The 71,068-nt window shown below is 49.0% G+C and overlaps 3 protein-coding genes and 1 non-coding gene across 5 annotated transcripts; 3 read left to right on the top strand and 1 right to left on the bottom strand.

Moving 5' to 3' along the window:
- The first annotated feature begins 6,747 nt into the window (after nt 1–6,747).
- LOC144167057 (uncharacterized) lies at nt 6,748–8,929 on the top strand. The gene has a single exon (XM_077696448.1). The coding sequence runs from the start codon at nt 6,753–6,755 to the stop codon at nt 8,202–8,204; it is 1,452 nt and encodes a 483-aa protein (XP_077552574.1). The 5' UTR covers nt 6,748–6,752; the 3' UTR covers nt 8,205–8,929.
- Nucleotides 8,930–19,473: 10,544 nt separating this feature from the next.
- LOC144167056 (endothelin-converting enzyme homolog) lies at nt 19,474–38,008 on the top strand. 2 transcript variants are annotated; one of them, XM_077696446.1, is made up of 5 exons: nt 19,474–19,873; nt 20,079–20,408; nt 24,014–24,175; nt 29,499–30,467; nt 36,073–38,008. In XM_077696446.1, exons 2-5 carry the CDS (start codon nt 20,191–20,193, stop codon nt 36,704–36,706), a joined length of 1,983 nt encoding a protein of 660 aa, XP_077552572.1. In that variant the 5' UTR covers nt 19,474–19,873; nt 20,079–20,190; the 3' UTR covers nt 36,707–38,008. The 2 variants fall into 2 exon arrangements, with proteins under 2 accessions (XP_077552572.1, XP_077552571.1); XM_077696445.1 differs by having other exon boundaries at nt 19,474–20,408.
- A 2,186-nt stretch (nt 38,009–40,194) lies between these two features.
- Trnas-gcu (transfer RNA serine (anticodon GCU)) lies at nt 40,195–40,267 on the bottom strand. Its single transcript has one exon. It is a non-coding gene; the product is annotated as a tRNA-Ser (tRNA).
- Nucleotides 40,268–64,661: 24,394 nt separating this feature from the next.
- On the top strand, nt 64,662–68,696 carry LOC144167055 (neprilysin-1-like). The gene is made up of 2 exons (XM_077696444.1): nt 64,662–64,981; nt 68,498–68,696. Exons 1-2 carry the CDS (start codon nt 64,893–64,895, stop codon nt 68,595–68,597), a joined length of 189 nt encoding a protein of 62 aa, XP_077552570.1. The 5' UTR covers nt 64,662–64,892; the 3' UTR covers nt 68,598–68,696.
- The last annotated feature ends 2,372 nt before the right edge of the window (nt 68,697–71,068 follow it).

The raw sequence follows: 71,068 nt of genomic DNA, 5'->3' as shown, positions 1-71,068 counted from the left end.
CGCTCGCTGGTTCTCCTGGCAGACCTGGCAGCTCTGCACCATGCGAGCAATGTCCTGGTCGAGGCCAGGCCACCAAACATAGTACCGGGCCACCATCTTGGTCTTCTGCACGCCTGGATGACCTGCGTGCAGCAACTGCAGGACCCTGGACCGCAGGCTCTGTGGAATCACCACCCTGGAGCCCCACAGCAGGCAGCCCTGCTGCAGGCTCAGCTGGGCAGCTTTGTGGCTGTATGTCCGCTCAGCCAACTCCTCTCCTTGGGACACCGCCTTGATCACCTGCGACAGGACTGGGTCCCGGCTGGTTGTACCACTGCTCTGCCGCATGAATCCGACGGGACGCAAACGATACAGGGCGTTCCTGGCCATCCTTGTCCCGGTGGGCCAGGACGGATCCCACGCCGTACGGTGACGCATCTACGGTCAGGACGACAGGCTTGGCTGGATCGAAGTGCACCAGCACCGGAACCTTGGTGATGAGCTCCTTGCTGCGCTGGAAGGCCAAGTCCTGCTCCTTGTTCCAGGCCCACTGCTGTCCATCTCGAAGCAGAAGATGCAGCGGCTGCAGATGCGATGACAGGTTCGGCAGGAAGCTCCTGTAGAAGTTTACCAGGCCCAGGTAGCTCTGCTGCTCCTTCTTGTTCTGGGGCTTGGGCGCCTTGAGCACAGCCGCAACCTTGCGGGGTGCCTGGGGAATGATGTGGCCCAGGTACTCAACGCTGGGGGCCAAGAACACGCACTTCTCTAGCTTGAGCTTCAGCCCGGCATCCTGCAGTCGTGCCAGGACGTTGTGTAGGTTCTGCAGGTGGTCTTCGTCGTCGGTACCGGTCACCAGGATGTCGTCCAATACACCGCCACGTGCCTCATGCCCCTGAACAGGTTGTCCATCTCCCTCTGGAAAATGGCAGGAGCTGAGGCCACGCCGAACGGTAGGCGCGTCTACTGGAACAGTTCCAGCGTTGTCGAAATGGTGACATACTTCCGGGACGACTCCTGGAGCACCAGCTGCTGGTATGCATCTCTGAGGTCGAGCTTGGTGAACTTCTGTCCCCCGGATAGCGCCGACCAGAGATCTTCAATGCGTGGCAGCGGGTACTTCTCGACCGTCGCGACGGGGTTGATGGTGACCTTGAAGTCCCCGCAGATCCTTACACTGCCGTATTGCTTCAGGACTGGCACGATGGGAGCAGCCCACTCCAAAGATTTGACGGGCACCAGGATCTCGTCTCGCTGCAGCAGTTGCAGCTCCTGGGTGACCCCGTCCTTCAAGGCGAATGGCAGCGGGCGCGGCTTGAAAAACCGGGGCTTGAGCCTGCAGTGCCCCTTCGTGGACGACGGCGGCGGCCTGGACCCCGTGCGGCTGGAGCAGGCGCTGTGCGCGCTAATGGAGAGCATCGAGCGGCGGGCGGGCCGGCTTCACATCTACCAGGCGCTGCCCGCGGTCGCGGGGCCCCGGCCGGACCTGCGGCTGATGCTGTGCATGGTGTGCGGGGACCCGTACGCGCCCGAGCAGGTGCTGGCGCCCCTGCTTACGCAGCCGTACTGCCTGGCCACGGGCCCGCTGCACTGCCTCAGCCTGGACTCCTTCAAGGGGAGCCAGCTTCACCGACCGCTGCCAGCACAGCACCAGGGTCTGGTGCTACTCGCGCCACTGTGGCGCCACGCGCAAGTCCTTCGACACCGGGAAGGCTGACAGCTGGTGCGAGAGTGACACAGGTGGCACCCAATGCTGCCACACCTGCATCGACACCTGTGCCCAGGCGGAGTGCGAGACTACGGAGACCGCCAGACCGTTACTCGCCTGGAGGACAAGTGTTGTTTTGTGTTTGCGTAGGACAAACAAACTTGGGGGTGAGGGGTGTGACAAGTGTGTGGCGCCCCCCATCCCTGATATTTGTTGGCCGCTAAGTTCAGTGGCCCCACCAGGCTCGGTGGGCAACATTGTGTGTGGCCGGGCAATAAACACCGCTGAGCACGGCTGCTCGGGGTCAGTCACCGTCACCACCAGCACGCTGCAGGTCGTCTCTCGGCTGGAGGGTACTCCTACCCTCCCAGGTTCACGAACGCGGAGCTAAATCGTGACAATTGGTTTGAAACTTTTTGCCTCAGTCAAGGCATTACTTTCTGCCCAATGCATGTGCAAACCCATCTATTGCACAAGCCACATGTTCACAATGTTATATTGTCGAAAACAGTCCTAGGCATACCTGCTGAGCTTGGCAGCCCAGTCCTCTCCACAGCTCGCTTGCAGTTGCTGACTGTCCAACTGCCCTGGGCATTAAAAATTGCAGGATATCATATGAGGCTACCAAAACCAAAAACAAGGCCCAAAACTGGCAATGCGAGAAGAAATTCGTAATAAGCAGAGGTAAGGGAGAGGGGTTGTCCCTTTATTGGCCACTTTAGTTTTTAAAATGTTGATTAAAGATCCCTTATGTAGCAGTGATTCTTGCTGCAATCTTTGAGGTTGATTAATAAAACAGCAAGGGTTTACACTAAAGTTTTGCACCACAACCCCACTTTGCCTGCGTCAGACACTGGTCCAATAAACTTGCTTGACAAACCTTCCACTCTGGTGTCTGCTCGGACACAAACTGGCAAACGTCAAAGTCAAATTTTAACCAATGAATACTGTCCTTCTGCACCACGGCAAAATATTGCAACTAACCTGCCCATTATGTGCGACTGTAGACATGAAGGAGGCAAAACAAGAAGAAAAAACACATATGGTAACACTAAGGGAGAGACGGCAGGCGCCCCCTTGGAATGTTTCTTTGGCACCTGTGTACATCCTACGATCAAATAATTCCTTATGGTTCCAGGACAATATTCAAACCAATCATTATTCAAATGCATATCAGTAGAATTCATTTCAGTGATATCTCCTTACTGTTGTAATGGAGCTTAGTGCGGACACACCCTCTAGGGGAGCCCCCCAGGATTCCACTATACAAACATAACAACCCTGACACTCGTGCTGGCAGTGGCAAGTGTCACATTATAAGTTGAACAAATAATACAATTTGCAAATGGAGATATGCCTGCTGCAATAATATTCAGAGACGTTTCCTGCCCTTTCTACAACAGCATTTTAGTGACCACTGCCTTTTCTCCTAACCCGTTCGTCCACACAAACCACCGCTACCACAGACCTGGTGAATAACAGTCAGAATGAAAAATTTTACTGCCTTCTCCTAAAAAAAGTTGAGACAAGCACGAAAGTTAAAAGTGCTCCAAACCTGAGCTGAAAGTGCGTCCAATTGATCCTCAAACCTTCGAAGACTGAAATTGCAAACGAAGAACAAGCCCACTCGACGATCTTTCACGCACTAAGTAAAAGCATCTATGGACAACCTCAATTATTATCGATACACAGTTCATGAGCTAAAAGTATGTACTGCTGTGCTGCTTCTTCATGATGGATGCGCGCATTGTCTTATCAAGAACCGTTCCTTTTTCTCAATGTTCAAGCAACTGTTTTAACACAATGGAAGTCCAGTTTTCACGTACATGCGGTGTCTAGATATCTTATTAGAGATTTTCGCTCAAATAGAAAAAAATGCCATCAATACCACAAAGGAAGCTTTCGCTTTACAAAAGGAACACAAACAGTAATCAAGACGCAATATACGCAACTATGACTATACGCACCAGAAGAAGCAGTTCCTTGTAAATTTCCTAGGGGCGTGCCTTCACGTGACCCCCTCACTCTTATGCGCTTCTGAGGCTGGGTCTGCGGATCGTCTGAATCCAGGTTTGAAGTTAGCTCAACATTCAGTATATTGTCCAACGCTTGCTGAAGTGTCGCGTATGAAACAAAAAGGACCACGTAATTATTTAGCGTTATTAAAAAGCAGTGAAGTGAACTTGTGAAACTTGCTCACATCTGAGAGTCAGTTATTGGCTCAAATGAAGCATTATCTTCATCATCCATTTCGGCCCCCATGAAGCATTTAATCTGATTGATTGATTATGAGGTTGAACACGTCGACGCTTCACGGGCAATGAGGCGCGTTGTAGTCGAGACCATTGGGTTAATTTTTATCACCTCGGGATATTTTACGTGCAGCAAAATCGCGAACACACGGGCGTTTTCACTTTTTGCACCCATCAGAAAAGCGGCTGCCGCGGCCGGGATTTGACCACGGCAGCCGCTTTTCTGATGGAGGATTTAATTTATAAAAGCAGTCAGAAGAGTACTATGCATTGTTAGCGATGGCCACAACTACAGCAGTGACATAAAACTAAATGCACTATTCCAGCAATGTGTTTGGCCAATGTTGCCGCTTAAAAGTTAGTGCATAAGCGCGTGCGGTTGCGCTTAAGAACTTTACCAATTATTTCCACCTTAGAGACCGACGGCATTTTCAACAAGCATATGTGGCGGAATAATCACGTACGGGCGTACGTGACGGGCGTACGGGGTTGAACCGTTAAACTACGGACGAGCGTTGAACCGAAGAACTAAAGCCACTTCTGACACCATGTTGAGGGTGGCCGAGCGGGTACGCCGAGGGACCGCCCCGGCAGAGCACGCAGCCCTTAGAGACACGTACAGACACGATGCTACCAGCAGGAACATAACCCGCCCCGGCGCGGAGCTTGCTTTATTAGAGCGCCTAGAGTCCACTAATGATGATGGTCGCCGTGGCGCCATCTAGTCGAGACGCGACACACTACAGAAAACACAGCCGAATAATCTTTTTCTCTTAAATAAATTTGTGGGAACGCACCAAGAGTGGTGAAAAGGTGGGCTGTTAACTTCACTTAAATCCGCAAAAGCAGTCACCCAATTCCTACAAATCACTTCAGTGTCTCTTTAAAGCAGCGCAATTAAAGGGACAGTGTACCTTTTTAAAAGAAGACTATGTTTCGAGTTATTTGAAGGAGCTGTTTCTTGCTCTATCCTGCCTGCTGATTCGCTGATGTCAGACATGACGACACTAGTTAGTTCACAGGCTTAAAGGAGTACTGACACAAACTTTTCGTGTTGTGTTTTTCGCTGCTATGGGTGTGTGCCAGCCCAGTAATGATAGAATGGTATTTTAGGCAATATATCGCTGCGTAAATAGTTATTTACAGCCTCGTTCATTCGGGTCAGTTTCAGTTTCGACTAAATTAACACCAAGGCGGTTGCAATAACAGGGAGGCGCTCCCGAAGTCGCTGTTCTTGTCGCACCCATGACAGCCTGGAAGAGCGCGCGAGCCCAGACCGGTTGTGGTCTCCATTACCTTCACACGCCCAAGTAGCATGATGTCAGCCACAAAACTGTGACGTGATACACTCAGTGTACCATCGTGTATCAACCGCAGCCAGCGCGTCGGGCACGTCACGGGAGCCCTGACATTGGCAGTTTGGGGCCAGGAGACGATGGCTTCATGGTGACCCGCTGTGAGCTTTCTTGTGCACGCAAAGAATAAAATGAATTTAAAATATGTTATACTGAACAGTTACTGTTGAAACTTGCTGGGAGATATCGCCTTATACAAAAGAAGCTTTTTGCATAGTTATCTCAGCTTTGAAATTTTGTGTCAGTACTCCTTTAAACTTATTGCTTTGCCACAATGTACAAACCTTTACAAACAGTCCACAAGGTGCCTATAATAATTTTGAAGTAAGTAACAGCAATGTTATGATGGCTCAAGTCGTGAAAACACACTGCAAACCAGTGATGTGTTACTGCAGGAGTTTGGAATGGCAACAGCAAATTCAGCATAGCGTTTTGTAATCTGCCACTAATTGCAGATAAATCGAGGGCCCAGACTTCAGCGTACCCATGCCATTATGTATGACACGGTGAAGGTATGCAATCCAGCCACAAGTGGGATTTCAAGAAACTAATTTCAACATTCCTTTAACGCTGAAGCTAATTTCAACATCCCTTAATTGCAAGCTAATAAAAATTACCGTGCATAAAGTCTCAAACAATTTTTTTTTGTGTGGGAAATCTGCGAAAGTCCCGCCAAAAATTGTTTCACGTTACTTTATATCGTGGTATACAATGGGGGTAGTGCTCAGATTATAGAACCCAAACAAGGTTTGCAAACATTGTGTTTGTTTGTGATACTGTTTTGTGAGGGCCAAGTTATGTGTATCTCAATCACAAATTGAAAGCAACATATCCCGTGCAAATACCCCTTTCTGTCAACACAAGTAAAAAAGGTGCTTAGTGTAAGAATACAGGATTCTCCCTGGGTGCTTTGACCAATCAATGCTAGCACGCAGCTTCCGCTCCACCGCTTGAAGCACCTGCTTCTGTGTTTTCATTGGTGGCTAAAACAAAAATGTTCCATGTGAAGAGCGGTCCAGCCACCATTCTGGCACTACATATGTAGACCAGTCGTCTTGAAACTCCACTATGTGGTACCTGCCGGATTGAAATAACAAAATCAGTGTGCAGGTGTATAAAATTTGGTTAGGTTAGGTTAAAATTGGAGTTCCTTCGCCCATAGTTGGAATAGGACCACCAGCAAGAAGGAGTGTTGCCGCTGCCTCCCCACCCATCACAAGCCAGGCAAAGCAGCAGCTGAGTGTGAGCGACGAGTTGCGCGCCCGCATGGCTTCAGTGACCAAAGAAGACAGCCGGAAGAATCGGGAACATTTGCTCCGGATGCGGCTTCTCCGTGCTGAAAGCCGTGACAAGGCCGAAAAAAGGAAGCAAGTGCACGACCTCGATGTTTAATTGAACTGAATTGAATAATATTTAATTGAACTGAAGATTCAGCTGCGGGGGCACTTCACCGCAAGCAGGATGGCATGCTCACCGCTCCTCCTGTTTCAGATTTCCCTCATCGGTGGTTTGAGCTGCTTGGTTCCCTGGCCGTTGCAACGTGGCTTCATCGCCTCGCCGCAGAACTGGGCTGCCGATGTGCCTGTTTCGCTAAGTTTGGTCACCACCAGCACCGTCATCTGGCAACGCGGGACGAGCAACAGTACCGAATCAAGTGGCGCGGGAGATAAAAGGCCGCAAGCAACGATCCCCCTCGGGCACTTCACCGCAAGCAGGATGGCATGCTCACCGCTCCTCCTGTTTCAGATTTCCCTCATCGGTGGTTTGAGCTGCTTGGTTCCCTGGCCGTTGCAACGTGGCTTCATCGCCTCGCCGCAGAACTGGGCTGCCGATGTGCCTGTTTCGCTAAGTTTGGTCACCACCAGCACCGTCATCTGGCAACGCGGGACGAGCAACAGTACCGAATCAAGTGGCGCGGGAGATAAAAGGCCGCAAGCAACGATCCCCCTCGGGCACTTCACCGCAAGCAGGATGGCATGCTCACCGCTCCTCCTGTTTCAGGTTAGATATATGAACTTTGCTGCCTGTGCTAGGAGTAGTGACTACTGTTTGCTAGCGGTGTCGTGCCCAATAGATGTTTATGAACAAATGAAATGGTTGTTGTGCTTGCCTTCACGGAAAGGTTCACAATGTGTTGACTTCATGCGTTTGTTGTTGTCAGGGGACGTGGAAACAAATCCCGGCCCCACTAAGAAAGGTGGTAGTCTTGACAAAGATAGCGATTCTAACACCCTCGCCTCTGTGTTAGAAACTGTGCGCCGAATCGAAGCAGGGCAGCAGACGATACTGAAGGAACTCCAGGGTTTAAAGGAAAAACAGTTGGCAACCGATAATGAAGTTAAACGCCTCACTGAAAGGATTGTTGCCCTTGAAACTAGTGTTGCCTCTCAAAACTCTCCAGTGGAAGGCACTTCTAGTAATGTTTTACACACATTAACAAACCAGTTACAGACTGTTACGTTAAGGTGCGACGATGCGGAAAACAGAATGCGACGTTCTAATCTGCTGTTCTATGGGATTGATGATGACGAGAACGAAGATTGGGCTGCATCAGAAGAAACAATTATCAAACTTTGCACAGATAAACTTGAGGTGCCTAGCACGAGCACTCAATTCGAACGCGTTCATAGGCTTGGCCGTTATTCCCCCGACAAACAAAGGCCAATAATCGCGAAATTTTCCTTCTACAAAGATAAGCAGAAAGTTCTTTCATCCGCATTTAAACTTAAAGGGTCAACCGTGTCGATTGGCGAGGATTTTTCACCATCTACAAGATTAGCAAGGCGCAAACTGGTCGAGTTTGCAAAAATACAAAAACAGAAATTTAACTTGTCTGTTGACAAGCTGCGCATGGGTAAAGAGACATACGTGTATAATCCCGATTCCAACACTGTTGAGTTATCATCAAGATAGCTAAAAAAGAGAACATGTTCACATGTCCCCAAGCCGCCTCTGTCACGCCGTACTAATCCTTCTTTGAAATTATCATTCACTAACATCCGCAGTCTGCTGCCTAAACAGGATTATATTTGTTCTTTTCTTGAGGACAGCGACACTGATATTTTGGCATTAACCGAGACGTGGTTACATGACCAAATAGGCAATAGCGAAGTCCTTCCGGATAGGTATAACTTTAATATATACCGACGGGACCGCCGCCAAAAAAGGGGCGGTGGTGTTCTTCTTGCAGTTAAAAAAACAATTTCATCCTTCATCATTGAAACTGAGTCGCCTATAGAAATAATCTGGGTTTCTTGCATGACCTCAACTAGTAAAATCTTAATTGGTGTTTGCTACCGTCCTCCCGATGCTTCCAGTTCATTTATTGATGACTTGTTCGACAGTATTAACCTCGCTTTGAAGAAATATCGGGGGCATGAAGTTTACCTTCTTGGAGACTTCAATTACCCGCAAATTGATTGGCCTTTGTTGTCATCCACTTGTAGCAGCTCAACCAATTTCTTAAATTTAATTCTGGACTTTAATTTCTCTCAAATTGTAGACCAACCAACCCGGGGACCTAATGTTTTAGATTTAATTTTCACCACTGCACCTGAAACCATAGGCCCGTTATCTTATTTGGGTGGATTTAGTGACCACAAACTAATCCAGTTAACCGTTGAAATGCCTACTCCAGAAACAGGTTTCAGTAATAAAAAAATTCGCGATTATAGCAGAGGGAATTACGTTTGCATGAACTCTGATTTGGATGTCTTTCTTAATAAAGTTTTTCTGCCAACATTTAACGACCGTACTGTGGAATCCAACTGGCTCCTTTTTAAGCACAAATTGTGCTCGTTAGTCGATAAGTTCGTACCCCTAATTAGTATCAGTAACCACAAAACTAACCCATGGTTTAATAAAAATCTTCGAACATTGAGAAGTAAAAAGAAAAGATTGTACAAAAATGCAAAGAACGAGCCTCGCGCATCCTCATGGAAAAAATACACCGATTTCCTGAAAGTATATAAGCTGGAGTTAGACCGGGCCAAAACCAAGTACTTTACACAGGATCTTCCTTCTGTTCTAAAAAACAACCCTAGAAAATTCTGGCGTACAATTTCCCCTTGTGTTGATGATAATAAAATCTGCTTGTTTGATAACGACACTCCCCTTTCTGATGAACAGTGCGCATCAGCCTTCAACTCATTTTTCACGTCTATCTTCACCAGAGAAGATCATACCAATGTGCCCATTGTTAGTGACCTTGATTGCCCTTTTATGAAGGAAATTGATATCACCCCTGAAGGAATCGTCTCTCTCATTAATAATCTAAAAGTATCCACTTCTAGTGGCGTTGATAACATCAACAATAAGATACTAAAAAACACAGTAAACGTCTCAAGTCAAATATTATTTCATATTTTCAAACAGTCTTTAATTTCAGGCCAGCTACCCACAGATTGGAAGATAGCCAAAGTCATTCCCGTATTCAAAGATGGTAATAAAACGTCACATGAGAACTATCGACCCATTTCATTAACATGCATCTGCTGCAAGTTACTTGAGCACATCATCGCATCGCACATTTTCAGACACCTAGAGAAAAATAAGTACTTCCACAAAAATCAGCATGGCTTCAGAAAAGGTTTCTCTTGTGATAAAGGTTTCTCTTGTGATACCCAGTTGCTTGAATTTTCCTCAGATTTGCATTTCAACTTAAATAATAACCAGCAAACAGACTGCATATTCCTCGACTTTTCTAAGGCATTTGACCGTGTTGCTCATTGTCGCCTCATTTCTAAATTATCAGCTCTCCGCATAGACTCATTAACTTTATCGTGGTTGCGAAACTTCTTGTCGCTTCGCCAACAGTTCACCGTCGTGAATGATTCTTCCTCAACTATAACTGACGTCATCTCAGGGGTACCTCAAGGGAGCGTCCTTGGTCCATTACTGTTTTTAATTTACATTAACGACTTGCCCAATAACATTTCATCATGCGTGCGGCTTTTCGCAGACGACTGCATCATTTATCGTGTCATTAACTCTGCCCAAGATCACATTACCTTGCAAAAAGACCTCGACCAAATTAATTCCTGGTGCGCGACTTGGCAAATGATGTTAAACACAACTAAGTGCAAAACTATCTCCTTTTCTCGTAAGCATACTCACTCTGATTTCACTTACCATGTAAATAACGCAGCAATATCACGAGCCACTACCTACAAATATTTAGGCATCAATTTCACTTCTACACTTTCCTGGTCCACTCACATTACTTCAATCTGCGCAAAAGCATCTAAAACTTTGGGACACCTGCGTCGTAACCTGCGTAACGCGCCACCAGCGATGCGCAAATTGTCCTACTTCACATTCGTCCGCCCGCAGCTAGAATTCGCCTCATCTATATGGTCACCTCATCAAAGCTACTTAATTAATCTGGTCGAGTCCATCCAAAACAGAGCCGCCCGTTTTATATCTCGGAACTATAGTCGCGATTCAAGTATCACACAGATCAAAATTGACCTTTCATTCCAACCACTACAAGTTCGTCGCATGGTCGCTCTTTTGTGTTTGTTTCACAAATACGCCCATAGTGATAACCCATCCCCGCTCCCCCTCGAACCCCCTTCACGCGTCTCGTCACGTTTACACAATCAATTCAGCTTTAAGCGTATCTATGGGGAAACACTTGCATTCAATTCATCGGCTCTACCTCGCGCCATATCTCATTGGAATGAACTTCCGGACGCTATCGCTTCTATAACAAACCGTGACAAATTTCGTGAACAACTAAATGCGCATTTTTCCTAATCTTTTTACTTCACATGTGTGCTTCCCACATACTCGATAACCATGCTTTCTATCTCTGTTTACACATTCCTTGAATTTTTATTTTGATTTGAGTGTTTATGAAATTTTGTGGGTACCTTTTCATTAAAAATGTATAATGATGTCCTGTTAATCTTGTTTATATTTCCCTTTTAGAATGTGTTGGCTATATGCCCCAAGTTCCTCTTTTTTGTATGCCCCCCTTACCCTATGCTCCACCTGGAGCCTGTAAGGTTTTTATAAATAAATAAATAAAAGAGAAAATGGAATAAAAACGGCCTGTCTTTCCTGCTCTCACTCTTTTTCTCTAACAGGTGGAAAGAGAAACAGCGCATATTGTGAATGCGATTATTGGTGGTGGATTGCTGCAACAAAGCACATTGCAGGAGTGCGATACACGCTCTTTATAATGAAAACGTCCGAGCAAAAAAAAAGCTGAGTAAAATAACTAGCTCGTGCCTAACAACAAAAGCAATAAAATAACACTGAAAGAAGTCTGCTCATAAATCCTTGGTACATAAAAAAACGTGCGCTTTCTTTATCTGGTGCATTTTCAGGAAAAGTATTCTTCAATCAGCCGCGCCCTCCTTCTGTAGCCATCAAGGCGGGCATCTTGCCCATTCTGCACTGCTGGTGCTGGCTGGTCGTGGCTGCTTTCGATGTGGTTGTCGGCTTCATCTGGACACGGCTCATTCATTTGGCGGCTGAGGTTGTGAAGGACGGCACATGCTGTCACTACAATTGGCACAGTTTCGGTCTTGATTTGCAGCGTCATCCTCAGGCACGGAAACCTCTTCCAGACCCCGAATGCCCTCTCAGTGGAGTTTCTGGTTTTGATCTGTGCCTTGTTGTAACTGAACACATAACGGAAATGTATACACTTAGGAATTCTCGTTAAACCACATGACGGGGTCGCAAGTACAAAATGGTGGTAGGGCTTATCTATTTACCACGAAACTATGACTTGGGTTTTTGCACTACTTTCCAAACTAGAAAAAGAAATAGCTTAAGAAGCCACACACTAACACAGTGGTTTTGCTGCATTAGGCTCTTAATGCCACATTCTGCGGTGTCACTTGAGAATACGAGCTTACTTCTACTGCGGGCTGCCTGGCCGTCCGGGGCCCCTGAGCGGGGTCAGCATGTACGCCCGGCAAGCGTACCCTTGGTCAGCTAGGAGTACACCGGGAACACTTCCGTCCTCGTATTGAGCACAGGCATTGCTGCTGTCGAAGATTCGACTGTCATGGGCTGAGCCAGGCCAGCTTGCTACGAGATCAAAAAACTGCAGTTGTGGCCCAGTTATTGCCTAGAAAGAAAAAGTGGGAAGTATGAAACGCAAGCACAGTGTGCTTAGCCTTGAGTACAAAAAGCCAGAAATCTGGAGCTACTTTGCAGTCAATATGCAGGTGCAGGCATTTTCCCTGAGTTAGCTATGGAGGGGGTAGGGGTCATTGTGGAATGGTGCTTTTGATGCAGGATAAGGTGGGCACCATGAGCAAAACATTGGGCAAGCAGTGATATAGCCCTGAGTTGAAATTCTTTTTGGGTGTGGTATGTAAGCACACGTGACTGACATAAGTTGTCAGCTGCAACATTTATCTAATGTTGAAAGGGAATTTGTCCCATTCTGCAAATAACCGGGTGCCTACCCTTCCTCCCGTCCATCTCTACCCACAGCGAGTGAATGCCTGCACTGACAAGTGAATGGCACGCCGCCAAGTTGCCGTTCAGGTGGCTATATGCTTGCGACTCTTTTCACGCGGGAACTGCACTGGGCGGTTTTGGACTCACCTGAACATTTACAGAAAAGTATCCATTTCTGTTACGGAATACTTCAGCGTCCTCTCCCCCTGGGCTCCGGATTGGCACATGAGTGCAGTCGATGCAGCCTGTCACTCCGGGGAACCCGGCGATCGCGTAGAACTGCCGCATCACTCCAGGGACTTCTGTCGCAGTAGGCAGTTTACACAGGGCCGGGTACAAAGTAGCGGCGATCATCATTGAACCGGGCTATGACTCTCGACACTGTGGGCTGCGAAACGTTCACCAAGTCCCCGGTCACAACTTGAAAGGTTCCCGCTCCGTAAAACCGAAGCGCCACGAGCAGCTGAAGCAGCGGTGGCAGCGGGCAGCCGCGTGCATCCGTATACTCGCGAAGCGGCAACTTAGCGAGCAGCTGCTGCACGGCTCGCTTCGAAAAACAATAGCGACGGAGAAACTCGATGTCGTTGTATTCCTCCATGGGGTTGCCTGGATCCCTTACCACTTGCGGTGGTGTATGCGCCAACGCGTAAGCGTTTATCTCGTTCGCACGGTCCAAAAACTCGATGAAATCGACTACATCGGCTAAGCTGTCATCGTAGTCGGCCATCTTGCTTATCTCGACAAGGCGCACTGAAGTGAGGTCGGGAGCTACATCAAGTAGACCCTACTTTTCGGGCCGATAAGTACGCGAAAAGGCTCCCTTTCAGCATGAGTTCAGTTCTTGAAACAAGTTAAGTCGCCGAAAAGTGCGGGATGGAAAAGTGATACTTAAAATAGGTTTGTGAATACGGTGGTAAGAGTAATGTTACACAAGAACACATTACTAGGTGCCACTTACTACATCTTCTAACTCATGGTCTAGTAATCTAGGTGCCTTGGGGCACGGCCAACTTTATTGTGAATGCTCAGCAAAAAACTGCTCTAACTGTATGCGTCTTAATTCCGTAGGAATGACTACCCCCACTGCTGAAGCGAAATAAAATTTGCTTATGCCTTTCACGTAAATTCTGTAACACTGCTATGTCATGCCCTAAAAATTATTTGGTCATACAACTGCACAGAGTAGAATGATTCATGGTTTTTAGTTTAAATTTTTGCTGGCGCTTTTGAAAAGCTAACCATGTTTTTAACTTGCAAGTGTTCGCCCAGGCGTATGTAGTGTGCCTGTGTATGTGAATGCTATGGTATGTGAATTCCGGAATTGTTCCTGTTGTACTTCAGTACCCGTTTGTGTGTGGCTTTCAATTACAATTTATTTGGTGCGCCCTTTTTACTTTGTGTTTTGTTTTTATTTTTGTCTGAGTTTTACTCTGCACAGACTCTATAAACAGATTTTTTTTGTTTCTTTGCTAGTGCAGCCTGTTCCTTCTCTTTACTGTTCTGATTATATCTATGTGATAAAATGAATGAACACATCACATCTTCTGTGATGTTAAAAATGCAAGCATAATTTTACTCACTGTAAGTGTATGCATACTTCTGTTCTCAAGAAATGGTCATATGCGTGTTTGGCTTTGATTGCAGTTGATGTACCTTTAGCTTTGTGGTTGCCAAAGGCCTGTTAACACATCTTAACATCTTTTTCCGCAAAAATGTTGTGATCCTAGTTCAAGATTAGTTTCTGCGTCTTTTTATAATGTGCTGCGTGTGGCCAATGCTCTGCTTTCTTGGGGATGAAAATTTGGTGCTCAGGGCATGTCACTGTGTTGAAATGGTAGTTGGGCAATCTCTGTAGATAACTTGTAATGTGTTCAAGTGTACTTGCTTTTGACAAGTTCAAACGCAATATGTGTCCTTTCCTGGGGTGGTAAACGTTATTTGCGCACATGTACAGGGTCTTGTATTCATTGCTTTGAATAATCTTGTTCCCAGCACATTTTCAGGATTTGTAGAATTATCATAGTTAAAAAAAGAATAAAATAAACTGTAAGCTCAGTTGTTACATACAGAGTAGAGTGTCCCACATTTTTGGTCTACGCATGCACGGATAATTCAAGCGCATGTGGTAAGATTAGTGAAGAAATCTATGAAACCAACGGAAGGGTGAATTCGCCTATGTGCTGTATCAATATACTGCATATATTCTACGTGCTGTCTAAACTGTAAAAGTAAAAGGCGTCCAACACAATTTGGGAACTTTGTAATCTGTTTCCAATTACATTGCACCCACCATTAAGTGTGTTCTGTTGGCAACGCTTAAGGTGCAGCAGTTTAATTGCCATTTTAACTAACAAGATAGTTTTATCTCGGGGTTTGATCTTGGGTAGTTTGATCCCGGAGCTTATTTAGTGCCCTTATGGGGCCATGAAGACAAAATGCAACTTTGGTTCATTCAAAAGATTACCTCGTTAGAATCAGGCTGACACCAATTTTAACGTAAACTTCGCTCAAATAAGCTGTATACTTAGGAAAAAGGAAAATGGCCATGCGACCCAGTAGCTCATTTCCCGCAACAGAACCTATGATGGGGTACCGGCCAGCTCTGCGATTGGCGAAGGCCGGAAAAAGCAAACGCAAATTAGGCAGAACTTAAAAGCTTGTCGAACGTGCGATTTGCGCTTAAATTTAGGGCACATTCTTTTGATAGCACTAAGAATGGTGGGACCAACAGTGGAAGTTACGAAAGCACACGTAATCCTGGAAGTACCGATGCGTACTTCTGTTGGTACTGTGCGCACTATGCTTTGTTTAGGTGCACAGCACTGCGGGGCTTTGGAGTTGTCTCAATCGACACTGGCCAACTGACGCAAGCGGCGGTGTCTTACGTGATCATATTTGTAGAGCGAGCACCACGTTTCACAAAACATTTATTTTCTACATGAACAAAAAGAAGCCAGCTTTATATACGGTCACAAGCAAACCAAAAACAGGAAATGGCTTGCGGTGGTGTGGTGGTGCCATCTATGCTGACTACCACTAAGCAACTCTCCGCTACCACGGCCGGACTCGACTCCCTTTTCGCGCTCCCTTTACGGCCTTCGCAATAGCGGCTCGGCGAATGGGATTTTTTCTGATGCGCAGTTGGGAGGGCTGACCGCACCACCTCACCGCAAGCTACTCGGAAAGCAACAGCGAGCGCAGCTTGAGCTAGGGATGGGCAAAACGGCTCACTTCAGTGAACGGCTCAGAACGGCTCCATTCACTAAAGCGAACCGGTTCATTTGAACGGCTCAGCGGTTCATTAACCTGTGTTAAGCATAATCTAACTTATTGCTTAATTTGGGTGCGGGAAGTTTTCCTTGTTATGGAAACCTTTCTTTTTTCACAGCATCCGATGTACTTGTAGAAAAAAGAATTGGCTGCACCATCATTACAAAAGTTTTTATGTGTCTGTGGTATTTCAAGATTACTCTCGGTCGATATATAAAGAAAAAAATGTAAATTTTTTGTCAAACTTATTTGGTCACAAACACGCTCTCTACTAGTGAGCTGTGATGTCAGAAAAAATGATTCTGGGAAACACTATACAAGAATCTACTTTTAATATATGAAATGTAAATTGTGGTTTACGAACAACCCTTTCCACAGTTCATTCGAAGCGAGACGGGTCCGCTTCTTGACACCGATAATACATGACGTGAAAGTAGCACACAAGACCTGGTTGGGTCGGCCGATACGCCTCTTCTAAATCTACCAGAACGTGCCGACATGATTAGTCCACATCCACTTGTTTAGGAATGGTTCCCTGATCGAGCGAGCAACTATTGAGCGGCGGATATTTGGGAGATCCGCTGTGCCAAAGAACCGCCGGGAGCCGATAACCGCCGCTGAACTCAGCCGCTCAGAAGTTCCGTCTGGTTACTGTCTGGGACTATATGTGAGCGCGCAAATGTAACTGTGGTGAATCATATAGGTCACAGGAGTTTATTTTCTTATCACTTTCAAAATGCAGACGCAGTTCGTTCAGTGCTGCCATTGCGGTCACCCGATCTGTCATTGACCGCCGCCGCCTCCGTGGTCTCTCAATCGCCGTTCCTAGAGAGCGGCTCAGAAGATCCGGCTTTGAGAGGAGGGGCTCTCGAAAAGAGCAGATCAGAAGATCCGAAGAACGGCCCAAAAGATCCGGTTCTCCTTATTTAGACTGTCTGCTCACACGGCAGGAGACGTTAGAGGAGTTTGGAAAATTAGCCCCACCTGGCTCGGCAGGCACGGCCGGACTCGACGTTCCTCCTCCCGCGCTCCGCGGGAGGAGGAGAGTGGAGTCCGGCCGTGTGGCAGGGAAGTTTGTTGACTTACTGCATCTTTTCTTGGCCCTTGCTCTCCTCCTCGCTAGGATATCCCCTCTCCGCATTGCTACGACCGCCGGACCGCCTTACCACATGTCGTCCCGTGAAAGCCTCGACCAAGAACAGCTTCGCTCTAAAAAAATGATACTATCGGCAGGCACTGATAAAGGCATTATGGCTGCAATGAGAGAAGGAGTATGTGCTTCGGCTTTCCTTGTTGCGTGACGTCCGTACAAAGAACGCTGCACCTCTGAAGGTAGGAGACGTCGTCCTTATTGAAGGAAGAGGTTCAAGAGGGCTGCGGAAAAACGGAAGTAATTGAAGAAACGTTTCCTGCTCGTGACAACGCAGCCCGCGCCTGCAACGTCCAACTTTCGGCGGGAGAATTCTCGAGGATGCCCGTGCGAAAGATATCTTGGAAATCGTCAGGAGCCGGGGTGAAGATGTCGAGGTAGAGGAGGTGGAGATTGCGCGTACGCAGTATCACCAGTCGCAAACTAAAAATACAGGAAGTACATCCCAGTTCTCCTCCACCATGGCGTCTTGTTTTCTCTCGGTTCACAACAACCATGCTTGTTTCCGCAAGAGAGAGAGAGAGAGAGAATAAACGTTTATTTAAATCAACAGGGGGGGGGGGATTGCACTGAAGCCTGAAGGAGGCGTCCTCAGTCCAGGATGCCTTGAGCGCGGGCAGCATCGACAGCCCTTTGAGCCAGCCGAAGCTGGTCATCCAGGCTGGTGCTCGCTAAGGCGCTCTCCCAAAGCTCGACAGTAGGAAGTTGCAGGTTGGGAGGAATCAGTGGGGATTGGTCACACCCTTTGACCATATGGCCTAGCGTTCCGGGTTCTCCGCAAAATCCGCAAAGCGGGGAGTTCTGTCGGTTGAAAAGGTGAAGCCGTATAGGATGGGGGAATGTATTCGCCTGGAGAGCCCGTAAATGACGTTCTTGCTCTCAGGGTAGAGATTTGTGGGTGGAGCGAGTGTCTGACGCGACAGCCTGTAGTGCTGCGTGATCTCTGAGCAAAGTTCTGTTAACATAAGTGGGCCCCCAGGCTCTAGTGTAAGTTCAACGTCCCAGAAATACGCGTTACCTGATGGTACCGTCGTTTCTGACTCACAAAGGGTTTTAAACTAGCTCAAATGTTAATACCGCTGAAAGAAAAAAAATCGAAACGTTAGTGGCTGGGGGCAATCTCCACGGCATCTCACTACACATTAGAACAGTGCAAATAAGTTAGTGTTCCTGTCTTTGTCAGAAACCGCTGTTTCAGAACTAATAAGTCAGTAGGTTCAGGTTTGTCCATGAGTCATGTGTATAATAAAAAACACGAAAAATTAGTTTCTTCCGTGTGATGGTGATAATTTCTGTTTATTGGCACAAGGACAGCTAGGGCAGAGAGCACCAAATACAAAGTTATTTAATGATACATTTGTAAGTGAAAATACTAAGGTATGTCAGCAAAAACAAAAGTTTCTTTCGTTTAAACGCACTGTATGTATTTAATTTCGTTGTCCAGGGGTAAATTTTATGTGGGGCAGGAGTGGCCTTGCTTTAATATTCATCTGCGCGAGCATCAAATCTTTTTAAAGGCAACGCCTTGTTTACATTTTTCGGCCCATTGCACTACGTTTGGCTGCGCATTAATGTTGTAGCACGATCATCTAAACTTCGCGCACAATGATTCCCGCACTAGAGAAATATAGCCGGAGCCTTTGTCATGCGGAAATATCTCGACACATGAGGTAGGCCCACCGTCTACATGCTGCTGTTTTTTTGCTTTTGCGTACGTTGCGCGAGCATTGTTGTGTTGTTTTCTGTCTTAATCAAACATTAGTCGCCAGTTTCCGCTCGTCGTGTGCTCTTGGGCTATTTAAATACTGTCACTTTACGGATGTCACCTTAGTCCCGATGCTATCCCCCTGTATTGTTTCGATATACCAAAACAGTTCAAATTGCGAGTTCTGAGCCACAGCTGCCCCTAAGTTATCGGAGCTGCTGCACTACATTTTTGTCGAACAATTTTCACAATCCCAGAATCTCTATCCCGAATCAGAATCTCGACTCACGGCTTTCATATTTCGCCTTAATCACACACTACGTCCTCAACCCTCTCCTGATTATTGTTAAAACAATGCGTCATAGGCCCCCTTGCGAAACGTCTTCACTGCTGAGACCGCGGAAGGAAATCTGACTCTCCCTAATGAGATCGCAACACCCTGTTGCATGCTCAAAATCACGCCTGCGTTGCAGTGAAGGACCGAGTGATAATCATGTACTACCTCGGACTCTGTTTTGTATCGCCTCCGGAGGAGCTCCCCACGGCTCCATTTTAGTGGGTTGGTAAAATGATGGGCACAGGCTGCACAGCATACAATACCCGCCTACGCAGGCAGTCCTTACCAGTCGTCTCTCTCTCTCTCTCTCTCTCTCTCTCTCTCTCTTGTCATTCATTGCATGCGGTGTTTTTGTTCTCTGCTGATGGGATGGGTTTCGCAGGGGAAACGTCTACTCCGCTCTCCTGCGGTTCATTCCGAGTAGCGTACGTTTCCAAAAATAATACTTTGAGCTTTAAAGGGCTTTTTTACCACACGTCCTTTCCCTTATTTCCTTTTTTTGCTTTTGCCATTCACAGGAAGATGTTTTTTTTCTCTACAGAAGGGACTATTCTGGTATCTGAATCCTTTCATTAAACTCCTCGTCCGCACACGAAAAGAAAAGCCCTGCTTTTTAACCGATTCTTCACGGGACATGTGCCGCCTGAACGCAGCTATTGTCATCATCGCCAACAAGCCTGGCTTCGGAGATTCCGCAGGTAAGCCTTTCTCAAATTCTACTCCCTACCAGGCAATTAGCATAAATTCCCTTGTTTTGCTGCTTTGTCACATTGTTCATGTCTTGGCTCGGCGGGAGAGAGTAACAGAGAGGGTAACAACGCAGTAACGTGGCCACAAACCCAGAGAAGGGACCCGAGGCCGCAGTTGGCCAACAGACGGCGTCATTGCGCTTCCTTCCTGCAGAATAGGCAGGTGGTGACGGAGTCTACCCGCGGTACTTTTCGGCAGCCCATCGAACTCTTCCAGTCGGCCAGCACCCGGCGGCAGCAGTCGAACGACATCGGCGCAGAGCAGCATGAAGCTGGAGCTGGACGCCACGTGGGCGCGAGACCTGGCCTACCACTGGGCGGTCGTGCTGGTGGGCTTCTTCCTGATGTGCCTGGCGCCGACGTTTCTCCTGTGGCTGCAGATCAACGTGAACGCCTACTGCGACGAGGCCCCGTGCGCCGCCATCGGCCACGAACTGCGCCGATCGCTCGAGCTGCGCGTCGACCCGTGCGACGATTTCTACAGGTGAGCCCGCGGTTTGGAATGCGGCACGTCGAAGCTTGCAGGCAAGGACGCCAACAAACCGCAGTGGAAGGGGACTATGATGACAAAATGCAAGTTGTATTGGCAAACAACACTGCCTTGTCCTGATAACAATGATGCTCATTTCATTGAAGCTTCGAACAAGTAAGCGAGATTTTAAGAAATCGTATCAAGCAGTGCCGACGCCTGGGACACTTTCGAGCGACCTGTCGATGACGTCACGCTTACTCGTTCGTTCGACTGATGCCCGCTAACGTAAGCCGCCCTCATGAAACACGAGTGGGTGGTTGCAGTGGAGTCATTACGTTTTTCGTATTACTTATACGCTAACGTCCACTTAAAACGATGTAAACGTTATCAGTGCTGTAGCACAAAATTTGAATGTTCTTCAGTATTTATTGTGCTTTTTCGTCTTGTATTTTGTATACCTTGCGGATACGGTATTTTACGAGGCTGTTGTATTCGATAGTTGCGCTTGGAGATCGGAAAGAGGATTCACTTCCCGTGGGTTAGATCGATTGCCAGGGTACTCCAATAAGACTGTTGTCTCTCTCATACTAGCGTCCCGGCGTCGGCGTGTACTCTGTTATTTTCGTGGTTTTGGACCTTTCCTCATAGGAATTTTACCCCGGCTTGTCACCTGTCCTCGCGTAGGTTTGGGTCTATTTTTCAGGAGGGGGAAGGTATTAATGGAAAGTCGCTGAATCGGTGACATATCCGTCGTGGCGTGCAGCCTTTTTTTGTTTCTGGGAATTTGCCTATATTTTATAGGATGACCAATCCCCATTTTGTTTTCCTCAGACTCTGATTTTTAAAATCCCCTGTGGTTATTCTGAAAATTGGGAGGTTAAGGGCCACCCTACGTGCTGCTTTAATATTACCGTTTATTTGGCCCTGTTCAGTGCGGGTAAGTAGTTTGTTGACTGCAGGCTGTCCGATATCTGGCAAATGATCGGTGCCTGTGCGAGTTTTAATATTTTTTAAGGTATTCTGCAGTTCCCCTGTGCAAGCGTTTTACAATGTGGGCTAAGTAGTCAAGGATTTCCTCTACTTTGGCGCTGGTGAGACGATGATTCTTACGTGAATGTTTTCGGGGATCACCTGCTGGGTGGCTTTCAGGGTTTTTATATATTTGCCGCGTGTCACCGATCATCGTTTGCCGGACGGAGCTTGTAATGGTGACACCACCGTAAACATTGTTAGTTATGTTCAAATTCTGGTACTTGACGCCGTATACCCTGATTTATTTCTCACTGCTGCACATTTTAGTTTGTTTCTGGTTACGATGCAGGCTTTCCTTGGTCATTTAGATTTCAGGGTTAACCTGTGCTCTATTTTTCAGCTAGGGGGGGCAGTGTTGGCGCCAGCATCGTTGAAGGTCGCCGGAGATGCACTTTTGTGGTGGCGTAAGATGCGGGGATTGCTGGCGACCATGTCTGCCCAGCATGCGACTTCGCACGGTGTATAGAGTGAACTTGGGGTTGCAGGTATACCCAATCTCCTGCCTCGGCCGTAGTATCATTTGCGTCCTTTCCACAGTCTAACTACCGCTGCTGCTGGGATTCACTATTCCGGCGAGCCTAAGTATTTGGCAGCCTCAGTCGTAGTTTCCTGGTAGAACTGATGGCGTGCTTCCGCGGACGCTTGATGAGCACGGGTTATAGCGGACGGCTGGAGACACGGCAAAATCGAAAAACGAGCCTAATAACGCTAGCGCGTTAACACGCTTCCCGCCCCCGAATTCGAATCTGGGTTCCTCGCGTTATGAAACAGGGCGTCTACCCGATTGCTTTATTTGGACATGGCCGTAGCGACCGCCTAGCAGCAGGTAGCGATTCGCGCCCTACACCCCAAATCCAAACGTCAGGCCTACGGAGTGCACACCCGAGAGTTGCTGTGGGTATTCTAGAAAAGTAGTGCGTAGCTCCGGGGTAACACATACTCGTAGTGGGGGTTTGGCCAACCAAAGAATCATCGCGAGAAAGCGTCGCGTTCAACCATCGTGGTCATTAGGCAGAGGAGTGCATGATTTTTTTCCCTAGTTGGAGGTATTTTGCAACCTTTCTCTTAGAGGTGTTTTACACCCCATTCTTTAGTTTCCAGCACCATAATTTCTAGCTTTACACCTATGTCGCAAAAACAGTGCTGAAATAGTGAACACCCTTCTTGGGGGGTGTTAAATGGGGGGGGGGGGGGAATAGTTGTTTGGTATTCAATAAAATTTTATGACTCAGTGTACATCATAACCACGTCATTATTAAAACGTTTTTGCAAATACGCAGGCTGACTAGTATATGATCACATAACATGTATAATTTGAAAATTAGCGTAAAATGAGTGATTCTGGCGACACGCCAAGGGACTCTATCAGAGGACTTTCCTCTGCTGGCTAAAAAAGCAAGAACAGCAGGTGTACTTCCAAGGTTAGTGTAGACTCGCTGTCCCCGTGCATCCCCTTGGTTTTCTTGCTTGATTCATTTGTGCTCCAAGTGTGATTTGGGCGTGTGGCATCCGTCGGTATCTCATGCCGCGCGTTCAGCCGATCTACACTGATACGCGTTGCTGCGCTGCCCACACCTTTATTTAAGGGTGTTAAGCAACCTTACACTCTTATTTGTGGGTGTTCACAAGAACACTCTTTTTTCATTCTGGTGCCCTTTTAGATGCGACGCTGAGAGGAGCATCTCTTGCACAGCTGCGTCTCTCCTCCGCTCACCCGCTCTCCTCTCTCCAATAGCGAACACTCTCGCCCAACATCTGGGGGCGCGTGGCGCAGCGCACTCTCACTCCGGCGGTGGGCGGCGCAAGCGCGCTGTGCGCACGTGCAGTGCCCTCTCTCTCCGCGGTCTCCTCTCCTTCGAGCGCGCTGCGCATATAAGCGGATAAGCGGAGTGCCGCGCTCCGGCCGGCCTCTCAGTCGACGGTCGTCCGCGCTGTGCTTGCTCTCTCTCTCTCTCTCTCTCTCTCTCTCTCTCGCATTACCCGACGATTGCTCACGCAATTCGAGTAATCGGCCCTACGGAAACGCACAATGGAACCCCCTTCAGCGTCGCATCACACCAGGGTTCCCGCGAGGGGACGTGGGCGTAATTTTTTAGCCAAGACACCTTTTAAAGGTGTGTGCAGCGGACAAGATTTTTACACCATTTTCGATCAAAAACGGTGTAAAACGTTTAGTGTGCTTAGCCAGGAAAAATGACTAGGCGACTGCAGTGGGGCCTCCAGCTCTGTTTGATCTTAGAACTTGAATGCTAACGTCCATTTAACACAGGCATAAATAAGTTCTTAGTGCTGGCCTATATTACTTCACTCCTGCGAGTGCCACGCCACTGTATTGGAAAGCTTTGCAATATTTCTCGCGGTTTTTTTTCTTAAAAAAACACCTTTCGCATTTGGAACGGAGGTACGTTAGTTACCGGATTTATCAGATTGTACAGTTTTTTGTCTTCATGGAACCTTTGCCATAAATATATGTTTGCGGCAGCAACACGGCTGTTCTCAACAGCCACCAAGTTTGCCGGGACCGCGTTTTTGCTTGGGATGCCTCTGAAGCAATTGGCAGCTCACTTACTAGTGTGTCTGCGCAGCTTCGTGTGCGGCCGCTGGGAGCGCACTAATGTGCCGTTCTCGGATCGAGCATCGCAGCACACGGCCCGCTTCAGGCGGCGACTGGAGGCCGCCATGCTGCACTCGGACACCAGGGGTCAGGGAGCCGTCGAGAAGGCGGCCAAGCTCTACACGGCCTGCAGGTGAGAACTCCACAGCACTGCGCGCTATGAGTGGGGCGCGGGGTTCGTCCAGTTGCGGCTATTAGTCTTTGTCTATTTGTTGCTGTATGCCTCAGGTCCTGTTTCAGGGATTTTTATTTCAGTGTTTTTTATTTAAGCTGTAGCGACTGGTTTTTACTGTCCGCCAAAATAGCATGTTCGGTCCGGCGAAGAAGTACTCGAGGGTTCTCGAGGTTCTGGGGTTAACTTGTTTACTTCAACCAAAAGCATACTATTTAAAAAGGTACGTATACTCATATTTAAATGCAAACAGACATATACTCCTATGCACTGAGCCAAACATATCTGACTCGCGAGGCTCTTTCGGCATCTGCTCTCATTCGCACTCTTTCGGTCGACTGGTCCTCGACTCCATCTTCTAGCCTCTAGCTTCATCTATAGCGTCCTCTAATACCATGAACCACTTCAGTTTGATCGTTCAACAACAAAGCTCCCTAAAGGGACGACCAAACAGAGAGCTAGGAGGGCCTACTGACTAACGTCCATCAGGCCGCTGGTTAGAAGCCACAACGACGAATCTCAGACATGCTGAGCCGTGGCGAAGCGCCTGAACGCCATAGCAGCACGTGGCGCCTTACCCCTCATACTTTCACCAGATGCTCCTGCTCCGTTTGCTTCCTGCCTTCGGTGTCTCGTTCGCTCGCTCGGTTACGCGGACATCGCCGTCGCCGCCCTCGCCGCCAAACCATTGATCCGGGCGCCAAAGTGCTGCGCACTAAAACAATGTTGCATTGCGACATGGGGACACGACTGCAGCTTTAGTCAGTATAAATTGTTGAGGAATAGATGGCGTACGCCGGAAACAATACGCTCTATCAATCAGTCATCACGGAGAGCTAGGACAACAAAGATCAGCGTGCGTGTGCAGAGGGGACTGCAAGCCGTGAACATAGAGAGGGAGTGTAAATTGTATTTGGGATCAGATGGTAGTGATCCGGACACCATTAGTTGAGGCTGTCTTCTGAAATGCAGCGGTCCAGCGCCATCTTGATATGGATTTTCGGAAATAACTGGTCAGGAAAGTAGGATTTGAAGACAGTTCACGGATGGAAGTATATTTATGGTCACTTCCAATCGTGAGGAACAGTCACATACACCAACCAAGGGAGTTTATTGAAAGCGGTCCCAACGTTTCCGAGCCCACTCGGCTCCTTCATCAGGGGTGACTGTGTATGACAAGAAGCAGCAGTTATATAACGTGTCTTCTTTTTCTGTTTCTTGTTACTCTCATCTTGCACGTGCGCGTCGGATTTCGGCGCACGTTAAACATCCCCAGGTGGTCAAAATTAATCCGGAGCCCTCCACTACGGCGCGCCTCATCGCCTGCGTTGCGTGGGCGCGTTAAACCCTACAATCAATCAATCCTCCTCCGCGCCGATAGCGTGGATTGTGGAGTGCTAAACAATCAGCCACTGCGTTTGGGACTGCGATGGTTGAGCACTAGTTAGTGCAAAACACTGTTCCGACTGGGTCCTCTGCTATGGCGACTTGATCAGGCCGTGCGGGCGACAGAAAAGGCAAGTGGCGGACACTGTGGCGCTTTGTATTTCAACCCCGAGGTATCCTAGTCATACCACAAATAACGATGTTTTTCCTGTGTGCGTACGTGTGCGGTCGTGTGTATGCGCGTGTGCGGGGTTGTAATTAACGGCTCAGAGGATGCTCCACCGTATGAGAGAAATACTCCAACAAGAGCACACAGTGTAAAAGCACACAACAGCGATCAAAAATCTCTGATGGGCTAGAAAATGGCTCAGATGTGGGCTGCTGTGACGGCAGTGTATGACGTCACAAGTTTAGACGAAGTATTAGAGACCTTGTCACAAATTCCGCGAACGAAGCACTTCATGCGTACGGGATATGGGCACATGTGAAGCCATACCAGGTAAATACCGATTAAATATGTCGCGCGGGAGTCATTCTCACAAAATTAGCTCGAGCATCGCAGCAGCAAAGCCAACCGAAGTTATGCATATCATAAAATAGCTCTGCTTCGTGTGTGCAAATGACGTAATTGATGACTTATAGGATGTGTTTCTGGCTATTACTGGCTATTTTTCAGTTGTCAGAGTATTTTTGCCTTACCAAACCGATAGGAATGTGCAAGTCTTCGGCTAATATGAACATAAACAACAAAAAGCAAGTTAGCAATGTTACCTTAACATTTGACAAAAATATGTCGAGTTTTTTGCTTCGAAACCCATTGCTTCGAATTGCTCCGAAACCCATCGTAGAGCTCACAAGTTGGAAACCAATATTTCTGTTTCGTGATACATCAGGGTCGAAAAGGTTTTTAACACGGAAGCGTTCTATGCCAGGGTACACCAAGATCTGACCGGCGTAATATCCGTCATGGGAATGACGTCGCCAGAAAAAGGTGTATTGATGCGGCTGCGCCCGGACTCGAGCATCGAACTCTCTCTCCGCAACGCGAGGTACACAGCGCTCTGCCCGCTGCGCTACGAATTTAAGCGCAAATACGTGTATGAACGTGCCTTATATATTTCCACTTGCTTTCTTCATTCCAATGCCGACTAGCAGATGCTGCCGTGTAGGAGAAGTAAAGCAAAGTAGTTCATCATGACACTAATGAGCGCTGACAGTTGGCGCATCGATGACAGCGTTTTCGTGTACGCGCTACGCGGGTGAATTGAGGCATCCTCCACCACCTACTGCAGTCGGTTTCGGTTCCGTTTCGTTCGCACGGTGTTTAGGGGGCTGTGGTTTAAGTAGGATTTACGCAATGTACCGGCGCGTGGAATCCAGTGTCTAACGCTGATGCGTCTGACGGTGCCATACCGACGTAATATGAACAGCGATGTGCACTTTCGTACGGATGCACAATAAATGCTCCCGTGAAGGCACATTTCACTTTCGTATTTTACCAATTCCTATAGAAGAGGCATCAACCACATTTTTTTTCTGTCCGTTGGTCGACCAATGATTATCTGCATGGTTTTCACCAATGCCGTATACTACCTGCCCTTGTTTGTACCATTTTTTTTCTGCGTCTGCATTCCCCTCCTCCTGCGTCGTCCTGGCTCTGCTGTTGCCAGCGAAAGAATTCCGCCACCTTCCAAACTACATGGTGGAATAGCCTTGGCATTCAGTTTTATCACCTTAGACGTCGTGAAACAACTGCGGGATGCGCCCGCTGAACAGATTTCGCGCTTGTGACAATTGCACATGCTGGCTAGATTTGCACGCGATAACTCCTTCCGCGACCCCTACGTCACCACGCACCCTCAGCTGCTCTCGCCTCACCAAATCCCGAGTGCGAACAATGCGGCGCAGGCTGCACGCGACTGTTGACCTATACTCAGGGACAACTTAAGAATGGTAACGGAACTTCTCTAGGTGCTTCATCACAGCAGCCAGATGTTTCTCCGAGTGGCGCAAGTAGTGCATTACCGGGAATATTTAGAACATGACACCAGCTGTTTCCGGGATTTTTCGGAATAAATATGCTCATAAACTACTGCAGCGACGAAAAGCAAAATACAGGACAAAAGGCAGACGATATGACGCATTCGTAGCAATCTATTTTCAAAACCGCGCGCGCTCAGTCGCCCAGGTGGAGTGATACCATATATGAACTATCGCCATTCTTGACTTGTTCCCGAGTATACCACATAGCAAGCGCACAGGGCACCCCTCATTCGCCCGAAGAAAGCCAAGGCCGCTACTTTGCTAGAAAATCAGTGCTGCGCTCGCTGAGTTGCAACCTTGCGTTTTGCCTCCGTTTAATTGACCAAACAGCTTTCTTCGTGCGAAATCAAATGTAGAAAAGTCAAAGTCAAAGCCGCTGCGGTCACAAGTAGAAACTCCAGGTGATTCAAAGTCAAAGTTCAACGAGTCGAATTCCAAGCCTTCCGCGAGTGAAAGTCCAACTCACATCAGAACCCGCTACAGAAAAGCTAACTTCCTGTGCGACAATGGTGATTGCGCAAGCGCCTCAATAGAAGGTTGGCCACGTATCGGCTTGCTTACTTCGCTGCAAATCTGGCAGAAAGACTGTAGTCTTGTGCTTACATAAATGTTTCTCTTTTCTCGGCCACCCCCTAGCTCTGACGCATTTCCCCTCCCGTCTAGCTCCCCCTACGGTAAACATGGTGGTGGTTTGGTCCAGTAACTTCAGTTTCATCGCGTCCACAGCTCGCGCGCATCTCCTGAAACCTTTCATTACGGCTGAACTTAGAATGCCACCAGAATGCCTATTGTCGCGTTCGGGTGCTTTTTGTATTGTGGAGTGAAAACATTTTTTCATGACATATTTTTTTTTGATATCGCGAAATTGATTATTTGATATCGCGAAAATCGAGCAGTCATGTATTTTTAGTGAAAAGAACACTGAAAATACCGCTTACGTATTGATCGGTTACCCTAAATGTGCCTAATGTTTTCTTCCCGCTCAACAGAATTAACAAGTACGAACTCTGCCACTAGATGCAGCATTTTGGAAATGCTTTGCTTATATAAACGTTTCGTTCAAGAATTTTTTTACTTTTGGCCCGGGCGGCTGAATCGAGGAACATACAGACGGACGTATAGATCCCATTTTTCTTGTTTAGGTTGTACAAGAAAGACTACCCTCAATATAGAGTCTTCCCGTGGTTTATTTATCTATTTATTTATTTATAGAAACTGCGAGCCTCGCGTTATGAAGCCGACGATTGTACGATTACGCCATTCAGACAGGGTTGAAGCAGTTTGGGTTCGGAGACGGGTGCAGGGAGGTGCAGAATCACGCCAAAAAATAATGCATCCGCCCGTCTAACGACGAAGACAGTTGAACGCGAAGCTTTGTTCATGCGGCATTGAATGGTGAAAGGTAAAAGCTCAAAGCCGCTGCGGCCAAACTGCATGCGAGTCAAAGTCCAAACTTAGACGACAGCTGAAAGCTGCGCGTTGAACCATCGTCGCCGGAAGAAAGTGGGGTGCATGATTTTTTTGTTTAAAGGAGGAACTTGCAAGAAAAAGGCCATGAGATGGGACGGCTGGAGGTTACCCATCGTAAGATTAGCAGTGCCTGTACAGGATGACACTGGACGGGTAGCGGCAGATAGCCCCCACCGCCTCCTCCTTCCACCCGCCTTTTAGCACAGGACCCTATCAGTGTGGCACAGTACAAGTGTTTCGTCGCATAGCTTCATTGCTTTTGAGGGCAGGCCCCTTGGTAGCAGCCGGGCTAAATACAGGGCCCCACGCACAGCATACTCAGGAAGTACAGGGATAGATTTATCGCCAGCGCAGAATTAAATTTGTTTGCGGGCTTTCTCTTCAGGTACCGGCCTTTCGACGACGCCTGTCAGCTGAAGCCGCTTGAGTCTCTGCTTGCCGACCTAAATATCACGTGGCCGTTTTCCGAGCAGCAGGCGTCGGGCCTGGCGAACCTGACAGTCATGGAGACACTGTTTAAGGCGCAGCTTCGACACGGCCTCGACGTGCTCTACGAAGGGGGCGTGGCGGTGAGCAGCGTGAGACAGAAGCGCCACCTAGTGCTGCGCATCGGCCGCCTTCTTGGGCGCCCAGATCCGGAGCTGAACGTTACGCAGATCCGCAGCGCAGTCGTCTCCTTGGCAAGACTGCTGGGATCAGAAAAGGACGATTATGGACACTTGGCGGAGCTCGTGGTGAAGCAAGAGGAGAAGCTGGAGGCTTTCGTTGCCTCTGGAACGGCGGCAGACGAAGAGAAGCTCGTGACCTTTAATGAGGCAAAGTACAAGTTTCCTGGCTACAAGTGGACACAACTAGCGGCTCTTGTCAACCATGAACTGGGCATGGCGCTTAAGTCTTATCACTACCTTTACATCAATGGTCAGGCAGCGGCAGCAGCTACAAGCGCTCTGGAGGAGGGCGCTGCCGCGCACGCCTTCATTGGCTGGCGCTTGGTACGCCTTTTGGCGCCCATGGGCTGTGGTCAGGCTGGTCTAGAGATCGCCCACGCTGCGGGTGGCGACGTGGACTTGGTGTCCGACTCACTGGCTGCCTTTACCCTAGACCGGCTGCAACAGTACGCTCCAATGGCAGCCGCGGCACCGTACGTTGAGCGAGAGACGCCCGGTGAATCCAGGGAGGACTTGCAGTGGTACCTGACACGGCTGATGCAGAATCTCCAGGAAGGCATCCACAGCAGCGCCTACGTCAGCTGGAAATTCGACAGCACCGCTTCCAAGCTGGCTAAGAAGTTCAGGTTGCATCTGCTGTACCCGGATTACGTGCACGTGGACGTCCAGGTCGACAGGCTGTACAGGTAAGGCACCTCTCCTCCCTGCTTATTCGTCTGTGCCCGAGGTCGCTAAGATGGGCCGAGGCGGAAAGTACGAACTTAATGACGCGAAGGTTGATGCACAACGTGTCAAATACTTCACAGCGTTCGCAGACCGAGTGCAGTATGGCTTCGTTAAAAGAAAAATGCCTGCGCACCACCTCCCGTAAGATGAAACTGTTACTTGCATTACACTATCGCAATCGGGCAATGAAAAGCAACGATTTATCCTGTGCCATTGGAATTACACATGTTAATTATGGAGGCACCCTCCTTTGACTGGCCGAATAGTTAACCGGTCTTCGAAAGCGCAGGAAGAGGGACACCCGGCATACCATGAAACAGTTGCAGTTCCAGAGAGTTATATAGCGAATACTGCAAAGCAAATAATTTGGCGCAGAGACGAACATACACGCTCGACCACGAAAAATCAGTTAACTTATCCTTGAGGGAGTTCAGCAAGTAAGATCCCAAGGCAAATTTAACTTTTTAGCTCTATTTTGTCTCTGTTGTGGTGTGGCATTTTGATCGGCTCCTATCAGCACCTTACCAACCATGAACTAATTCTCACATTGCCCCCAGTGGAACTTAAACTGCCCATGAAGGCAGAAAAGACAATAACAAAGAGCGGAAAAGCTGCTTTTCCGCATTTACTCTTTGCCGCATCGTGAACTGTTGCTTTGTATTGAGGAGTACCTCGACAAGTACGATTCCGTCGCGTTTCAAAATCGTACAGGTGTGTCAATACAAGGATTTTTAGAGCTGTTAACGGTGTACCTAAACTCAACTTTCACAACTTGGGATTGCAAGCTTTACATCCAGTCTAAGGGAATTAGTATCAGGTCTTGCATTGCACCTATTTTAAATGACACCTTCTCAACGCATCTTGATAGCATTCTGCATGACCAATTGAAGATCCCACGAGTCATCACATTTTCTGTTATGTTGATGACTTTTTATTAGTTTTTAGCAAGCACGAAGCGGGTCTGCAACCGTTAATGTTTCAGGTACTACGTTATTTTCCTCAATGTTTTAAGCCTTTGTTTTCAACTTTTGAACGTACCGTAGTCAGAACTATCTCGTTTTTAGATCTGAAGCTTCGTTTTTTGCACAATCACATCTGCTGGGCGTACGGATGACGTGCAAGCAAACCGCTTCTACATTTTGACTCATCCCATTCTAAGCTCATGAAAAAGTATAACATAGCCATGTGTTTCGAAAATGCCCTAAACATGTCTTCTTTTCTCTCGATAGAAGAAAGCTTTCGCAGACAGGTTGACCGGCTTCTGATAGCGGGGTACCCCAAACAGCTGTTAGCGTCAGTAGCAGAATGAATAATGCCGAGATTAAAAAGAGAGGAACACGACAGCCAAGCAGCCGCAGAACGCAACAAAGGTGATTTACTGTTATTCCTTACATACTCCTGATAGCCCACAATTTGAAAAAGATAGCAAAAAGAGCTAGCGTAAAAGTATTTCTGCGCCTAACAAGCTTTCGACCATGTGTTCGAAAGTCAATAAACCCAAAAGAACAATGCAGTCTCTTGCTCTGTAAAGCACGATAACCGCTTTACAGAATGCGTCAAAGGCGTTGTCTATTCAGTCCCGCTGTCCTGTGGGAAAACATACGTAGGACAAACGGGACGATGTCGTAATGAAAGATTAAAAGAACATAACTGCGTACAGCACCTCTGCGCGACGCAGCGACCGGCGGCCGCCCCGCTGCCTGTGCGCATCGCAGGCCGCTGCACAGAGCTTGTTGCCGCCTGTCCAAATGTAAAAACAAAGTTCCACATTCGAGGATGGGGATGATGTTGCGTTGAGAAATTGTGCTAGGAATTGTGACTAGCGCTGGTAGTGAAAGCGGCTAGTATCTGCGCAACTTCCCTGCACCCGAGAAACAAGTCGGCCATGAGTCGTCGGGGGAGAACCACTTTTTAAAGCTCGCCGCGAGTGAAGCTGTTGCGTTTATACTTCCCTCAGGCTCTCCTATTCTTAAGAAAGACTGTGTGAGCCCTCCATTCCCCAGAGGACCTTCTAGCCCGTATCCGAACGGGAACAGAATGAGATATTGTGGCCGAGTGGTCCCCGGAGCGCCGTCACTTCCGAATATGACGTCATCTGCCGCCAGCCAATCGCGAAAGGCAGCCAGGGCTGTCACTGCGCCCGCGGGCAGGGGTCGTTTGTTTTGACGAAAAATTATGGTTTGGGTGTATTTACAAATAAAATAAACATGTTTTTCGAATTGAGCATCAGGAAAACCATAATGTAATGCACCCAACAAATGTTTTTTGTAAAGCTCTTCACCAGCCCTTCAAGGAATGCGGTCGCTAAAAATGAAATACAGTAGCCGACCGTTCTTTCGGCCTCTCAAAATTCTGTCTTGCTGGATATTCCGGTCTTTCCTGAGGAACCGGCAGTTGTTCCATAGGATTAATGGCTCACCAATTTTTCGGACTGCTCTTTTATTCGGTATATTTTTCGTTTCCCTCCAGGTCCGAAAAATCGGTCGGCTGCTGTACTTGTGGGAATTTCGGGGACTCTTACTAAACGAGCTTTATTTAAGAAATAGTAACCTAAGTTGCTTGGAATGGTAAAAATCAAATTTGCTCCAATCTACGCTGTCAAGGTGATTGGAAAGCAGAGCTTTAAACGACACCCATAACAATCGGCCTTACAACGTCAATTCAATTCACACACGTGGATCTACAAAGAGTGAAACCAGACATTCTGCCAGCCGTTACCTGGAATTCGCAGGGGTGGCGTTCCGAACGCAGCAGCTGCGTTGGCCACGGCCAGGCTAGAGCGGCACACGCCGCCCCTGTAGATGGGCCGTGAGTCGGGAGAAATAAAACCGAGGGGAGCGTCTTTCGAAGGGTGAGACAGCGGCACCTAGCCACCCTGATGTGCTAGCATGGGGCTACACAACCGCGCGACACAAGCGCAGACACCGAAAACATTCGGGCTTAGGGATTCCCATTTATACTGATTGACAGTAGATAGTTTAGTAATTTGGAGAATTGCGAGAAAGCTTGGGGAACTTTTGTAATCGCTATTGTTGAGAACCAGTTGCTCTTTTCGCCTTTTGTAATAACTCTTAAAACACAACCGAATTGGTATTCACCAATTTAGAAAACTGAGTCCCATTCGTGGCAAGCAGTGCGCAAAAGCTAGCGTTTCTCTAGCGGCCAGATGTCTGTATGTGGTCTTTGCATTTTGTTTTCCCGCCCTGAAAATAAATCCTTAACGTATGTTTGCCGTACGACCACTTAATTCCGTCAGGTCCGGATTACCCAGGATGTGCTGTCGAACAAGTTAATCAAGCCGTGCGAAGGAAGCGCGCAATGGACACGAAGCTGCGTCAGAACAGGCTCAAAACAATCGCCGCTAAAGCGGACCACGAAGCCATAGCGCCGACACGCCCGCCAGCGAGCAGGTGCCTCTGCGCGGGGAATGCTGGCTAAATTCGCTGCGCTATCAACAGTGTGCACCCTAAGTGAAACCCTCCTCCACCCCCCCCCCCCCCCCCCGCGGAATCCGCCGCGTTTGGATTTTATTGTCCCGTACGCCGCCAAAAAACAGTTGGCTGGTATAGGTAGATAGCTTTGCTTTAAAAATATAATAACAGGCTATACCATATACACTTTATATTTCCGTTCTGACAGCGGTGGCGCATGGTCGCGTGGTCTGGAGCATAAGGTGCTTTGTTTAGCGATTCGGTGGCACAAGTTATTTTTTTATGTTGATTCCGTTCTTTTGGCAATGTTTTCTGTAATGAGTCCTAAATTTTTGCGTTTTGACATTCATTGCTCCACGAGCGAGTTCGCAAAACGCGTGCAGACCGACACTGAGGCGCAGGGGAGTTCTCCTTGGCGTGCTAGAGCCATAAACACCCACTGCTTGCGGACACAATGCCGATTCAATGGACCCTTGGCCTGGTGCAAAGCACAGGCCTTAAGACACAGCCACGAACCTGGCAAGCTCCGAAGGGGGTAGGGGGGGGGAGGGGGGGCACACGAATCGGATTTGAGCTTCTCCGATGACGCGGAGGGCGTTAACTCACTGCGTACGCCGCCTCGGCCAGAGATTGTTACTATTCAAAACCGCGCTTGTGGGCTTACCCGGCACATTTTGCGGCAGACAACATGGTATAAGTGTAGTATTTCGATTACTGAGATATCGAGAATGCCCAGCCAAGGACAACGTCGTATGCAAGCATGCGCCGCAAGAACCAAAACCGAAACCGAAACTGGTGTCAATTATAATCTTGTACATCGTCCAATAAACATCGCATCTCGTACGCGCGTCACTGCTGGTAGTTGTTGCGGCCGCCGCAAATGTCGCTTGGCATTATTTATTCTTCCAGGCTTTATAAAATAAATACTGCTTGATATACAGTATAAAAGATGAAAAGTGTGTTCATTCGGGCCAGTCTATGCAGGGCAAACAAAAACAGAAGTTTGGTAACTTCACTTCAGTCTCCTTAAACCTACAAAAACACAGCAGGCCGGGGTGGAGAGCAACCACGGTTCTTCCCCTCAAGAGTGACAATTTCAGGGGAGCTGCTTTTTGCTAGGGTCAGAAGCGGACTGAGGAGCAGAGTTACCTGACCCTATTTTCGATTACATGAACGATGACAATGAGGGGAAGAATTTCGACAAGCATGCCACTCACGCCTTCGCTGGGAAAACTCGCCGTGTATCCGCTCACTTCGATGCAAACATCCCCGAAAGGTCTTCGGCCACCCCTGAGGAGTAAAGGCCTCTGTCCTTTTTCCTGCCCACTGGCAAGCTTTTCCTTCCACGTTCCTCCCACGAAAAACGCGCTGGAGGTTTGATAAAGTCAAGTCAAATTTCCCGCCGTCCTTTTCTCGCGCGCCATCTATCGTAACCTTACGTTACTTTTGTACTTGTAACGCCATTATTACGTCTCTGGACTGGCGCGAGGTGTTTTTGTACTTTAGGTTAGGGTGTTTAGGTTTCTCAATGCGTGTTTTTTTTTGCTATCGCAAATATACCAAGCGCACATGTGTTTGTTTCTTACTCAACAATGTCGACAGCCAAGAAGTATGGTACTACATTAAGTGCTTTTAAAAAGCTTTGGGTATGTAAACTTGCTGTTTGAGAATCCTTTCATCTTTGCCCACGTGAGTGGATCAAGGGTCAGGCAGACGGACAGGCATGGAGAATAAAATTTCCCGGTTTAAGTAGCCCAGCAAAGACCATCTTCCTTAAAAATGCAGTCACGCACCGCCCGCACGACTGGCGCCCTTGACGTACGTGGCCCACGTGTTTATAGCTAGACCCAGGAGTTTGGCCATTGTCTAGTCCTCCTGGTTTCCCTGGCGTCCTCAATTCACTGGGTCAAATTATGCCTAGACTCATGTATAGCCTTGTGCGAATAAACTCTCCTCAGCTGGAAAAATCACTCCTTCGATCAAAAGAGGTGTGCAATCACTCACGGTTCAGTATCCGCGATCCGGCAAATGCATGTTTCGCATTCGTTGATTGTAAATGGAATATTTGATCAATTATCCTCCGCGTATTTAAGGCCACAGCCTGCCGAATACACGTCCACTCGTTACCGCACAGGTACATGCCGGACTTCCAAGGCGACTGCCTGAACATGACGCTGACGCTTCTGCGAGCGGGTAGCCGGCAGCGTCACCAGGCGCTGGGCAAAACAGTGGCACTCTACGGGGACGGCTGGGACCAGCCGCAGACGGCGGTGGAGAGCCTCTACTCCATCGAGTTCGACGAGCTCTTCGTACCGCTGGGTGCCGTCAGCGCGCCCTTGTACACGCGGGGGGCTCCGGCCGCCTGGAAGCTGGGCGCCCTGGGCTCGGTCGTGGCCCGTGAGGTGATGGGCAAAGTGCTTGCACTGGCCGCTGCCTCGGGAAACTACACGCCGCCAGGGGTCGACTGCTTCCCGAACGGAAGCCTGGTGCATGCATTCGCCACCCGGCAGACCCTGGCGGCGTACGCGCAGGCGGTGACCGACGGAGGCGCGCAGCTCAGGAAGCAGCGGCTGCGCGGATTCGAACGATTCAACGACCTACAGCTTCTGTTCGTGGCCAGCTGCTTCACGCTGTGCGAGGCCGACCAGGACGCCCCTCTCGGCAAGGCCCTGTGCAACGAGCCGCTCCGAAACAACGAACAATTTGCATACGCTTTTGAGTGCCCCTCGGGCTCTCCCATGAATCCGGAGAAGAGGTGTGACCTTTGACTGCGTGCGCCGTTACATCCCCTGAGGCATATCGACTGGGCGCTGTACTCGTAATGCTGGCTCAGCGCCATTAGGGCCACATATTATAACAGACACGTTGTACCCCATATATTGACCTAATTATGATGTGCATGCCCCGACACTAAATGCGATTCTGACTGTTCTAGATTGGAGGGGAAAAAAGCTACTGAGTAAGCAGTGCAGTTACGCGGCTAATATAAGACCGCAGGGCTTACGCGGTCGTTCCTGTGGTTTCGCGGCGTCCCTTGCCACCGCTACTCGATGTAACCAGGAGAACGGGGAGAGAGCGAGGAGGAAAGCGGGGAAGGCGCGTTTGGCCAAATTGTGCGGAGGAAAGCGCAGTGGCGCACGAGACGTGCTCCGCGCCGCCCACCCGCTACTAGATGGCCTCGTAGTAGCAAGCGCCTTCGTGTGTTCGCTGACGACACGATCACTGAGGCATGCGGCGAGCGTGTCCACCGGTACCATATGCAGGTACAAAGCGCTTCATGAAAGGAAGCCGGTGCGGCGCGGGTGTGGACCGCGCCCACTCTGGAGTTCTTTGCCTCAACATATGTGTTTGGTAAAGTCGGAACAGCTCAATATTGCCGCTGAAATTTCGCATGAGGAAGTATCGTAATCGTTGGACAATTCTTTTCTTCCACTACAGATCGCAAAAAGTACATCCGCTTCATCGGCATCAACATCAAAGTATTAGGGACAAAGAAAGTTTGTATTGTTTCCTTACCCTCCGTGGTACGGCTTCTGCGAAAACAGTCGTACCCACCCAAATTAGTCGCCTTGCGAGAACGCCCGTTCAAATGACAAAAAGGGAAACCTTCACTATCGTTTGCACAGTCTATGAGGTGAAACTTGTTACACCAGGAGAAACCCAGAAAACGGCTGGTTTCTGCTTGTGTCAATGCGAACTTCAAGCTCGGCCGAGGTAAAGCTTGCGCCTCGTACGCTTGAGCAGTGAAAGCGTCTGGTCGCTCGTTTGTTCCAAGGTTCGGAGAGAGTGATGAGGAAAACAGTGAGTGGGCGCACCAGCATAACATTTTTCAGAAATGTGCATAAAGCGAACGTCCGGCGTCGGGGAAACCGAACGAGAGTTCCAAAAAAACCGACAGCGCGAATTTCTCGCGACGCTTGTCTTCGTACGTGCCTTAAGGAGAAAGGGTCGCGCACTGTTGTGAAGGTTGCGTTTCATATACAGGTCCAAATGTCGACGCAGCAGACGCTGTCATTTGAATTCAAATGACATCATTTTATTTTTCAAATGGTACGTGCAAGGTCCCCCCCCCCCAAAAAAAAAAAAAAAGTGGAAGCTAGTTCACTTGACGAGGGTTCGGGCCCTCTTTTACAAGTCACAGAGAGGGTGACAGATACACAAGGAAAAAACAGTAGCATGTACATAGATCGGGATAATCAATTCGGACGTATATATAAAACGTGCCTGCCTTCTTAGATCCACCCTTATGCGCCTCAAACTATCCTAATCCACAATAGTTCATAGTAATTCATCTTGCCCAATTCGCCTATCTTCATCCTACGCAATGTATATTAACTACCGTCGCACAGTAATCCGTCCACGTTCATCCTGCGTTTTCTACTTCATAATCCAAATCAATATTCTTCGTCTTGGTCCACTTTCATCCACCTTAATGTACACCTAAATTTATCTGAATACACGCTAAGCTACCTTAATCTGGCCTAATTTTTAATCCACGTTTCTTCTTAAAGGGGTCCTGAAAGGCATTTTGAGCATACTAAACGAACTAGCGAAATCGTTAGGTTGGGTGATCAACGTCATCCGGGCCTATTGTATGTCATTCGTACGTGCAGCGCAAAGCCCACACTTTCGTTGCAAAGCTTGTTGCCGCGTTTCCAGCCTTTCCTGCGTGTTTTTGGGCTCCGCCAACATCATCTGCGTACGTCATCGATTTCGCCATGCGCGTGACAAAAGCAGAGATCATGAAATCGGGCGGCTTTTTCTCTAACCTTCGGCGAAGAGAAACGTCGTCTGCTCAGAGGCAACGGCTCGCAATGGCGCCTTTGGTTAATTAGCGCGTTATGTAGTACTCGGGTTTAATAAACATAGTAAGGCCCATGAAGCCCATACAACTTAACACTCCGAAATGCGAACCGTATTTTGGCTTACGACGCTTAAGTCGTTCACTTTGGCGATACTTCGTAACGCGGAGTTGCAAACTGCCTATTCGTGTCGACCACTAACGCTTGTAGAAATCCTATGTTCATTTAGGAGCAGAAAAGGAGTTACAGGAACTGTATTACGTAATAAGAAAAAAATATCGACCACAGTTTTAGCGTAAAGCGTACAACAAATGCATGGTGAGTAACTATTCCCGCAGGTCGAAGTCGCAGTCGCAGCCGGAACAGTGCTGTTGCTGGAAGTCAGCTATTGTGGGGGCTTCATGGAATCTTACTGCGCAGCTGTTAGTATTCAAGAAATGCTCATATAACCAGACAAGAATAATTCAATTCGGGTAGAAAACGTTGATGTGACATAAAGGGTGGGTCTCAGTGTAGTCTAAACGTTATTTTCGCGCCCTCTGTGGCGTTTTTTTCTTGTGTGTGTGGCGCAGTGGACTTCCGCCTTCCGCCCACTCAATCAATGTCGCGGGTTCATATCCAGGAAGGATGTCGCTTTTTTTCTGCCTTCTAAGTGGCATGGCTTGCGAGTCGTATTCACGAATCCAAAAACAAATTGTTTGGTTCAACTGTGGAGCTACCATATACAACGTTAATGCATCGCTTAAGTCATTGGCACGACTTGTTCAGTTTTAAAAGGGGCCCTACTTGGGCTGCAGAAGGTCGCCATTTAAATCGCGCTATCGCTAGAGTACCCCTTCACGATAACGTATACCAAATATTGCACCTCTGCATAAAGAAGGGGCCGCACAAACGCGCTAAAAAGATCCTTTCCTTCTGTTCTTGTATACCTACCGCTTCCTCGCCGCCATACCTCCGCGCTCTGCGTGCGGCAGAAGGCTCTGACGCAGCCACTATGACGCTCGACGCGTTGAACAGCACGGCCTCGCTATTGGTGGGCCCCTTCAAATGATGTAGCCATTTAGCGTTTCCGGCCCTGGGTGAAACGCGAATGCTGTTCCGAAAAGCGGCTATCTGGCACCGGCGCCACGGCGTACCTTAGTAGGGACGAATGCCGATCGTCGCTATCCGTCACACGAGATTGGCTGAGTGTGTAGATATACCGCGTCATTTACAAGGTATGAACAACACCGAAAAACACGGACAGTCTCCGAAGGCGCAAACGCCACTACACGCGCGATTTGATTGATTGATTGATTGTGGGGGTTTAACGTGCCGACGCAACGCAGGCGATGAGGCGCGCCATATATAGTGGAGGGCTCCGGATTAATTTTGACCACCTGGGGATCTTTATCGTGCGCCGAAATCTCGTACACACGGGCGTTTTTGCTTTTCGCCTCCATCAGAAAAGCGGCTGCCGCGGCCGGGAATTGAACCCGCGACCTCGTGCTCAGCAGGGCAACGCTTTAGCCACTGAGCCACCGCGGCGGGTCACTACACGCGCGTCCGCGGCAAGCATCTGCCTGCACGGTCTACAAGGAGCCCACTCTGTGATGTATGCACGATGCGGCATAACCGCAGCAGCTAAAACTTGTCACTGAAACTTGTCACAGCAGCTAAAACAGCTAAAGCAGCTAAAACTTGTCAACTCCCGCCAGAGCGGGACGACTGCTAAAAACCGGTTTATAAGTGCGTGAGAGGGGGTGATAGGGCAGTGAAAAAATGCTCTGGTGATCGTCGCCAGGGCGGCTTTGAAAAGCGGTGGCTGTAACTGCGGTGGTCCGAAGCCTTTTCCGAGCGTCTAGGCCTCGGACGGACCTGTTCGCAGAGGCAGCGCGAGCATGCGGAAATGCTAGCGTGCCGCTAGTCGTCGGTGTAAATCTTCAATTACTGCCGTGAGCGAAAATGTTGTGTTTGGAAGCCTATATAGCCTTCAAATGCACGTTTCTCCGATTCTAAAACTGGCATGCCGACTGGACCACGGCCGACGCGAGGAGCACGGTCGCCGGGCACTTCGAGCGGGCCGACTGGCCGCGCCGCATGCTCGCAGTTGTACGAGGAGCCTGCGCGACGGCTGCTAAAAAATTAGCAGTGGCTTAGCTAGGCTATGCTAGGGTATACATGGTGTGAGTTAAGGTTCAGCAGGTGTTTCTTAACTTTCCGGGTTGTCGAGGATTAGCTTGATTATCATGCTTACTGTTGCTTCAATGACACACACGGTATACGCATTATTATGTGACATGTATATTTATCACGCGGGTCCGGTCCAGCGTCAGCACTCGCCGCAGAGGTAAGCGGCTTCCACAGGCGCATGCCGGTGTTGCTGCGACGCACGAACAATCGGTTCCACACCTGGCCGCGTGTTTCCAAACGCTTCGCTGCACAGAGCACGCACGTGACATGTGTGATGTCACTGCGCGCGCTATTCTTTTAGGCTCCTGCTAAAACAAACCCACCGTTCTGGCTCTGTAGCCTTGACGTGGAGCACTGAGTGCTGGCGCTGACGGCTTGGGTTCGAGCCCCAGCAGGTCTGTGGGTTATTTTTTTTTAATTGCGTATATTTTCCTAAATATAATTTTTTTTTAAATCTCAAATCTACGCTTTGTTTTTGTTAATAATGGTGATTTGGTATGTTTTAGGTCGCTTTAGGCTTGGGCGCAGCCAATGACCACGTTGAATTACCGTTTTCCATCGCGAGAACAGGCATGTCACGTGGGTGCTCTGTGCAGCGAAGCGTTTGGAAATACGCCACCTGGCCACCCCTCGCATGATCTTCAAGTGGACCGGGCCGCAACGCGCCGCGCTTGCGCAGCACGGTGTTGCTGCGGCGCACAAGCCATCGGTCCCACACCCGGCCGCGTATTCCCAAATTATATCCCCTAGGGGCCCAGGCCGACCACACCCCCCAAGCAGCGACGCAGCACCGTGAAGTCACCTGCTCTATGTGCGAGACTTCATGCGACGTGGATTTTTTCTTTTTTCCCCCTTCCCTCGTGTCGGCTGCTTTGCGGGCGGCCGATGGTTTCGCTCCGTGCGCGGGGCTGGCCTGCGGTGCCGGGGAAGCTGACGCACATGTGGTAGAAGTTAACGCTTTGTGCCTGAGCCCCTGCGCTCTCCGCGCTCTTCTTGCGCGTCTGCAAGTTGGCGCTGACCTCCCGTCGTGTTCCTAGATAAGTGCTCGGCTCGGTGCTCTAAGTGCGCGCGCGCGCGTATGGACGCTTTCACGTACATGTGGCTGTTACATACGTTCTGGAAAGCAAACACTGTTATTGAAAGGCCATTATACAACACACAGATAGGTATACAATTGTGTTGCGTGCTCTTTCACTATGTACGCACGTCAAAACACGATTCGGAAGTGCAGGTACGGATTACAAGAAATGTAGCCAATTAACCATGACTGCATGCAGCGTGAAAGATGCAGCGATTGGGTAGAGGTAGAACACCCGCCTCGCGTGCAAAAGGACCGTGGCTCGAATCCCGGTGCCAGATAATTCCCACCGGATTAAAAAAAAAAATCCGCGTATTCATGGAATTGCACAAAGGGGCTTGGGGTGCGGCCTGACCCCAGCGACCATTGCCGGTAATGCACTCCCTCACCAGAGCAGGATTGGCCACCCTGGTGTAGTAACGGCCACAACCTCCCATAAATACGCCAATTAACCCTCGGCCCTCAGTCCCCAGCGGCTGCGAAGCAACTGACCACGGCGGCGGTCAGACCTGTGACGCAGCAGAAGGTGCTAAGAATCTCTGGATCCGGACAGGCCGCCAGTGGAATCTGAACCTGGCAACGTTTAACGCGCGAACCTTATCTAGCGAAGCCAGTCTCGAGGTGTTGTTCGAGGAATTAGAGGGCATTAAATGGGGTGTAATATGGCTTAGCGAGGTTAGAAGGGCAGGCGAAGCCTTTACGGTGCTAAAAAATGGACACGTCCTATGTTACCGTGGTCTAGAGAACAGAAGAGAACTGGGAGTGGGACTTCTAGTCAATAAAAGCACTGCTGGCAACATAGATGAACACTATAGCATTAACGAAAGGGCAGCAGGTCTTGTAATTAGGCTCAAAAAGAGGTACAAGCTCAAGGTGGTGCAGGGCTACGCGCCCACATCCAGCCACGACAACCAAGTAGTGGAACACCTCTATGAAGATGTGGAATCCGCAATGGCTAAAGTAAAAACACAGTATACCGTAGTTATGGGGGACTTCAATGCTAAAGTAGGCAAGAATCAGGCTGGAGAGAAGGCAGTTGGGAACTATGGTCTGGGCTGTAGAAATAGCAGGGGGGACCTACTAGTTAAGGTTGCAGAACGGAATAACCTACGCATAATGAATACCCTCTTCTGTAAACGGGAGAGTAGGAAGTGGACCTGGAGGAGCCCGAATGGGGAGCACAAAAATTAAATAGACTTCATATTATGCGATAACCCTGGCGCCGTGCAGGATGTGGAAGTGCTCGGAAGGGTAAGGTGTAGTGATCACCGTATGGCAAGATCTCGAATTAGGCTAGATTTGAGGCGGGACCGCAACAAGCTAGTACGAAAGAAGCCGATAAATGAGCTAACAGTAAGACGTAAAGTAGAAGAATTCAGGATCGCGCTGCAGAACCGATATTCCGCCCTTAACGAGGAAGCCGAGCTTACGACAGAGGAACCCAGCGACAACCTTACACGCATTATCACGGGGTGTGCAGTAGAAGTCGGGGGCACTATGGCTAGACAGGATACTGGTAAACTTTCACAGGAGACGAAAGATCCAATGAGGAAACGGCAAAGCATTATAATCTCCACCCCAGCTGACAGAATAAAACTAGCGGAGCTTTCGAAGTTAATCAATAAGCGTAAGACAGCTGACATACGGAAGTATAATGTGGATAGGATCGAATACGCTGTAAAGAACGGAGGTAGCCTGAAAGCTGTGAAGAGGCGTCTTGGCGTGGGGAAAAATCAGATGTATGCACTTAAAGATAAGCAAGGCAATGTCATCACAAATAGAAACAAAATAGTCACAGTGGCCGAGGAGTTCTACAGGGATCTGTACAGTAGCCGGGACATCCAGGATAATGCCGAACGAGACAGTAGTTCAGAGGAGATAGACATCCCACCAGTAACGACCGAAGTCGTTAAAGAAATGAAAGGGGGCAAAGCACCTGGTGAGGATAAGATAACAGCAGACCTCTTGAAGGATGGCGGTGAAATTGTACTTGAAAAACTGGCAAACCTGTATACGCAATGCCTAATGACCAAAATGGTACCGGAATCTTGGAAGAACGCGAACGTCATCCTAATCCATAAGAAAGGCGGCATGAAGGACTTGAACGATTATAGGCCGATCAGCTTACTGTCAGTCGTCTACAAGGTATTTACGATGGTAATCGCTAACGAATCTCTGCAACCCTAGATTTCAGTCAACCTAAAGAACAAGCAGGGTTCCGTAAAGGTTATTCAACAATGGACCATATTCACATGATCAATCAGGTGATAGAGAAGTGCGCTGAGTATACTGAACCCCTATATATAGCCTTCATAGATTATGAGAAAGCATTTGACTCGGTCGAAACCCTAGCAGTCATTCAGGCATTACGGAACCAGGGGTAGATGAGCAATATGTAAGAATACTACACGATATCTACAATGGGTCTACAGCTACCGTCATCCTCCACAGAGAGAACAGCAAAATACCTATAAGGAAGGGTGTCAGACAAGGAGACACAATCTCTCCAATGTTATTCACAGCATGCTTACACGAAGTATTCAGAACGTTGGGTTGGGAACAGGTGGGAGTAAGGGTAATGGATAAGACCTCAGTAACCTCAGATTTGCTGATGACGTTGCCTTGCTAAGTAACTCGGGGGACGAATTGCAAAGCATGTTTTCCGCACTGGGCGAACAGAGTAGAACCATGGGCCTGAAAATTAATACGCAGAAAATTGAAGTAATGATCAATAACCTCGGAAAAGCAGAGCAGTTTGAGATAGGTGGCGAGGCAGTGGAAGTGGTAAGCGAATATATCTACTTAGGCCAGGTTGTGACCCCAGATCCCAACCATGAGGCAGAGATAATTAGAAGGATCAGGATGGGGTGGGGTGCATATGGCGCACATTCTCAGATAATGAATAGCAGCCTAGCATTGTCGCTGAAGAAGAAAGTGTATGACAGCTGCATCTTACCGGTACTCACCTACGGGGCAGAAACTTGAGGCTCACTAAGAGGGTTCAACTTAAATTGAGAACGACTCAGCGGGCAATGGAGCGGAAAATGATAGGTGTAACATTAAGGGACAAGAAGATAGCGGAGTGGGTCAGGGAGCAAACTGGTGTTAAAGACATATTAGTAGAAATTAAGAAGAAGAAATGGAAGTGGGCAGGGCATGTAATGCGAAGGCAAGATAACCGCTGGTCATTAAGGGTAACAGAGTGGATCCCTAGAGAAAGCAAGCGGTGCAGGGGGCGGCAGAAAGTTAGATGGGCAGATGAGATCAAGAAGTTTCGGGGATAAATTGTTCACAGTTGGCACAGGACCGAGGTAAATGGAGAATAATGGGAGAGGCCTATGCCCTGCAGTGGGCGTAGATAGGCTGGTGATGATGATGATGATGATGATGATGATGATGCATTTACAAACTCTCCTGGACTTTCGAAATATCACAGCTGCATGAACTGCAACATTTTGGCACTTTCATAAGCACTAGTACATTGAATTTTGTTAACAATAATTTGATTGCATTTATTATTCTTTATCACGAACAGTACTACTAAGAAAAACATTTTGATAACAGCAATGGAAGATGTGAATTGTTCTTGCAATGGTGATACGTTGATAAGAAATACAGTAGCTCAAATGCACACGTTTTACACTCGATCATAAATGCTGCATAATTTGCACTGCGGTCATAACAATTTAGGGAAACAATATCGAAAATTTAGACAATCCAAGGGCTAAGTAATAGTTGGATTCTGCAGCTTCTGAAGTACTCGAGGAATGTTATGTATGTCTTCTGTACAGACTTATTCACCACAGCCTCTGCACTGAACCCATCAGGGCGGAGTTTGATATCAGTGATCATGCGTGCTACCAGTCACACTGTTTCCAATGTCGATTAGTTATTTTTAACAATTTGTGCTTCATGCACACAGAGATCTTGCTTCATAAGATATGTGTATTCTTTTCGATGGGACGTATGAGTAGCTGCGCGTGAGCTTGATGTCACGGTAGTCGCAGCAGAGATGAAACTAAGTAAAAAAAACGGTTGTCTCCTGTGTGCACTATTTTTTGGGATAGTGATCTGGGAGTCCAAAGAGTGGCAAAAAATGTCACTTTTCGAGATACACTCATGGAGATAGATGAGCAGTTTGTGTCCGTTTCCTGCGGCGCATTTTTTAGCTACCACATGTAGATTTATGTGGTGTCTGGCCTCTTTATGCGCGCGCATTGCGTCGCAGTTAGCTCCTCAACTGTAAGCGACACACAGGCAAAAAAGTATACAAATGTATACACAAGAAATCGCAAGAATAAAAATATAAATAGTACAACACAAGTTGCAAAACGCCGCTTCAGGTACTACAACGCTTTGTATTGAAAACAGTATATATACCTTTCGCCCCGTTTTGGGACTTCTTGGACAATTCTGGTAGTGTTGGTGCACCCGCTCTATGTGTCCATGAAGGCGGTGACTGCTACGTCGTCAGGCAGGTTCGCGCGGAACACCGACTCATGATCTGTTGACGCGACGTCATCTCTTACGACCTCGAGCGGCTGCTCGTGCTCATCCATGAAGCAAAAATTATAAGATGCGCGAGAATCGCGTGAATGCGCTGGGGACGCGCGTGACGCACACAATTATGAGAACGGACCTTGTGATGGGCAGTTCTGCGCGAGTGCGAGGCACAGATGAGTATTGTGAATAACACGCTCACTGATGTTCGCAGCAGACGAGCGACCTACTTTCGCGTGTGCTTTTGACCAAATGAGAGCAAACGTTCAGCGCCTCGGTACGGAGTCCAAAGGACCACCCAAGACCAAATAATTACACCATCTTCCCGAGGGGAACCTTGAGGTGATGTGGAGCACCGCAGAATTCCAATCCAATCCAAGCCAAGCCAAGCCAATTGAATCCAATCCAATGCCCCTCGCCAGAGAGTGTTCGCTATCAGAGAGGAGAGGGGGTGAGCGGCGGAGAGCTGATCTGGCGCAGCGAGGACAATGGGGGAGGGGTGGACGCCGACAACGCCGACTACAACGCCGGATGGATGCAGGGACAAGGCGAGTGAATGAGAGGCGTCGCATCTAAAAAACATTTTTGTCTTTACTCTAATGGTAGTGCTTGGTTTCCGGAACGTAAACAATAACTACATGTACGTCGAAAAGCATCCATCCGCGCGCGCACTTTGAGCAACGCGCCCCGAGCGCTACATGCGAGACGAGCGCCTGCAGGCTTGCAAGAGAGCGCGGAAAGCGAGCCTCAGCTTCCCAGCGCGTACGCCAGGCTCGCGCTCGGAGCGAAACCATCGGCCGCCGCGAGGCAGCACGACCACAAAAGACCACAACACATTTTTGTATTCACTTTATTGAGAGTGTTTGCTTTCGGGAACGTATACAATAACCACATGTACGTGAGAGCGTCCATCTGAGTGCGCGCACTTAGAGCACCGAGTCGACCGCTTATCTAGGAATACGACGGGAGGTCAGCGTCAACTTGCAGGCGCGCAAGAAGAGCACGGAGAGCTCGGGGGCTCAAGTACAAAAGGTTAACTTCTACCCACAGTGTAAGAATATTCTTACACCGTGCTTCTACCCCGTGTGCGTCAGCTTCCCCAGCGCCGCAGCCAGCCCCGCGCATGCAGCGAAACCATCGGCCGCCCGCAAAGCAGCCGAAACGAGGGAAGGGGGAAACAAAAAAAATCCACGTCGCATGAAGTCGCGCACACAGAGGAAGTGACGTCACGGTTCTGCGTCACAGCCTGGGGGGGTGTGGTCTGCCTGGGCCCCTACGGGATATGGTTTGGGAATACGCCGCCAGGAAACCTGCCTGGATAACGCCTCGATAACCTGCTGGACGGCCTAGTGCTCTTCTTTTCTTCCAGGTTGTCGTTCCCTCCGGCTGCTCCACGCCGCCGCGGGGTCCTTCCTTTACTTGGCTTCTTCTGGGTGCTTCTTGCAATCACACAGGATGTGCGTGAAGCTTGCCGTTTCTCCTCTACAGGCTTTGCACTTGTCGTTTGGCTGCGTCTCTGGGTGTATGCCTTGCATCACTGGTGGACTGGGTAGCGAGCCGGTCGGGGGTTGTCTGAATAAAACGGCCTGGCCTCCACTCAACCCCGACGGGGGGGGGCGAGACAGTTGTGCGAGCCAAGCGGAAAGCCTTTCTTATTTCGCTGTACTCAGTCCTACGGTCTTTGGTGCTGAACCACGTCGGGCAGACTTTAGGGGTTGTGGTCGGTGAATGCTCGTGCCTCGACGTGTGCCGTCTCGTTGTGTTTGTCGTTGCAGACCGCTGCGTTGCGCGCGTGTGCCGTGAACCACCTGAATCTCAATTTTCTGCCGTTTTCGGTACCCGCCTGCGGTGTGCGTGCCGCTTCCTTTGCTGTCCTGCCTTTGGTGTAATTTCCTACTCCTTGCCATGAGTCACATAGCACCGTTTGATAGTCGCGGTCCGAGATTTCTCGGCCGATCGCCAGCTGCTCCGTTTGTTATGATTTGGGCCATCTCACTCTGTCGCCGTCCGGAGGATGCCGGTTGTTTCTACGACCGCTGCCGTGAAGCAGTTCTTCAGATTGGCATACTCGGCTGCATCCACTTAGCGCGTGTGGCTGTCGCTGGCACGCTACCTTGTTGTACTTGGGATTAACGTTCTTGGGTATCGGGTCTACCTGGAAGTTGCGCCTGATCTTGTTGGGTACAGAGAGTTTCGTTTCAGCCCTGTCTGGTTATCCCATTCCTAGGTCCTCCAGTATCTGCCTCCTGGCCCTGTTTGTAGACAGCCTCTAGAGAGAGAGAGATCAAACTTTATTTAAAGCGGCCCATGTCCGGGCTACCGAAAATGTGGTTCTGGTGGGCCTGGAAGACGTTCAGGTGGGAATTCCGCAGGTGTCAGGGCCCCGCACGTGGGCAATGTGCCGGGCGAGGCGAGGCCAAAGGATGGGGCGAAGATCAGGCGGAGGAGCGGCCCAGTTTTCCCATGAGTATGGAATGTGGGATGGTAAAAGGTGTGGATGAAGAAAGTGAGGTGATCTCCTGGCGCGAGGACAAGTCCAGTAGGTGTGTTTAACGTCGGGATAGGCACCACACACCTGACAGTGGGGCGTGCCATCTCGGGTCATGATATAGTGAAGAACGAGGTCACAAGGGAGGGAGAGAGTCTGAGCCTGGCGGATGTAAGTGCCTTCGCGGCGTGTGAGGTCAGAAGTGGGAGGAGGAAGATTACGGCGAGATCTGCGAAGGTCCTTCAGCTGTTGGTGCGTTGTGCCTCCGCTATTTCCTTGAGCGCGTTGTGTATTACCAGATCCAGGAGGCGAGTCATGCTCGTGGTTTCGTGCAGCGCCAGTGCTGTTTTGTATGCTCTTCGGATGAGAATGTTGATTTGGTTGCGCTCGTGCTACAACCACCTGTGGTGGGGGGCTGCGTAAGAGCAGTGGCTTAAAACGAACGAGTGGATGAGCCTGATTAGGCTCTGCTTCCTTATGCCACCGCTGTTGGGGAAACATTTTGCTGGGGCGGCTTCAAGTTAAGGTGATTAGGTCCCGAGCGGAGGCTTGCCCTAAGAGTTTTTAATTTTTATAATTAATTAGATTTCACGTGCCCCTTGTTTACGCCACCTACATTAGAAGTGGACGCAAACCAAAGGTTATAGACTTGACCCACACTTTAAACCGCACCAGCTACGGGCTCCATTTTAGGAGTCTCTTGGAACTCTACCTGTGGAAATTGGGCATCCAGCACCGCTCGCTTCTCACTTTTCCGTCGGATCCATGTTTAAAGGTAGCGAATCAGTGCGTAGTTGTCCTCGTAGCTTGGTGGTTATATTCACGACTTCTGCTAGTGTCGATCGGTATAGGGTGCAAAGTCCCCCTAAAATGGAAAGTCGAACAGAGTTTTTTATTTTTTTTTCAAGTTGTGCTATCTGTGGCGCCTATATTAGTTTGTCTATTTTGTTGTGTAGGTCCAAACCACCGAGCCCGTCGTTTGGTGTTGAGATGAGCAGTCTAATAGCCATTTCGTACGGTCTTTTAGTAATATCGTCCATGCTCTCATATTGTGAATTTTGTTTTTTACCTTTCTTTAGGTTCAGCTAACATGCGATGTTAATAATGCCGCTGAGGACGGCGGCATGAACGGGTTTTATGGAAAGAGCAATTAACAAGGCCAGGAGAATGGCCAGAACATAAACCCTGAATATATAATAAGGTAACGGGCCAGAAGCAGTGAAATCAGATGCACCAGACTATCCCGCAAACAATGCCGTGGCCGTTATGGTAGGGGGCGCACAGAACAAATCCTGTTCCCAGACACTACTCATAACAAATACATCTACACAGCCGGCGGTAATCGCTCTAACGATCACCACATCTCTAGCCAAATGCATCTTAGGTGAAGGGGCCATATGCAGCGACTGCAAAGGACTAATTTTAGAAGTGGCCGTAAAACTGTTACATCTACGGCTACCGAAATACAGGACAAGGCGACTTGTCTGGACCACGACGTGGTCTGGACTACTGCATACGATGGTTCAAGGGGCAACGACTTGGTGACTTAGCTGACTGCGACATCGTCACAAGAGTGGCATTAAACTCCCTGCAGTGGCAACAGAGCGTTCACAGGGCTTCAACAAATAAACAACAAAAACGAAATCCCAACCTATTACCAAAATAGACAAGGGTGAATTCCGAACGGCACACCACTCGCCTAAGACTGCGCAGGCCGAGGCATGTAGCCAGTTCCAGACAAACAATGACTCTGACCCGGTGGCCTGCAGGCACTTGCGTTCAGCAATATCCTCAGATAAATGCATTGCGGCCACTGCGGAGACCTACCGTAAGATATGTGGAAATATCAGAAAAAACATTAAGGAAGCTCACACTAGCGGGTAAGACTGAAGCTAGCGAAGATGTACGCAGCTTTCACGAAGATCACGACCGTTTACGTTCGTGAATGCAGCCGCTTTGCTCTTTATTTGCTGCCGGAACAACCTTTACTGCATCACTGTTGCTATAAGTGTGACCCTCATTGCTTTTTAAATGCGGAGCATTTCTTAGGCTCGCCTGGTCCTCCGTCGTTGATGACGGCGCCGTCCACACGTTTACAGCGCATGCGCAACTCTCCTCCTTACACCCACAGCTCCGCGATACTACACTATAAAAAAAGAAATAGTAGTTAGCGGCGCCCGGTTTCGATCCCACGACTCTCTGGCCGCAACGGGAGGTACGCGGTGCTCTTCCCACTACGCTACAAATCTGGGACAGGAGCAAGTGCTACGAACGCGCCTTATGTCCTTGACTCATTTAAACTATGTCAAGAAGCTACTGATACAACGAAGGCACGCGAAGCTGAACGTCAACGGAAACAACGAACTGAAAACTTTTGAGGGGGATGCTGAATTTCCCGTGGGAAAGCTGTGGTGGGAAGCGCCGCGCGCCTTGCAGCTCAACCAGCCCCGTCCGCAGCGCCTCTGATGCTGATTGTGGCACGGTGCCCCTAGGGATTGAAAACCAAAGAATCCATCACGAGATAGGTTCGCGTTCAACCACCGTCGTCATCTTCCCGTAGGGGAACCGCCGAAGAAGAAGAACGAGAAGACAAAGCTGCGAAGATGAGGGCGTGTACATTGCTCTCAGCTGGTGCACCAATGTCAACGAGCTTTACCTCACCAAAGCTGATGGAGACTACCGATTGTACCACAGAGGCAACATTGACAAGAACATGATGGACGAGTTTCGGCGCCTCGAGAACCACCGCCTACTCACCGTAACACAACTGCACTTGCGTGCCTTTGCCACCGGTGTGGACCCGGGCGCGGAATTTCCTCTGGCGCTAGTAAAAACCAGATCACTCAAAATAACGGCAACACAATGGAACCACACGGAACCGCCACGATGCTTCGTATCCTCATCAGGGTTCCCCACGGGAAGATGGTGTATTTTTTTCTGAAGTGACAGTCATCGGACGTCATCTTGGAGCAGCGCACGCTATGACGTATCTTTCTCGTTCCGAGCAAGTGTTGCCACAATTACGGCGAATGCTGAATTTTTTTCCCAATTTTGGCCAGTCTCTCTAAAAGGGAATGCTTGACTCGACAGACGTGCGCCGCGCCTTGAAGGTCGTCTCGAGGCACGTACACACGTGCGCTCGCTCTGAATTTTCTTTTTTTTTGTTTAGCTGCCAGGCACGTGCAGTAATCGAACCTCCCTAAGTGGGTATGCATGCTTGGGTAAACAAGCGTGCCCCGGTGATGCTGGGCGGTCGCCACGAGGCACAGGCGTCCTAGGGCTCGGCATTTTTTTGCTGTTTCTTTAACTGCCGGGTGGTCGCCACAACGCACGAGTTCCCGTGCGCGCACTCGGCACTTTCTTGGTATTTGTAACTGCGGACACACCAAATTACGATTTGCTAAACACTTTCGCTCCTGAAAAATCACACCATGCGACTTATTTACAACCCAAGCACACCAAACACAAACAGGACCGAAATACCTTGCTTGCCAGGTCTGATTCCCTACCTATTCCAACTAATCATCCTCCCAATGGCTGAAGAAGTCTTCGGGGCCCAAAACATCATAGCTGACCAACACAGCAGAAGAGGTCTCTGGCCTCTCTACATCGGAATAGGCGGATGCAAGGAAAACTGTGTTCGGTCCTGCAAGTAACCCATAACCCATAATAACCCATGCACTAGGTGGGCCGCATCATGATCCTGCTTACAGCCCAGCGCAGATCGTCGATGTCTGCACTACGAAGTGTCCCCTACCACCTGGACGAGTGCTCGATCGCCGAGTCTTCCATTCATTCGCAAGAGCAGAGCATGTGTTCGAGCGTGGCAAAGCACCACATTCCTGGAAATAGGGCTTCGTATACGTGTTAGGATAAAACATGTTGAGCCTCCGCGAGAAAGGAATTTCTGTCTTTCTCTCTCTACTTCTGCGAAGAATGGGTGGTACGCTGTATGCCTGTGACGGCCCTTATGCGGTAGGTCATTACCTAAAAGCAACTGGTTATCCTCAGGTGATGTTCCATTTTGCATTCTCCATTCAAGAAAAACTCAATAGTTTTAAACGTGGTCGCATAACATTGCCAGATTAAAATCTGGATTGCATTATGGTGTGTAGAACAGCGTTTCCCGCATATTTTTTTCAAGACGAGGACGCTAGGAATGGCGTTTTCCTCGCACCGACCTTGCCTCCTATTTACTGACGTAAGCTATGACGACACAGCACAAGTGCTCAGAACTAAATGTTAAAATAGACCATAACCACGACAAACACGTTTTCTTTCTAATCCAAATATTGCCTGTGCATCAGAATAACATTTAATAAGAAATGAAGGAAGCTCACATGAACGCGTAAGACATTGAAGGTAGCGAAGCTGTACGCAACTCGCACGATCATCATGATGGCTTCAATCCACAATAGACCCTATGCAAAATGCGCCCCGCCATCTCACGTCGACTCCGGTAACTAGGTCCGCCATTTTGGTACGGTCGTTTGAAACCGAAACCAAGTAGCAACACATAGAAGGCGGGCATTGACCACTCTTGGTGATGGACTACAATGCCGGAGCATTGCTGCGTGCCGCAGTGCACGCAACGAGGAAATACCGGTCCAGATGGAGAAAAGGCACGTGAAGTTCCACGCTCTTGAACAAACTTTCTGACGCGAACTATGCCGGCGCGAGCAACCTTTGTTAGACGCTGGGCGCGGTGCGCTGGGAGCGAATAGTTGTCATTGGTTTGCTAAGCGCAGGATTTCGTAGTCGCTGTTCGGATGAAAAACAGCGGCGTTGGAGTTCCGTGGTTCAGCCTTTGTATTCTAAATGAAGCCTAAGCGTGCGTCACCTATTTATGACTGACAGCGGCGCTCGAGCGGGGAAACAGTACCATACGTTGTCAAAATTAGGCTTTATTTCTTCACTAGTCCCTGTGGCTCTACGCCCGTTTCATTTCATTGTTAAATGGTACCGCTTAGCCCCTACACGAGCCTTTATCTTACTTAGGGCTGTAAACTTTTCTTGCCGCACTACGCCGCCACGGCACGGTTGAAAAGTTCCTGTGGCGGGCGCGCATGCTCCGTTGCATTTAGCTGCGTGTCGTTGCAGAAGTGGCGTACACTGTTTTATGATGATCTAATGGTGGGAAATTTGAGCTTTTGCACTTGGTTCCCGATTTGCCGGGCTGCAGGTTTGTTTACGTCAAGTTAACTTGTTGCCCATTGTCATTTCAGCCACAATTTATTTACTGTCGAATATTTTGCGACTAAAATACACACTCACTCCTCTAGTTTGTCACATACTGCATGCATGCCTCCGACGTAATGATAGTGGCCATTGATGTAGTTAGCTGAAGCAATTTTCAAGTTTTCATCAAAAAAAAAAAAAAAAAAAACTGCCAGAGCTGCATCAGTCCGCCGCGCATCAGCCTGAGTGCTTTTGCTTTTTTTGTATCCACAGTGAAAAACCCAGTAAATTAAAATACTTCGCTGATTTATAGCGCGTGCAGTATAGCAAACCGTGGATATAAATGGAACAAAGGGAAGCATTCGCGCACCCCTGCATGCAGCGGTCTAGTAAACACGACGTTGCCCAGCCTCTGCGGGCTCGCGAGATGACCACGGCGTGATGTGGCTTGAATGCTTGGTGGTAGCTCATAGGTGACCCACCAGGTGCCATGCGAGTCCTTGTTTCTGTTACTGTGGGGGGTGAGGCCAGCAAAACTGAGGCAAAAAACCCATTCCAAATGCTACCAAGTTTTCTCCCAAGCGCTAGCACGGCACTTTATTGCTGCTCGCATTGCTCCTGCACTCGACGTGCGCCGAACAGACGCATTGGCAAGGGAAGGGAGGGGCCATTTTCTTGCGGGCTTCTCCAGTCAATGTCTTGGACACTCGCTGGCTTGATGCCCTGCTGTCTCAGACGTCCCCACTGTTGTAGCAGCTGTGCACGCAAGCTCCGGTGGCGCCTCTTTAAAAGCTTGGGATTGCAAGAGGACGAGTAGGTGCACAGCCACCAGGATGTGACTGCATGCTCCACTGCAACCCACCGGGCACTCGCACTCTACCTCCACAATCTCCCCACTGTCCGTCTCAGAGGTGAGGCACACAACATAGGGCCGGCCAATTTTTCTCTGGGAGCGAAAGCAGCTGCTGACCACATGGATGAGGCCCAACCTACAAGAACAGAGAGAGTAACAGTAAATAGCACTCAGGGAAGAACAGGACTAGTCCGCTACAGTTTATGCTAAAGGGACAGAGCAGAAAGCAGTGGCCGCAAGGAACAGACTCAAAATGACCAGATTTTGTGTCTTGCTTAACACTGTTGCAAGGGCAATAATCTACACCTCAAACAGCAATGATGTCAAAATTGTTTTTCAAGTTCGAGCGTGCAAGTATCGCTGCATGCTTTGTTAATGTACTTTCAAAAGAAAGAAGTTTAACATTTATAAACCTCACCGTGGGTAATGATACCAGTACCGCATATTCGTGTTCGTCATAACTTAAGCAAGCAATATTATGATTATCTGGAACTCACTTCCAAAACCTTTCGAGATAAACAGGTAAACATTCGGGCTATACCGATGACCAATCTAATTTAAAAAAAATTTAGTTCAGTGAGTTCGAGCTAACGAGGTTTTACGGTATTATCTGTTCGGGCGCACTCAAAACATGCGCTTTAGAAACTACCACAACCACCCCACTGCCAAAAAAGGACAAGCCAGACACACAAACAGATTTTTGCGGCAGGACATGCGCAATAAATAATGAAAATACACACAAAAAAGAAAAATCAAGGCGCATGTGCGCTTTTGTAGTTGACTTTGCCGCAAAGTACGAATGCTTTGCGGCAAACGCGCAGGCGGACGACCATCACGGAAAACGGCCGCAACTTTTCCGTAAACATCTTCGCCAAAAATAATCCCGTAAATTCGATGTACGCCATTTCAATCCACCCACTAGCGGCACGGTCTGGCGATTGTCGCTTTCCACTTTCAGGGTTACTGCAACAGGGTCCCCGCTAAGCATTTGCATGGTAAACAACGGTGAACAAAGTGCTATACAAATGCTCATACCGGTTAACTCGCCTCAAGGAAAAAAAACAGATTTACTTACTGGGAGTCGCACGTGTTTGTCCGCACCGACGAAGGCGAGCAATGCGGCTCAGTGGCTAGGCCGGCTAGGCGGCATGCCCTGCTCCGCTGCCGCTCGGATGGGTCTTTGGCGCGGCACCCCGAGTGGTATGAGTCTTCAGACACAGTCGGCAGCGCAGACGAGTCCTTCGTCCACAATCCGTCGTCGGGACCCGGAAAACGCAGTCCAGTTTGAGCCATACCGCGTTACCGTCACCTACTCTTCCACAGTAAACAATCCGAGACTTCGCGATCGTCGCCCGTACCAATATGGCGGACGGTCTTGTTTACATCAGTGTTGCTAGATCACCAAGCAATTTCGCATAGGGTCTATTGCAGCCGATTTGCTTCTTCGCGGCCGCAATGACCTTCACTTTATCATCTGTAGTAAGTGTGATCTCCCTGCATTTTTTGTGAAGTAATAATTGTTGGATATTACCTTGGGGAGGGCTATTACGCGTCTTTCTCGTTCCGAGCAAGTGTTGTCATGAAAACGGCGAACGGTGAAGTATTTTGTTTGTCCAATTTTGGCTAATCTCCCTAAGTGAGTATTCTTGGCTTGACAAACGTTTTTGGGAGATGCTGGGGGTCGTTGAAGGCACGCACACGCGTGCTCTCGGCATTTTAATGGTTTGTAAGTGCTTGGGACAGGGAACGCTAGGTGGCGTTGGCTGAGATCGGACACGTTTTGCACCGCTCTGTCTTTCACGCCCTGTGTGTTTACCGCAGGCACCCTGCCTGTTATGAACTGTTGTAATCGGTGCCCAACCACCCCTGGCGCCGCCTCATAACGTTCGTCGTCCCCTCCAACCCCCTGCCGCTTCTCGCGGCCGTTCGCCTTCTTTGGTTCTGAAAGTAGGCCAGCACGCCAGCAAGAACGGCGGCGGCAGCGCGCTGCCGCTCCGCCGCTGCCCCGCACGAGAACCCAACGGAGAACTCAACGCACCTCCATCGTAGCGTCCAGCGCCCCTTTGCCACCGTGTCGCCAGCCCTGCTATGGCAACGATGTGAAAATGGACACATCAGAACCGCAATTAACTTCAGCTTCATTCCCGCCATCCAACGCTGTTAAAAGGTCGCCCGGGTCTACAAGCACAGCGGAAAATTCAAAGCAGGACTAGACAAAACGATCCCGCCCATCGCCTTTGTCAACAACAGCTGCAATGCCACCTGAGGCATCATCGTATAAGGTGGTCATCAAGTCCCACGCTAACGTCGACATGTCTACAGTGCCCAGTCGGTTTATTCAAGCTGCAGTGGCCACATGCTTGAACGTCCCAGGTTTCCGTGGGTTTGCCGTGCACAAGCCCACTAATACGATTTCAGTGTGGGTTCCCTCCTTGGATTTGGCCACCAAGCTCCAGACCTTGAACAACATACAGGTCTCGCAGACAGACAGTGTACAGGTCGAGGCATACTTGGCCGCTGGAACTGACTTGAAGCGCTACGTGGTATCAGGCGTAGACTATGGTGAGACACCAGAACAGCGTCGTCAGGAGCTCTCCTGCTCCATTCGCGAAGTTGTTGCCGTCCGGTATATGGGCACAAGTCGCACCTGTCTCGTCACCCTGCGAGGTCCGCCTTCTCATCCAGACCGCATAGTGTACTATGAATGCATATTGCGCCCTCGGCCATTCAAGCCATCTGTTGTATACTGCTACTCGTGCTACAGGCAGGGGCACATGAAATCCTCCTGCCCTTATCCACCAACAGAAAACCCTGAGGAGGCCACAACGTCGCAGACTTTTTGATGCGGCCTCTGCAAATCGAACGACCACGACATCACTTCCCGGAAGTGCCCTACTAAGCTGGAGGCCAACAAGAAAGTCCGCGAGCGGCGCCTAAAACAAAGTTAAAGGCATGCCGAACCCCCATTGCTGGAACAGGTGACGATTTACAACCGATAAGCGGCTTTGACACGCTTAGAGGAGGACTTCTCTGGAGCAGAACCTGAACCATCAGCAATGATGACGTACACTCTGGCACTCTAGACGTAACGTGCCAGCTGTCGACGTTCGCCTCCTGTGCAAGAGCAGCTACCAGTTTCTGATTTAGATGAAGACTCCGAAATTGGAAACAGGCTGGATACACTGGAAAAAGAAATTTAGTGGCTCAAAGAACGTCGTGCAATGCTTCAGCGCCGGCGTGCGAGTACCCGCCTCACGGACACTCAAAGCACGAACGTCTCCGTTCCTCCAGGTAATCAAGGGTGTACATCCAACAGCATGTCTCCACGTGAATTGTTGTTTTGTTGTGCAACAACTCCAGACTCTCACCTCGGTTTTAATGGCCAACCTCCGCCGATGATGGTACCTCTGAATCCGGGCTCATCTGAGAGGTTGTGGTTGGGGTTTGCGACGGAAAAAGGAAAGGAAATTCACTGGGGATATTTTGAGCTCGCAGGGAGCTCACCTGCATACAACCCAGTGCAGGGGAAGGGAAGTAGAGGGGAGTGATATGATAAAGTAGAAAGAGAGAAAAAGAGAAAGGTATAAATAGAGCTGTCAGTCCTAGAAGGCTCTCAGTTCGGGCTGCGCGCAAACCTGGGCTCGGACCCTGTGCTGTGCGGTGACTTCAGCGCACATCACCCTGCCTGGGGGAGTCACCGAGCCACCCGAAGGGGGCGAGAGCTGTTAGACGCCGTCACCACCTGTGGACTGCACGTGGCCAACACCGCGAGCCCTACTTTCGTCGATCCTTGTCGTCGCCGTGACACGACCCAGCAGTCATGCATCGACTTAACCCTGGTGGCGCAGCGGTGCGCCTATTCTTGGGAGACCGCCGCCAGCACGTGGGGTTCTGACCACTACCCCATACTGGTCACCCCCGGGAACTACCGCAAGCGAGTCGACACAAGGGCTTAGCTATCACGAACTGTGTCGACTTCCGCAAGGAAATGACCAAATGCACCGAGGACCCTGAAGTCGACTTCCTCGCAGAAGTCGTGCGGTGCGCCGACAAGGCAACAGTACGGGGAGAGGTACCTCTCTGCACGCCACTCCCGGACATGCAGCTGCTACGGCTTCCGGCCAGCCGCAACCGGCTACAGAGGAAGGCTTTGAGAAGCAAGCGCCCAGAAGATTGGACCGAGTACCGGTGGGCGGACGCCCAATGCCGCCGACGGGCACGGCAGCGTCGCAGTCAGGGCTGGGAGTCGCTGTGTTAGTCCATGGACTCTCGCAAGGACCCGGGCGGGCAGAGCCTGGCGTATCTTTAGGACTCTGTTGGGGCCTACTACCACCAGCCAGCGTCCCCTGCATGCGGTCGCCATATCCCTGGGCATCACAGAAGGGGCCCTGGCGGAGCTGTTCGCCGACCAGTTTGCCAAGGCCGCTCAAACCACGCCTCCAGTTCCTGCGGCCTCAGCCGACGCGGCGCCAGCCGCCCCACACAACCAGAAAGTTGTGTCCCTCTGCTCCACGGACATCCCACTCCGTGAGCTCCAACCCGCCCTGAATCGATACCCCAAGCGGCGGAGCGCTCCTGGTATGGACGGGGTTACGTACCAGATGCTGCGGAACCTGGACGTGACTCAGTTAGAGCCGCTTCTGCGACGGTTCAATCGGGTCTGGCAGACTGGTGTCCTCCCGCCACCCTGGCTCGTGGGGCTCATCTCGCCAATTCTCAAGGTCGGCAAGCCCCCGACGCAGCCACAGTCCTACCGTCTTGTGTCCTTGACGTGGGCTGCTGGGAAGGTTATGGAGAGTGCAGCCCTGGCCCGTCTCGAGTGGATTGCGGACCACAGAGACGTCTTCCGGGAGCAGCAAAGCGGCTTCAGGCGGCACCGCTGCACGGCTGACTCCCGGCGGGACGTCGTCTTCATGCTGGAACAGGCCCACCACGACAAGGAGGAGGCCTTCCTGCTCCTGCTAGACATGCGGTCGGCATTCGACACGGTTGCCCACGGGGCCATCCTGGAGGATCTGGACGGCATGAGCGTTGTGGGGCGCCTAGGAGAGCTTCGCCAACGTCTTCTGTGTGGGAAGACACTTGCATGGGCGCTACTACTCCAGGAAACTAACGGTCTCCCTTCCCTTCCTAGATTTGTGGCGTATTCGTCTCCATTCATCTTGGAGCGCCGGAGTCTAAGGCCTTATGTTCTCCCAGGAAAGGTAGCCGTCTACGCCCACTCCAGCTATCCTCACACCCGCTTCGACCCAGCGCGATGGTCAAAATGTCAAAACAGCAGGACACGACTGACCCTGAGCAGCACGCCCCTGAAACAGGGGGGGGGGGTTTCTCCTAGACCCTGTTGCTTACCGTGTAGTAATTCATCTGAGCACGATCTTGACTCCTAACTGCATCTTAGACACCAGAAAATAGCTCCAGTTACTTGCGTGCTGTGGCCTTAGTTTCAATTTTGGGAATCCAGAAACTTGCACGAACGAAATTTCAGAAATTCACTAAGTCATTCCTCTTTCAATTATAACGTTTCTCGCTGAATTTGCAGAGCTGAAATCATTTTAGCTTTTTTTTCGTTAATCAAGGTCCTAGGAGTGAGACTTTCACATATTGAAATCTTGTTGCGCGGCATTTTGTCCCTGCAACTTAGGCAAATTGCAGTGCGCAGGGACTGTGTGATTTTCGTGTCATAAATTTCTGTTTCGATGACATTTTTGCGCGGTCCTATATCTTCACGATAACCTTTCGGCAAAACCTGAATCCTAATGATCTAACCAACACCATGCAGCGTAGTCTCAGCAATCTGACACGTCTTCGTTGCCCCGCGCTAACCCGCCCTATGGCGCACCACAACCACACTAAAAAGAATCATTGCCATCCTATTCTGTAAAGGTTAATGACCAGCTGAGGTGTTTCTGGATTATTGTTTGTTTACAAACTTCCGCTTAAACCGCGCCGTCGCGCTGGGAAAGGGTTCAGCAAAATTATGGCAGCGCGGGCGTCTTGCGTTTTCCGCATCGCGGTATTCGACCTCTCGACAGAGATAGCGCTCACGTTTGGCGTTCTTACATTGTGTGTGCGACACACCATGTAAGAAAGCCAACTTTCAAAGACAGCATTTTCTAGACATTCATTCAGGGGCACCATACCCCGTCTACATCAAAATATGAAGCTGTGGAGGCTAACAGAAGGCAGAAAGGAGAGGGTTTGCGACAGGGCTGAGTAGGGGACTGGCCTTTTCCAGTTCACGCATGCAAAAAAATAAAAATGGTGGAGTTGGCCTGTAACAGCTCGATGTAAAAAATTTGGCTGGCGCTTACAATTCTCCCTAATGCAATATTTGTGCGCAGCAGCAGTGCTCTGAAGCAGCACTCACTCGTGGGTTCTCTCGACGCCAGCGATGATGAGCCTCCGCGTCGGCGGAGCGAAGTGCGTCTCAGGAAGGGACCGTGAACTGCGTCTTAAGCGAACGCGCATCATAGTCACGCGCACGACCTCACGTTTTCGCCAAGCGTCGCGCCGTCGAGCGCCTCGTGCGGGCACAGCATACTGCCCCTTCCCCTCCCCCACCGCACACTTTCTGTAAGCGCTGGCTCGCGCCACCAAAGCAAACCACCCTCCCCTCCCCATTTAGCGACACTCTCCTTCTTTGCTTTCTTTCATCGTTCGCTTTTTCTTGCACTCGTCGGTCTTGCCATACATAGTTCACTCGGTTACGACGGCGACGCGGCTCAGCCCAGAGACGGCCGCCAAGGGCTGCGCCCTAAAAAAGAAAGAGTGGTGCCGAGAAAAGTGGGGTGCGGTTAAGTATTCCAAAATTAACGGCATTTTGAAGGTTTTCAGTCCACCAGGAGACATGGGGATGTGTTTTAGCTTACGCAAGCTGTGCTTTACTCCCCTCAAAGCAATTTTTTTTCTTGTGGCGATTTGTGCCTTTACACAAATGCAACCAAGCCGCTTCTGCTAGAAGGAACCGCTCCTTTTTTGGCACAGATATTTTTTGCGTTTTCGCAACGCGTAGTAGCGGAGATTGCCGCCGGGCAGTAACCGACGCCTCAAAGTGCAGATAATACGCTGCATGGGGCTCACCGCAGTGGCTCAGTAGATTAGGCGTTGCACTGCTGAGCCCAAGGACGCGGGTTCGATTCCGGGCCATGGCGGCCGCTTTTCTGGTGGAGGCTGAAAGCAGAAACACTGGTGTGTTCGAGATTCTGGAGCACGTTATAGATACCCATGTAGATAAATTTAATCCGGAGCCCTCCACTACGTCGCTCCTCGTAACCCGTATAGTTCCGGCGCGTTAAACCGCATAATGAATTAACGCTGCACCGAGATGGGCCATATGATGCCGGAATCGTCGAAGGGCTATCGCTTCAGCTATTACGAGGTGCATCGTAGAATACCACAAGAGAGTCATTGCAACGGAAATCTTTGCTACAAAATCACACGATCTTTTTAAACAGCAGGTCCGGAAGATTCGCGTCCTTAAGGCAGGATAAAAAGTTTTGAGACAGGTTAAAAATCTATAATAAAGTCGCATTCTTCTGACCCGGTTGAGCAAACAAATGCAAGAAATGTTTTTGGCTTTACAAGCCAAGCGACGACTAATATGACCGAAACATGAATCGTTGTATTATTTATCTTTTTATTTAAATATTTTTTATTTCATTCCTAAATTTTTTGTTAAACCTATTGATTGTCAAAATTGAAAGTAAGACCCGCACTGAACAAGAGGGTGTCGTCCGCAATTCCAACTCGCTCAAATATTGCTCATTTATTCGTTCCATTACTTTTCTTATATATCGGTTTTCCTAACTACCTTCTCTTTAGGCATTATGCAAATAATTTCGCTGAAGCTGTGCGGCTTCTTTGACGCGCGTCCTAAAAGGGCACTTCCCACCTTTCCTTATGAAGAGTTATCCTGTCCGCGCGTTCTTTGTATAGGTCTTCCAGAAGCTAGGCCATTGTGCGTTTCTCCTAATCCCTGTTCTCTCAACGATTCCATCAGTGCAGTTGTTTCAGCTAATTCAAAGGCTTTTCCGGAATCAATAAGTGGCATGCAAAGATGTTTATTATACTCGCACATTTATTCATTACCATGTTGATGGCATGAATGTCATCCATCGCTGAGCAATAGTTCCTATGCCCAGCCTGTTTCCTCGCTTCTTATAAATCCGGGGCATCAAGTATGGGATTAAGAGATGTATCATGGCGAACAACCTGTTATCGACACAGAGTAGGCTGATAAAAACTCGTAAGGTCTCTAGCATGACCTGACCTTGTTTTTAATTAGAAATATCTGGAGTTTTTCAAGTTCAGTTGCATGTTTATGCCTTGAGGCATTCTGAGGACAATTTTGCTACCTTTCCTAGCCCAACATCACCGCAATTTTGTTAGTATACCATCGGCACCCCATCATCCCATGCGGCTTTACTTTTACACTTCCTTGAGCGCATTTTCTCCAATACTTTACTTGCATCCCGTTTTACTACCATCCCACTCGCCAAACGTATCATCTGTCAAAGAATCCCGATTCTGGCGCCGACTGCATATCGGCACATACTATAACTGATACAACTTCACTGCCCTCTTCGAAACCTCCCCTTCACGTATCGCTGCCCGGAATGTTAAGGAAGTATTGACACAAACTTTCAAACCTCAGATAACTATGTGACACGCTTCCTCTTCATACGGGGATACCCCCTCGGAAGTTTAGGTAGTAACGGTTCAGTAAAACACGTCTTAAATTAGTTTCAATTCTTGCACGCACGAGAAACCTCATCCGCACGTTCGAGCAAGCCCATGACGTCATTAGCGCTACGACACAAACTACCGACGTCAGGGCTCCCATAACGTATCGAGGTGTCCGCGGTGCTGCTGGCTGCCTCTGTGTTTGCTTGACAGAAACCGAAAGTGACACAAATAAACGGAGCCGTAAGTAATTATTTGTGCTGCGTTAGACAACCTAATGTGCCATTGTATGATTCGTGGGCTCGTAGGCAGGTACAGCCGCTAAAAAAGCGTAAAACAAAAATTTTTTGTAACTACTCCTTTAAGCCCCTGCTACCACTTCCCCCCTCACAATCTTCCTCTAACACCTTCCCCCTTTCTCCTAGCGGGAGGAATGCGCTAGGGGAGAAGCCAGCACCCGCTCGAGCAGCGCACTGATCGAGCAGGTCCCCCAAACAGCAGCTGTGCTCTTCCTTTTCTTTTCTTTTTTTTTATTTTTGCGGCCAAAACCTCAGGTGCCCTATTCTGCGAAAAACCATCGTTTTTTCTGGTCGAGGAAGTGGCCGTCGCTGCAAAGGGTGATGGTATTTGATCACCACAGTAGCACCACAATGCACTGCTACTGCGGCATATCCCTGCGATACCAGGGGTAGAACAAAAGCTGTTGACGTTCCTTCATTCCTGGAACATTATCGCTCGAGGGTGGTGGGGGGGGGGGGGGGGGCGTCAGGAATCGGGCATTTTCAGGGGGCAATGTGCCCGCTTCAGAAACTTTACAAAATTATAAATGAAGACGAAAAATGTTGCAGAACAATGGAAATATCGCCAGACTTGTTGCTTCCACAGTACGTAAGCAGGCGTAAACGCTCCAAGGTATTTTTCACGGCTCAGTAAACGTTTTACCTACGTGTATGTTTACCTTAACCTCGTCGATTGTTGCTGCTGGAACCTCGCCCGCTTAATCAGAACTACATGACGGTATTCCCTCTGACAGTCAACAACTATTAGTACCCGGTACAAGTAAAATACACCAATTTGCTTTTGTAGCGAAACGCAAGCTCCTAACCGTATTCGTGCCACGTATTTTGCTATACATGGCAGGTAATTTGTGCGCGACTAGTTTTATCGTCACTGCAAAGTAACTCAGCCCTCTCGTGGCATGCTTGTGCAGAATATGTGCTCGGCGCTGAGCTCAAGGTTGGACTACGAGCGGAGGATGCGGGGACCGGTCGCCCCTGCCAGCCTAAGGTGAGAGGAAAGACGGCCTTCTCCACGTCTTACTGCTATATTTCAATTCATGACTGGGTACATTGCATCGGTCGTACTCAACATCCGTGCCTACAGGAGAGGTTCTGTCACTGGGTGTCACATTGGGTCGATTTGCTTGTAGTTCCCGGTAAGAGAAGAGCGAGAAAAGTAGGAGCCATTCCACTGTGTGAAGGTGGATGGCCAACCAAGCTGTTTTAGATACATACGTGGTGAAACATGGTTACATAGAGGAAAAGTATTTATGTTTCTGTTTATTTGGTTATAATAGAGACCATGGCTTGTTAGGTTGCTTAGCGAAACTTAGAAGGACTACAGTTTCATCCTACATACTAACGCAAACCTGGGGCTGTCCATTTCGCTGCCGTAGAAGCTCATGTACTTACAACAGACGTCAAATCTGCATGCAACGTTTAGAACTTCACTGTTAACTAAGTAAACAAAATTCGTCGTAATAGTAGTCTTCCTAACGTCGAATTATCACATACTTTCTTCCTGAATGATATCGATAAAACAACGGTTACTGCCGTTTTCTGTAGGAATAGTCTTCCCGTAGGTGCACGTACTGGCGGAAGACCTAAATACTCTTACGGCCATAACTTCACTCTGAAATAACGGTTTTTGAAAAGTAAATGTCGTCAGCTCCAGATACACACCCGATATTCTTAGAAAGGTTTGATATAACAAAAGTTACGGCCGTTTTCTGCTTAGCATTCCCGATTGTGTTGGATTTGCTGCGAAGCGTCTTTGCTTACACAAAACATAAACATTGCTTTGCTCGCGCTTTGGCTTGCACAAAAAATTGCAGTGTTTGAAGGTGGATAACCAGCACACGACATAAACGGGCACTTAAGTAAATTTGTCAAGCTCCTGTTTTTGCTTGCACTGCGAAGACTGGCTCAAATGAACACGCTTTTGGTCGTTTATCCGGGCGATAAGGCGATATTTATTTTATAAGGTCAGAAACAAGAAAAACTATCATCCGCGGTTTGCGGCGGCTGCACGAACTAACCGCAGTGACGTCAGGTAATGATGCTACGTGCTTGGACGATGTCCAAACTTCGCATTCAAACAAGTTTCGGTTTCGGTTCTGTGATACAACATGCTTGGCATCTCGCGTTATCGTTGGATGGGCATTCTGGACATATCAGTAATTGCTATACCGCGTTTCTCCAATGTTTTCGGCTGTAAAATACGTCATTTAAGGCTACCAGGACGGCTTGGAATCGTAGAAATCACTAGCCGAGGCCTACGCAGTGGATGAACGCGCTCTGCGTCACAGCAGACGCTCCTATGACATGTGCATTTCCCCCATCTTCGGAGCTTGCCTCACTCATGCCTGTATCGTAAAAAGTGTGTTCGCAAAAGGCCAAGGGACCCGCCGCGGTGGCTCAGTGGCTAAGGCGTTGCGCTGCTGAGCACGAGGTCGCGGGTTCGATTCCCGGCCGCGGCGGCCGCTTTTCTGATGGAGGCGAAAAGCAAAAACGCCCGTGTGTACGAGATTTCGGCGCACGATAAAGATCCCCAGGTGGTCAAAATTAATCCGGAGCCCTCCACTACGGCGCGCCTCATCGCCTGCGTTGCGTCGGCGCGTTAAATCCCACAATCAATCAATCAATCAAAAGGCCAAGGAGCTGCTGATTGTAGCCTGTGCCCACTGTCCGCAAGCAGTCGGCGCTTTTGGCAACAGCACGCCAACAAGAACTCGCTAGCGCGTCAATATCAGTGCGCACGCGTCCTGCGGAATCGCTCGTGTAGCAATGAATGTTACAGTGCAAAAATGCCGAATTCAGTATAGAAAACATCGGCCGAAAACGAAAAAATCAACTTATAAAAAAAGCGTGCTCTCGCAGACTTGAACTTGCGACTTGCAAAAAACATACCTAGCACGCCACACCACTCGGCCATAACCCAGAGCTGCCAGTGTTGGAAATATATATGGTATATAATATATGACCAGTTTACATTTTTATTAGTTTGATCACTGCAAGGAGCATAGATGACTACTTGTTCTATAGTGCTCGTGCAGTAGGTGTTCACGAAGTGTCCACTATATCTCATGTCTAGCAATTGCATTTCTTAGAAGAAAAAGCGTTCGCAGATGTATGATCGTGCTGCTGACCGCTGTGCTTGTTCACCCACACAGCGGAAAAAAAGTGCTTCCTGCACCCTAGTTTTCGGTGTACGGTAAAAGTGTCCGTTGATTTTATTTGCTTAGTACCTATATTAACTTTGCTGACTCTTCTTCCGCCTTCCCTTCGCCTTAGATTTTCCTTCTCGTGCCAGTCAGGGAAACGTTGCCTGTGCGATTGTGAAGTGCTTGTGTGAAGCAACCTGGACTTGGAGATTGACCCAGTGTACAAACTAACAAATTCAAGGAAGGCACATTGTTCCATTCACGGAGGTGCCGTGGCTTAGTTTCAACTGAGCGAACGAATTGCGACGACCCGTCGGATGCCAGCGGACTAAACGCTGGGCCGACGGACTCTGTCGGAAGGTCATCGAGCCGTGCAGTAGCGCAGTCAAGCCAAGTCATTTTTTCCTGACGTCACACGAAAACGCAACAGAAAATGGGCGAGGATACAGACAGGAGGACAGCATTTTCGAATTGATTTTTCTACTAAATAAATTCGCGTAAAAGCACCCATAGTGGTCAAAACACGGCCTGCTTGGCCGGGACTCTGGACTAAAATTTGTGCTAGTAAAACCACAACGTTTACAATTTACTTCAGTGTCCCTTTAAAGCGAGAGAAAATTTAATGACAGGGGTGGGCTGATCAGGATGTAAATGAAAGGTAGAAAAATTTTAATTTTCTTTTGTGTTCACGTCAGTCATACATAAGAAAGACATATATATACGCACACACCTTTTTTTTTTGGTGTGGTAATCTTGGAAATGGTTCCTATAAGTAACTTATTCTCGTAAAGTGCATATAAAACTAATGATGCGTATTCGCTTAAGATACGAGCCATACTTAGGTCTGCAAAATGGTTTCTATTATCAACTCATCCACTCGAGATGAATATCCAAGTGAAGAGACACATAATCTCGCCGTACAAATCTAGTCTTTGAGGGCGTGCGACTTCTGTGGCAACCACTTATTACAGGCATACCAGAACGTTCGTTTTCCAATGTCTCAGGCTTCCAAGGCGCATGGGGCCTCGGCAGCTTTGTTGCCGAGGAAAGGAAACAAACCTCAATCCTAGCCATTAGAACTTCTCTAAAAACACATAATCTTAGTCATAAGCAGTTACTTTGTACAAAAAAAAATACATGCTCATAGTCTGTCTGTGAGTGATATGACTATTTTATACAACGTCGCTGGTCAAGCCAGCTTAACAAGGCGTAAAGGCTCCCAAATGTTTACCATATTGAAAACGCTAGTTTTCTTGTCAAAAGACGACAATTCAGCAGACGATAAAGCGCAAAATAAAGCGCATTAGCAACGACTAACGCCACCGTGGTCCCTCTCTCGTGCCTGCTACGTTTTTTCGCAGGGTGAACGTGCCACTGCAGAACTTGCGTGCGCTCTCCGAGGCCTTCGTATGCGACGAGCGCGCGAAGATGAACCCGGAGCGGAGGTGCATCTTGTGGTGACTGGTGAACCCGCAAAAGTCATCTTCCACCGCCTTGCTGCCCCAATAACCATTGACCTGTTATCTACCCATACCGCCTATCGTATACAAATGCACTATGTTTATCGCAGTTTTATTCCTTAATTATTAAAGTTTTGAATAAAGCACCAAGCATTTTTATATATGGGTTAGGTATTTTCTACTCGCGATATATTGCAAAAAGCCCAATAAGAAGTTTTGCCTGCAGCCTTGAGTTCCTCGAAAACGTAGTGACGGACGAAATACAGGGACAAGGTTTGTGGCCTGGAGTGCGCATTTCACCAATCGGCGGGCGCAGAGTTGCAAGTAAGTGCCTCTCCTTGACTCTAGTTCGGGCGGTTGTCATTGTAAACACGATAGCCCTTTTTATACGCTTCTTGAGGAACCTCCTTACTGTGTTAAGGGTTCATGAGCCAGGCCGGACGAAGCGACGACAACACGCAAGAAACAGAAATCACCAGTTTATTCCCGGACAACGAAAAAACAACGTGTGCATAAAACTACATGTGCATAAATATCGGCTTGAGGGAAAACCTACCCTGCCCAGACACTGGGAGGATTGGCAGATTGAGAGCTCTTTCTTGATTCGGTGGATGGTGTCGCATGGCCGTTCTTAGTTGGTGGAGCGATTTGTCTAGGTTAATAACAGCTTGAAACTGAACGGTCATGTGAGCAACTTGACACCCAATAAAGCACTGCACCAATTGTGCAGAAAAGAACACGGCGCTTCCCTTAAAACTCACGACGTTGTCCGAGTCCATTGTCCCAAAACGCACCATGCGCGCCCAACACTTGCGCTGCTTAGTCGTTGTTTCGGTTGTCTGCCCCTTGCTACGCCCATTCTGACCATCCGCTGCCGCCGAGCTGTTCCGTCTAACTCTCCTGGCTGCACTCGTGAGAGCCGCTTTGAAGGCCGACTTGGTAGCTGTGCACATTGTCCGGTCTGGATTCACACTACACATGTGGCCGTTGCGCGCTAGTTGTTCATCACACCCGCGCGCATTGGGTACATGACCGGTAGGGGGCTGATGTCCACAGTGTTTGTCGCGCTATCATAACCACGCTCGGGGCACACAATACGTAGGCGCTGCGTCCATACACCATTTAGACGATAACATTTTGGTCAGTCTGTCGGTATGGCCCTCGATTCAACCTTCCCGCCAAAAGTTGAAACACTTCGTCAAAAAGGTGTATATGTAAGCAGAACCGTTCAAACCTATTAAAACTCCTGGAGCAAGTTATACATGTCCCCATAATTTAGCATACAGGAAAACTTACGCACATTCGAGGCAAAATGCAAGCTAACGTAACCGGGAGTGCCCGCGTTCTTTTAGTTACAAGTACCCGTCTGGTTGGTTCTTGCGATAGCAAGGAAAAAAAAGAACGTGTGAAACAGATGGCACGGAAACGGCAAACGACAAACGGCAGAGGAACTTGCATGCGGCGTTGTTTGTGAGGAAGAGGCTGAGTGAAGAACGAGAACGTTTTCTGAGACAACTGGCGATAAGTAGCCACAATTTTGCCAGAGTGCCTGAACTGCACGAGATTCACGGGCCGCCGTCCCGAGCCCAGCAACATCGGCCACGGCCAGGGTCGAGCGGGTGACCGTGCGTCGAAAGAACGAAAACGGAGACGAGAGCGTTTCCAAGGGATAGAAAGCGGAACCTAGCCATCCTGATGTGCTGGCTCGGGGCTACACCACCGCGCGATACAAGCCAAGACGCCGAAACAATCCGGCATATGAGCTTAGTTATTTCTATTTATACAGATTTCAGCTAAATATTTTCGTAAGTTTGAGAACTGTGATAAAGCTCAGTGAACTGTTACAATCGCTATTTGTCAGGACAACGCCGCCTGTGTAAACAGTGCCTAACGCGTGAACGAAAAATGGCCAAACAGCCACTCTCCTGTTGCTCTCTTCTGCCCTTCCCCGCTCCGTAGCCTTCCTGCGTGGTTTCATTTCCGCCGGCCAGCGCTGCTTCTCCAAAACTATGCAAAATAGCAGTTGACACTTTGTTTACGATCTCCAGGCGGCGTTCCTACGACTTCTTCTTTTTCACCATGCCTGTCTGTCTTGGTCTGTCGCTGACCACCTTAGCCTTGGAGCAAAACCACTTGGGCTGCCACAGGCTGATGCCGGCTTTGCACGCTTATCTAGTTGGATCACGGGCTCCGAAATTTTCTGAGCGTGCCATCCCCCCTCTGTCCCCTGCGCATTTAGGACTTCTTTTGTCCCCACTGTTGGCACTCCGCATCGGTGCGTACTGTTATGATTGAGGACTGTACTGTAGATGCGCCGGACAGCATGACGGAAACCTCAGGTGCTTATCCTTTTGTTTTCTATAATATTCAGAAATTTACAAGCGCATCATATTTTTAGAAAGTAATGGTAGCAGTGAGCGCATGAAGAAAAAATGTGCACGCAATTTTTCCTTCCCTAAATCCTCCTGAGAG

The sequence above is a fragment of the Haemaphysalis longicornis genome, unplaced genomic scaffold (genome assembly GCF_048455015.1).
Source record: "Haemaphysalis longicornis isolate Haplotype H1 unplaced genomic scaffold, Haemaphysalis longicornis Haplotype H1 scaffold_2, whole genome shotgun sequence".
Lineage (NCBI taxonomy): Eukaryota > Metazoa > Arthropoda > Arachnida > Ixodida > Ixodidae > Haemaphysalis > Haemaphysalis longicornis.
Note: the sequence above shows the minus strand (reverse complement) of the source record. Positions and strands in the feature narration are given on the sequence as shown.

Excerpts from the sequence above, each read along its gene's own strand:
- LOC144167057 (XM_077696448.1), top strand. The coding sequence starts at position 6,753 with ATGGCATGCTCACCGCTCCTCCTGTTTCAGATTTCCCTCATCGGTGGT.
- LOC144167056 (XM_077696446.1), top strand. The coding sequence starts at position 20,191 with ATGAAGCTGGAGCTGGACGCCACGTGGGCGCGAGACCTGGCCTACCAC. Across the intron at positions 24,176-29,498 it reads AAGCTCTACACGGCCTGCAG|GTACCGGCCTTTCGACGACG; the intron begins GTGAGAACTCCA and ends CTTTCTCTTCAG. Across the intron at positions 30,468-36,072 it reads CAGGTCGACAGGCTGTACAG|GTACATGCCGGACTTCCAAG; the intron begins GTAAGGCACCTC and ends GTTACCGCACAG.
- LOC144167055 (XM_077696444.1), top strand. The coding sequence starts at position 64,893 with ATGCTTGTGCAGAATATGTGCTCGGCGCTGAGCTCAAGGTTGGACTAC. Across the intron at positions 64,982-68,497 it reads GTCGCCCCTGCCAGCCTAAG|GGTGAACGTGCCACTGCAGA; the intron begins GTGAGAGGAAAG and ends GTTTTTTCGCAG.